Consider the following 60,948-nt stretch of genomic DNA (forward strand, 5'->3'; position numbering starts at 1 on the left):
ACGGTCCAAATGCCCTCCTCACAGAGAAGTCCTCTAAGTGGTATCCCTGTCCGCACGGCCCCTGCTGCTGCAGTCTCACCTATACAGGTAAGATATGCACCAGTTGCTTTTTTCTTTCTTTCTTTTTCTTAGAGAATCCTGATAAACTTCTGTCCTGATGTAATAACCCCGATTCTGGTCCATGTCCTTGTATGTAGAGACATTCGTACATTAAACCACTCTCAAAGACGTTGGAGAAAAGGATCAACCATGGGGAATTCGCTCATCCCGGTAGGTCAAACACAGAGAGTTCACGCTGCAGACATTACATGTATTTATACTGTTCACATCATTTTGCAATCACTCTCATAATGTAAATGGTACGCCTTGCAAGCTGCCATGTTGTGACTAATAAACTACACAAATACTGTGCTACCGTGTTCTACTGTGCTTTGACCAATGAGGCAAGCTCAAGTGTCTTGACTAATTACTTTTACAGACAACTAAACTGAATGATAACTTAATATCTGATGCACATTGTTGCATTACAAGAGGACTTTTCCATGGCTAGTATGATATTTCCTAAAGACAGGCCAGCAAAGAAAGTATCAACAAGTATCAGTATAATTTACACCCACAATGTGATTGTAACTGTGCTCCATAATACTCATGTGTCAAACTTGTGCTTCTGTCATGATGTTTGGACTTCTATGTAAACAACATCCCTGCTTTGGAAAGTCCTTGTTTCTGACTCACTGTTCGTTCCAGCTATCTCTTAACATTTCCCACTATGCTCTTCTTCACTCGCTCTTACGATTTCCCAGATAAGATGTCGGGCTGCGGAGAAGATTTGAAACCTAATAGCCTTATGAGAAAGAGCCCTTCTTTGGAGTCGGTGATCAAAATCCCTGCCTCCCTCAGCAGTCGCTACAACCGAGCCAATAGCAAGCTCAGGTGGGAATTCCATCCCTTTCATACTATCTAACAGAGCACTAACATGCTTGTCTGTGGTACTAATGTCTTTTATGATTAAGCACCTCTCTTAAGCCTACTTCACTTTTTCGCGTGTCTCGAAAATAACTGATTTCATCTGAAAATGTATTTTCAGCAAGTGACGCAGGCTTCACTTGGAACAAGCAGAGAATTCTCTGTAAGATAGGAAATAAGTAAGCGATTCCTCAGCCAGAACCTGAATATCCTCTGCTCGATTCCGGCTCAAAATAAAAACAGAAATTGTAGCAGATGTTAGACAATGAGATAGCTATTATTCACCAAGGGCAACAAGTTAGAGAGCCATAACAAAACTGTAACCACAGGCAAAATCGTTCTCTATCAACCAATTAAGTATTAAACCTCTTGAATAGTCCTCTTGCCTAGCGGTTTCTGTTACCTTGCTCAATAGTATTCTGCTGGTTTCAACTAGTACTTCATTTGCACTCCCTGTGTAGATTAACAACACCTGGGAGGGCTAAGTCAGCTTCACCTCTCCATCTTACATGTCAGATAGTAGGGCAGGACATGCATCTGTGTTAGAGACAAACTACTGTACTGTAGGTGCCATGTCATGGGGAGAGTCCGTGGGGCATTAAACAAACAAAGGGTCTGGAATTCTTTCAGTAACTGACCTCTGACATTATCAGCTGTAATTATTTTCACATCGTCCTCTCTTGCAGACCATCACTGTTTCCATTGCTGTCATTATTGTCTCAGACCTCTGACATGTTTGCGGTTAGATGCTATTTCATGGTTTGAAGTCTGATGTATAGAGTATCAAGTAGGCATAATACTGATGGCCAGAGTTGTGGGACATTTGATATACAGTAGGTGACCCAATATTTTATTTTGTAGCACAAAACACTCTGGTCACCGTTAATGTGAGCCAGTCCCTTGCACGCTCTCATGCAGGGATCAAGATGGTCAAACCATTACTTTGTTTGGTATTGTTTGTGTTGTGATATGCCGTCGCTATATCATTTTGGCAAACGCTCAAGACCTCCTGCTACTGCAACATTTGTTTTGACAATGTCCACACTCATGGTCGCACAGCGCCTTAAACAGAGAAATAAGTCAATGGCAGAGCTTGTCTTGTCTTGTTAAATATTTACCATGCGTAGAGCAATGACCGTCTCCCAGGCTTCCCATGGCCTCAGCTCCAACGCAAGCCCTGGGGAGGAAACCCTTCTCCAGATAGGAAATTAACAGGATATATACCACTCGAAGAACAGACATAAGCAATAGGAACATTAATATGGAACGCTTAAGTCTGGACATGTGGGTTTTAATGCTGTCTGTAGCTTGAGCATGCTGTTTCAAAGATGGATTGCTAAGTCTAGTTTAAATTAAATCACGGAACACACACACACACACACACACACACACACACACACACACACACACACACACACACACACACACACATGGCGGAACAGCGGAACCCCTACTGTATGCAATGCATTTTCGGAAAGACTTTTGACCAGTTAGAAAGAATCGTTTTACTCAATAGGATTTTACACTTTAGACAAAATGTAGGAATGTGTATTAAAGGTCAACGTCAGCAAGGGCATGCGGTCGCAGCGAGTCCCTAACGCCAAATCAAATGGGTTCAGATCTGAGTCAAGTCTCCTGCAGGAGGCGCATCTGCAGTCTCCAGATGTCAAAACAGATGATGATCAAGCATGGTTAAAAAATACTCTCAAATTAAATCAGTCAGTCTGCATTTTAACTCCATAGTGCTTCTTTCATTTCACATCTGAAGGCATACAGCCTAATTCATACTTTGTCGCAAGACAATTTCGCTCGCCGAAAACAACTCATCATCAAGATAACAACACCACAGCTCTTTTATCTACCAAAGCCCATCGTGTGAGAAAACTATAAATTAGGCATAACCATTTAAGCCCTATTTACAAAAAAAATGAAAATAACCGAGCTTGTAGATCTGCTATTTTAGCTATTTTTGAAACATTCTAACATGCCCCAAATAGGGACGTTGGATTGAAAGTGATTAAGAGGAAGTGCTTAAAACATCTACTTGAACCCTTGGACTGTAATGTATCTGCACATGTTCATGTGCGCTAAAGTTTGTGCATCACTGTGAAGGCAATAATGTTGCTGCACCACTATTAACCAACTGTTGTGTTTCTCTCTCTCTCTCTCTCTCTCTCTCTCTCTCTCTCTCTCTCTCTCTCTCTCTCTCTCTCTCTCTCTCTCTCCCCGTCCATCACTGTGGTATGTGTTTCCATGGTAACACAGTGTGGAAAGAAAGGACCCTTTGGCCGCACTGGCGAGGGAGTATGGAGGATCTAAGAGGAACGCTCTACTGAAGTGGTGCCAGAAGAAAACAGAGGGCTATCCGGTAGGGGTCACAGGTCAAAGAAAGACCTCTTGCTCTAGATTCAATACCAGATCCACTCTCCCTGGTGCCCCTCCCCTCTTATTTCCCTGTCTGCATCTGACAGCTCCATTTGTGATCTTCTTTCTCCCCGACAGCGAGCTGTCAGCACTTCCTTCTGTAATAATTCACTCTGACACAATTAATGTGGACTTTATATAGCATGTGTGTGTGTGTGTGTGTGTGTGTGTGTGTGTGTGTGTGTGTGTGTGTGTGTGTGTGTGTGTGTGTGTGTGTGTGTGTGTGTGTGTGTGTGTGTGTGTGTGTGTGTGTGTGTGTGTGTTAGTGTGTGTGTGTGTGTGTGTGTGTGTGTATATATATATATATATATATATATATATATATATATATATATATATATATATGTGTATATATATAAAACTCTCCACTAAAGCCTCAGCCTCAGCCACACACACACACACACACACACACACACACACACACAGACCTATATGTTCTGCCCCCTGTTGAGGTTGTAGACCGCAGTTGCATGCTGCTGTCTTTGCAGATGCACACCATTGTATTTGGGGAGATCAAACTCCATGAGTTTCACATGAGTAGTGGAAACAATGCTAGGTATTTTTAACGTTTGTACGTGTACTGTTATGTGTGCATGTGAGCATGTGTGAGGGGGCACATGTCCACCAGTTTATATGCGCATCCTCGTGTTAACGCACGCATGTCTGTTTAATTTGCACATTGTTACTGTGTTGTGTCCCCATTTAGGTCCCTGTGGCTCATGTGTTGACAATCACCTGGCTTTTCCACTCCAGTAATAGCCAGTTTAAGGAGCCTGGTGGGCTTAGAGCCTGGCCCCTGTAATGAGCATGTGTGGGTGCCAGCATGCCAGCTAACTGCTAAAACTCTTAAATGAGGCTTTAGTGGAGAGTTTGTTTCCAGCCTGTAGTGTAAAGAATAGACATGGAGGGAGGGGAGCCAGTCAGTACTCACCCTCCAGCTTGTCATCATTGTTCGAGCAACAAACAAGCTAAACAAGCTATAGCTCCTCTCTGCCCCAAAATGACCAATGCTTTGGTTAAGTTTGTTAACATACAGTATGGTGCTGGTTTTGGCTGAGCAAAGGAAACCTTGGAACCGCCAAGACAAAAAAACTGCAGCTAAAAATAGCATCTTAAGTGGTCTTCAAAATTGGATGAGTTGCTTGTCAGGCACATGGCTGCTCAGTGAACTAAGAGTTAACCCTCTCCCCATGCAGAGGTGTGTTAAAATTAACAAAATAATGGATTGGCAGATTTTTGTGAAACTTTGTGGAAATGATCAGTAGGCTGCCCTGAATAGAATACAAATTCAAGGTCATCATCATCAATGACAAACTCAAAATTACATAACCATTCATATCAGGACTGGAGAGACGTAGATCAAGGGATGTTGGTGCGGGCAGGGTTTGTACCCGCATGTGTACTGCCTGTATGCATACCGTACTGGTCCCACATTGTTTCTAGTCACACCAAGATTAATATTGTTTTACACATAATCCAATCCAATCCACTTTATTTATATAGCACATTTTACAATGCAAGTTTACCAAAGTGGTGCACAGAAAATATAAAAAGCTAAAAGACAACAACAAAAAGAGAATACAAGACGCAGCAGCGTCAGCAGACAGTGAATCAAAGCAGAGACCATAGAACTCTCAAACGGGATCAAAAGCCAAGGTATAAAAGTGGGACTTAAGGCGAGATTTAAAAGTTGGGGCCAGTTTAATATGGGAGGAGTCTTAAATATAAAAACAGACACCCAAGAAAGACTCAAATAAAATTACTACACAAATCATTGTAAATCAAGTAAATAAGAGAGCCTGTGTCCAAAGCTGCATTAAAAAGTATTGATGTATGTAAAAGTATGTGATTAAAATCACAGCCTAGATATTGCAGTGGGAATGTTATTGTTGTTATTGTGAGTTTTCCTTTTGGCCAGAGAAGCTTTGAAGCAGTGGTCTGATGGGAGAAGCTTAAATGGGTTCCTTAAAGCCAGTTGACAGGAGTTCCCCAGCGAGCTATACCAGCCGCCCGCCCCTCCTGTTTTTGCTCTGCATTAAATACGGGCATCTTTGACCAAAATAGCCGATCTACAAGCTCACAATGTGTCACATTGCAACACGTTGTGAGCATGTAGATCTGCTATTTTTAGTAGATGTTCACACGGTTTGACTGTGTGACTGTAAAGATATGAGAGTTGTGTCTAAGTGGTGCCAGGGATTCTGCTTGCTTGATTCTTTTGAGGTTGTCGTTGAATGTGCCTGACATTAAAACCCTTCAGCCTCCGCAGGCGAAACATGCACTGTTGGGCCATTTTGTCGAACCCGTCCACATGAAGGACAGGTGGTGGTCGAAGGTCTTGACTTGTTGCACAACCTGCCCCTCCAGCCTGAGTGGTCCAGATAGAGGGTGTGGGTGTCAGGTGCCTGGCACTCCCGACAACACGGTGTCTGACTGATGTTCAGTTCCAGGTAGACTTCCTTGAGCCAGAGAACATGGCTGCCGTGCTGTTTGATGACAAGAACCAAGTCAGAGTCACAAAGCCCACTTCAGTTCAGGCCATCTGGGGCCAGCAGAGCCACTCTCATCCCCCTGGACTTAACTGCTGGACCTCTGGTCCCCTTTTACAAAAGGGCATTAACAACACTGTAATTATTCTCAAGCATCAGGAATGCTATAAGAAGCTTTGGCTAATAGCTAGGAGCATTTCAGTCTATAAAGAATAATCAGTCCCTGCCTGACTGATTTGAGTTGTGATATGATTGTACATTTTTTCCACGTACATCTTTTGCCTGCTGTCTAGTTAGATGTAATACTGGATTATAAAGGAGGGGTCTGTCACCTGGAAATATATGATATTTAGTAAGTTTAGAATTTTCTCCCTTGTGAATGAAATAAGGACATGTTTTAGATGACCACAAGTAAAACACATATCGGAGTATCTTCTGTTTAGGCTGAAGGCGTGGCCGAGACCTTGTTTTGCACCCTGTCTCTCTGTCCGTCCGTCCGTCCATGTGTGTGTAATGTGTGTGTGTGTGTGTGTGTGTGTGTGTGTGTGTGTGTGTGTGTGTGTGTGTGTGTGTGTGTGTGTGTGTGTCCGTCTGCGGACAGCTAATCTCCGGCACCGTTGGCCCGATCGCAGCAAAACTTTGCACGCAACCTCTGCCCCGAATTTTTCAGATCGGCCTGTTATAGCGCCACCAGGACGCCGATATTTATTTATTTTTTATATTACTCCTACAGATTTTGTGCAAACATCACGCAAATCCGTACACAATATCTCTATTGTCATGTGATCAAGACCGATCTGTCCCATTTTCATATTCCATCCTGATTGGCTAACATTGGCTTCCAAAGTTTGCAGGATTGGTCCGTTTTGAACAAAATGCCTCAAATGAATAAATCATGAACGCAGCGTGCGATTTCCGTGAACTTTTGCACGCACATTCCCACTAGGTTCAGGAAGAAATGCCACCCTTCTCACATTGGCCTGTTATAGCGCCACCAGCAGGCCGATTTTTGCAAAACATTGAAAAAAATGCCTCAAATCATGAACGCAGCGTCCCATTGCCGTGAAAGACCTAGGAAGATAATGTACACCATGAATTCCTCGGCAGAGAATAAGGATCGTGTCAGCTCCATAAGGCTTAGTTTTCAAGGAACTGCCCCTTCACTGTGTCACATAATGGAATTAAGCTGAAAGAGATGCCAAGAGGAAGAACAACACAGACTTAATGAGAAACCCTTGTTTTTCCATTTTCTATGGAACTCTGTCTTCCTCTCCGTCTCCCACACACGCGCGCGAGCGTGTGTGTGTGTGTGTGTGTGTGTGTGTGTGTGTGTGTGTGTGTCTGTGTGTGTGTGTGTGTGTGTGTGTGTGTGTGTGTGTGTGTGTCTGTGTCTGTGTCTGTGTGTGTGTGTGTGTGTGTGTGTGTGTGTGTGTGTGTGTGTGTGCGTGTGCGCGTGTGTGTGTGTGTGTGAGCATGGTTGTGTGTACTGTATAGTACTATATAGTATTAGTGAGCAAGCAAGTTTGTGAACTATGTTTGGAGTACATTTGCTTGCATGTTTTACAGAAAGCAGAGCCACAGAGAGCGTGACATATACAGGAACAGTTGTGGCCACAGGCCCTCGTGAATCTCACTGCCAGCCGTGGGGAAAAGGTTACCATCAGGGGATGCATCAGGCACAATGAGCTTTAATACGGTCATCAGAAAGGTCAGGCTGATACAGTGCCATGAGGCCCTGTCCAGGAGGAAGCCACTAATTACAGGCATAATGTCTGGAGACTGACTGGCCCTGTCACACATGGTAGCTCTAGACTGAGGCAGAGAAGATAATGATCCTGCCCAAATAGGACAACCACCTTAGGGCTGCTTTCTCTCTTTCTCTTTCTCTCTTGCCTTTTCATTTTTCTCTCTCGTCGGTTCTGCTTTGATAAAGGTTAGGGAGGTTTTTGTATTAACACTGCATCCACATGCAGTTTGCTGTCACTTTCATTTTATTCTAGCCACACTAAGGTCAAGGAAGTAATCATTCTCCCACTAACTGGCTTGTTAGTATAAACGTTAATGTTATGGGTATATTTATGGGTATGGAGTATGGAGCAGGTGCCATGTGGGTAACTGTCTCTTTGACGACCCCATATTAAGCAGCATGGATATTGACTATTCCTTTTATGTGGTTCAAATGGGGTGTCTTATTTCATGTTTATCTGCCCATGTGGAGACAGTATGGTCATTCTGTGGAGATGGGTTCATGGTAGACACTAGACAGGGAGTGGTCAGCCCTTGATGCTAGTTATTATTACACCACTATACTGTTCGAAGGCCTTTTCAATCACTAGAGGTTCAGGCCGCTACGCAGCCCTCACACCTACTGTACGTTCCACTACCGATCCGACAAATATGTCTGAGTCATTGTGTCGGAGTACCCATTGTACCCGTCTATCTGTGTCCCTTTTGTGCCTATATGGTTACAGTCATAGTGAGTCATAGTGACGTGGCCGTGTTCCGCACGCCGGCAGGCCCTCCCATTTTAATATACTGTAGTATACACACGGTAGCGTAATTAAAGTTAAATGGAAAATGGGAGCTGTTTTATGCATGCAGTGGGCATTGTTTGCTGTCTAAATGCAAGCTATCCCCAAAGGCATCGTAAAGCCATCTCATTAAACTAGAATCTTCTGAATTTCTCTGAAGTTTAAAGTTTTGACTTTTTATGTTGAAAACGTGGGAACATGGATACATCTATGCATGTTTTGTATGCATATAAACAAACCACCTGTGGTGTCTGAGCTAGGCTTCTCATAAGCCTCTCACAGACAGCGTATTGATCTCCACTTCCCAGAATCAATTTCAGGTGTGACGGAGAGCAAGTCCTCTCTCTTTCTCCCACCACATCTCTCAGCCTATTCCTTCTCTCTGACATTCAACATGGGGAAAACTCCCTTCTTAGGACCGCAGCATTAACAGGGTACAGGGACGATAGCTGATGCGTAGATAACTCCCCAATACACACACACTCCCTCAAGGGTTATGGTCTCTTATCGTTGGCCCCACTCCTCACATCTTTCAGAACTGGAATGTGGGTTTTACCACATTACCTCCTTAGCCCTTAGCTGTTGACCTTTGAACCCCACCTGATGGGTAAATAACCCGCCAACACGCGCACATACTCCTTCTGGGCTTATCGTCTCTTATCTTTCGCCCCACCCCTCACATGTGTCTGAATGGATTTTACCACATCTACCTCTGAGCCCTAAGCTGGCCACTGGAGGGCATTCCCAGAACATACCGTATGTCAATAGAATTAGCCTTTCAGAGCCTATCTTAACTATAAATAGGTATTAGCACTGGTAACTGGATGTCAATGATTTTAAGCAAAATAAATTGCAATGTTGCTGGAGCATCCTGTTCAAGCAGCCATGTTCCTCTGGGTCCTCTCGGGTGGTCTCAGAGTGATGACCCCCAAGCAGGTTCATAAAGTCATAACCACACACACATACACACACAGCTGTGTACTTGCACACAGGCACGTACCCCATGGTAACCAATCTAATGAACTAACCCTAACCTTAACCCTATTACGCTGAGAGATCTGAAGTGGCTTGTAGAGAATCTATAATCTCACATGGTCATACATGCGTACCGCACCACTGAGCTTGACGCCGACAACCAAACCTTCACCTGGATGTCCAATCACAATGAACACCTCCATCAGTATGATATTCTCACTAGTAGACTTCTTTTCATTCACTAAGATATGAACAGATTCCCTGCTGTACATCTTTGATGTCTGTATTTAGCATTTGCTTCCGATTTGCACTTTTGTTTTCCCTCCAACTTCAATTAGCGATAAAAGCAAAACAAAAATAAATTTGCCGTTTGTTCTGGATGAGAACAATACGGAAAAGATTGAGCACAGCTCATCCGGCCATGTCTGGGAAACACACACACACACACACACACACACACTCACACTCACACTCACACTCACACTCACACTCACACTCACACTCACACACACACACACACACACACACACACACACACACACACACACACACACATTACACACACAGGATTGTACCCCCAGCTGTGAGAGGAATGGAGGGTCATATATCAAGGAGAGGAAGGGGGAGACTGTAGACATTACATTAACTTTTAATAATGTGAGGCTGAATGGAAGCCGTCGAGTGGGTGTGACGTGGTGCTGGCTACAGGATGTATGCACATCATAGTTCACTTCAGTAGGTCATTGGTCGGAGTGGGCAACACTGAGGTAAAGTACTGTAGAACAGATAATCTCTTACTGCAACAATGACAGTCAAAGGTCGGGAATGTTCCACCGCCAATATAACCTCACATCTCTTTAATCGCCACTTTCGTAATCTTTGCGTCTTTCTAACAGGCCCTCTCGTACCGTACCCACTGGAAAGATGAATGATTTTTAATCATCCCGAGGCCTAGATCTCACCTATTACAGCATCAGTGCGTATACAACCATACGCATTTACAGTAAGTGCTATTTGAACCCTGACTCTCCCCCTTTATCCACTTGGGTGTGGGGAGTGTGTTGACTGTACTGTACAGTACACAGCAAAATCCTTAGTGTTATCCATATATTTATCCATTTGTAACTCTCAGAGTGTAAAAATAATAATAATAAACGTTGCTGTATTCCCATTAAATATTTTTTTGCATTTGAAGACAGTGTGCAGGAGTTTTTTCTTTTTAACTCTCAGAGTGTACACATGTGTAACCAGAAGGACCCTTACAGGTTACATTTGTACACTCTCAGAGTGGACAAAAACTACATGCAGAGTTCCAAAAGGATTCATTCTAGGGACACTACTGTTCAATATCTACATGCTTCCACTGGCTCAGATTATGGAAATCAACAAAATATGCTACCATAGGTCGACGACACACAAATCTACAAAACCGCATCACCACAGAGGACTAAAGGTCCTTGCACACTGGTGCGTCTTTTCGTTGCGTTTTTTTTACAACAATGAAAAAAATTGAAAAAACAATGAAAAAAAAAAAAACGCAACGAAAAGACGCACCAGTGTGCAAGGACCTTAATGGTCCAATATAAACACTGGGAAAATGTTATGTGCCATAGATTTCTTCAATTAAACAAAGACAAAGTAATTGTTTTTGGAGCCAAGGAAGACTGAAAAAAAAGTCAGTGCACAGCTTCAATCTGTAATGTTAAAAATCACAAGCCATGCCAAAAACCTTGGTGTAGTCATGGACTCAGACTTGAACTTTAACAGCCACATATCAAAAGTCAGTCTATTATCACCTTAAATATATATCACAGATTAAAGGACATGTCCAAACAGGATTTAGAAAAACTTGTCCAATGCAATCTTCAGTAGACTTTTTTTTTAAATACTTTTATTGCAAGTTGTTCATATTACATTTCATATTTGCATTACTATATCTTCTTGCAATTGTTTTGTTTTTCATCTTTGTCATCTTCAGTAGACTTGACCACTGTAACGGTGTCTTTACAAGTTTCCCCCCAAAAAATCGTTAATGTTTTGCCACCTGTTATTGAATGATCGTACTGACAGAACATTGTTGGTGGAGCGCAGCAATGTAAAGCTACTGTATAACACTAGCACTGGTGATGTTGGGGGGGGCTGTTCAGTCCACTGTGTTTGAGTGAAGAGGGCTGTACAGCATGTACTGTAGTATACCGTAGCACTGAATGCTTCAAATAGCTTGCCACTCACTGTGCAGTGTTTTGTTAGCTGCTGAAGTTTTCCCGACTCATTCTCACTCTTAATTAAATCATCAGGGTTATCACAGATCTTATCTGCTTTCCGTGTGACGACGGATCAAAGCACATGTAGATGGATCAACTCAATATTTCCCCACTCTCCCTGTTGGAGTACATATCTCTCTCTCTCTCTCTCTCTTTCTCTCTCTCGAGTCTCTCTCGCTCTCACTGCCCCCCTTCTCTCCCTCTTTCTCCATGGGTCTCTAAAAAGCGAGTGGATAGGCCTTTTGTGCAGAGTGAGACACTTCCTGTCGCTTGATGCTGTGTTTGCTTTTCTGAGCCGGCTCCCAGAGAGCTGTTGTTGTCCAGTGCTGTTTTAGCATTCATGTCTCTCTCTCTCTCTCTCTTTCTCTCCGTCTCTCCCTTTCCCTCTCCCTTCGTCCCCCATAGACCTAAACCCTTCCTCTCTACTCTCCCTCACCTCACGCGAGCAGCTCTGGACGGGCCAGAATGTTATGTGCACTCCTCAAACCACCCCAACAGCCCCCCCAACGCGCACGCACACACACACACACACACACACACACACACACACACACACACACACACACACACACACACACACACACACACACACACACACACACACACACACACACACACACACATACACCCTTGTTACCCTTTAATCAGCTAATTTGTCATTGTCCATGTCAGTCTGTCATGTCTAGAGTCCAATTTATATGCGTGTGTGTGTGTGTGTGTGTGTGTGTGTGTGTGTGTGTGTGTGTGTGTGTGTGTGTGTGTGTGTGTGTGCGCGCGTGTCATTCTGCACATGCATCCAGCCCCATCCCAGGGCTGCTGCTGAGCCAGCTAAGTGAGCGGAGGGGGGGAGTTATGAAAAGAATGTGGTCTGACATGACTGCACAGGTCTGCCTTGCAGTCATAATAACAGATAGCGCAGCTTGCCAGCCTGCACTGCCTCTAATGCCTGCTTTATACTTGGTTGCGCTTGCGTTGTCGCGCACCAAAAATAGCAGATCTACAAGCTCACAACACACCAGGGCACATTGCGTTATGAGCTTGTAGATGTTCAATCCAGTCCCTATATTTTGCATCTATTTCAGCCATAGAATGAAACAAGATGAACATGATGTCTTCTACGCAGTTTTTGTTAGCAGTATGTACACCGTTCATGAAAACTCAAAATAATTAAGGGATCAAAGTGTTCCCTACATTTCTTTGAGCAGTATATTTTGTTCTCTTTCCCTTTATCACTTCACTTGTATTCCCAACACACTGTTCCCTTGTCTATCTCTGTCAGTCATGAATCATATCTTCCAGCCACATCTACAAATGTATATACAGTATGTACAGTATACAGTATATCTATCTGTACTGTATACAGTATATGCTCTCTCTGTGTGAGCTTGATAAACTTCAGTCCTGTGAGACTGCCTGGTGTCATCTTGTTCTCAGAGCCTGTTGCTTGCCTACAGAGAAGTAATTCAACTGAATCATCACTCACCACCCGTAATAGAGGAAAACTCTTAGGACCACAACAGAGGTCTATTTGATTCACAACAATGTCCGCTGTCGCATCGTTGAGATGAAGTAGCTTCTCCTTCAGCCTGTCATCACTACAGTGACCTGGAAGGCTTGGTGGCTGCTTGGCACTGGGTACAACCCCCCCCCCCCCCCCACCACCCCCCAGGGCTTGACCTAAATGACCCCCTGTCGGGTCAGACGGTCCTCAATGTTCAGTTTCCAGTCTCCAGTATAACAGAGTTATGGGGTGTCAGGGCTAACAAGGTATTAACAGACACATGCCCCAAGGAGAGTAAACCCGTCTCCCCCCTACCCCATCCAGACCACAGGCCTTGTTCCCGATGCCTCTTTACTTGTCACACATGTAAAGAATAAGGGGGGGAAACACCGGAAATAACTATCTATCCAACTGGGAGACTAGAAGGCAACACAGCGGTTACGGAGGAAGTCTTCGTCCAGAGATCTGTCCACGCTTATCAGAGACTCTAAACATAATGTATCATGTGACAGTGTTCTGTGGATCACACACTCAAACACACACACACACACACACACACACACACACACACACACGCGCACACGCGCACGCGCACACGCACACGCACACGCACACGCACACACACACACACACACATACACACACACACACACACAGGACGTGCAGCGATGCATGTTCTATCTACTCTTGGGGTAGAAAGAGGACAAGCAGAGGTTTCTGAGGGATTTGGCACTTTTGCAGTGATAAATCTTGAAAGCCTCCAATCATTCCAGCATGATTTCGGCTGTCATATTGATTTACTCGTTAAAGAGCCATGGAGACAATGAGGCATGTAACGCAATTACGTGTGTGTGTGTGTGTGTGTGTGTGTGTGTGTGTGTGTGTGTGTGTGTGTGTGTGTGTGTGTGTGTGTGTGTGTGTGTGTGTGTGTGTGTGTGTGTGTGTGTGTGTGTGTGTGTGTGTGTGTGTGTGTGTGTTGTCGTTGTTGTTGCCTGTGCTTCTATGGCTCCTTAGGGTCCTTCAGGGATCATCTGTAATCTTCTGAGCATAATAGATACAAGGTTTTGGACCGATAGCTACACGTATACAGATAGCATGTATAGTAGCAGGTATGTACATGATGCTCACAGTCAAGGTAAAAATGACAAATTGCATAGTCAGACGCATACGTACAGTATGCGTACGACTGCACATGGCATGCAATCTTTTCTGCTTGTAACTGTAACTCTATCACTCTTTCCTGCCTTGTCCTTTCTCTCTCTTTGCCTATCCCTTATGTGTGTAACTCTGTCCACAGAATATTGATGTGACGAACTTCAGCAGCAGCTGGAGTGATGGCCTGGCATTCTGCGCTCTGCTCCACACCTACTTACCTGCTCACATTCCCTACCAGGAACTCATCAGTCAAGACAAGGTAACAAATTACACTCACTCAGCAAGGTTATGTTTCTTGTTTTTATTAATTTGTCAGGCATGACAGGTAGTGCAGCTTCTCTCTCACTATTGTGTTGTTGTTAAAGTGTATAAGCTGACCTGATCTCTGTATCAAAGCAATATACTGTACTGTATGTATCACCTACCCTGCTTCTCATGTGGCTCAACTTCACACATGCATGGTTCTTAAAAAATCGTAAATTTTTTTTTTTAGAGTAGCCAAAAATTTTTTACCCCATTTTCTCCCCAATTTAGTCGTTATGCCAATTGATTCCTCCCCACACACATTTCTGTGTTGTCAGTGCTGTCGTATCCTACTGACTCACCTATCAGTGAGGAGACCCCACCGGGAGGACATAGAGCCTTCGTCGTGCTACTCCTCCCGCCCAACGCTCCCCGCTGACAGGTGCTGCCCCAGCCCGTAGGAGTACGTGCACTGACTATTATCACCCTCCGTGCACGGCTTCCCTCCCCCGGACACGAGCCAATTGTGTTTGTGTAGACGCTCGACAAAGCCGGATGCACCACGGTGGATTCGAACCCACAACCGCCGTGGTGGGCAGGGACTTTACCACAGTGCCACCCGAACGCCCTACACACGCGCGTAGGGCGTTCAACACAGTCACTGCACAGTGCACACCCACGCACATCCTCTTTCCATATGCATTTGCATGTATTTTCTTTTAATCACCGAAAGTACTCAGCCAGCCACATGCACACACACACAGACAGATTTGAGTTCAGCCATGTAAATGTTTCATAGACACTTTCTCATGCTTTCTGACACTGTCATAGCTACGTATCCCCTTGTGGTGAGATCTCCTTGTGGTCAGAGTTAGCGTGGGTGTCGTGGGTCGCTCTGAAACTATAGAGCACATACTGTAAGTCAGACACACACATTACACTGAGGTCAAGACAACACTTCTTTCATTACTGTTTATTTAACCATTTAACCCCCCCCCCCCCAAACTATGCATGAAATATGAGGTCATGTTAATAAAGATATGAAGATATGGTCCTAGCCACACATGTAGACTGACAGTATTGTGTTACACCCTGAAGTTTAATGGTTTTCATCTGTGAAGTTGTGTAATAATAATACCCTCTTCTGGTGCAGGGTATAAGGACAAGTTAGACTCATTGTGAAAGAATGTGATGACTGTTAAAATGTTAGAGGAACCTCACATTTAACTTCATGCATTAGAAAGGAAAGTTAACTTTATGGCTGGTATGTTATTGTCTTGTTAATCACTGTCGTCCAGAACAGTGTTCTCCCACAATTAGTGCGTGTTTTGGTTCGCAATAAAATGTGTCTACAAACATATGTGTAGCGTCTTGGGGTGTGTCATTGGATGAATAAGGACTTTCCAGCATGCCTCATGGCATACACCCTGACATTTATTGTTTATTGTTGTGTTATTGCATGTGTTATTGAGTTGGGCAATGGGTTTATTGTGATTAATCCTGTAATGTGTTTTATTTAGCCTTTGTTATGTGTAAAATGGTTAGGAAACTAGGGTACTTGTCATGGTGTTTAATTGTACTCGTCATTATAATAGAGTCTAATAACAGCAAGGCCTTTCTGTCATATATTTAGCTATTTCAGCAGCTACGTCAGTGGTAGAAGCAGCACCAAACAGGCTGCTTGTGTGCATGCTAGTGTGTTCCATGACTCCGTGGTTCATGAGGTGTGAAGGTTTGTGGTTCAAGACCACTGTTAAGAACACTCTCAGCATCTAAATTCTAAAAGGTTAAGTATTTCGTTCTGACTTGTATGTTCCATGTCTCTGTGGCTCAAGAGGTGTGTCATGGGTTTATAAATAGAAGGTTTATTACGATTCAAAACTCCTAAAGGACATTTTTCACTCTCCATCTAAATTAAATTCTTAAGGGTATAAAAGTATTACATTCTCAGTTACATTTTCCATGCTAACGTGGGTCAAGAGATAAGTCAGGGATTTATAAACCAAAGGTTCAGAGTTCGAAACTCTTAAAGAACATTTTTCACTCTCCATATAAATTCTAAAAGTTGGGTCAAGTATTACATTCTCAGGTGCATCTTCCATGCCGGTGTGGCTCAAGAGATGAATCATTGAGCAGAACTTGTCAGCGGCGATCACCTTCATCGACTTCCATAAAGCTTTTGACACCATACACCGGGGGAAACTCGTTAACATTCTCCGGGCCTATGGTGTTCCTGAGAAGATGGTTCAGATGATAGAGGAAAGCTATAGCCGGACTCAAGCTCAATACCAAGAAAACAAAAGCATTTGCATTTAACACGGAGGACAAAACCATTGCTACTACCGACGGGACAGTGCTCAAGGTAGTTGAGGACTTCAAATATCTCTGTGCCTGGACTGCTTCAACAGAACAGGATCTGAAGGTCTGGAGGGGGGTCATACAAATTACCCAAACGTACCCAAAAGTACCCAAAGTACCCAAAAGCGGAATGCCCTGCATGGGATGACAAGAGCATGGAAATCTGACATGGGAGATGACCTCAAGAGGCTGCTGTTCATAGCTACAGTGGAGTAATAGTACTGCTGTATGGGGCCAAGACATAGACGCTCACAGGACAGCAGGAAAAGGCCCTGGGTGGCGTCTAAACAAGAATGCTACGAATGGCACTTGGTGTCATGTCACATAGGCGGACCACATCAGAAACGTGGACCTCTACAGGGGCCTCCCACGGTTCACAGGCAAGGTCAGAGAGAGGAGGATGAGGCTAACTGGGCGTCAGGCACCCAGACCTGGTGGCAAGCAAACTGACACTGTGGGAGCCAACCCAAGGCACAGCTCGGCAGGGAAAGACGTGCACCACCTATACGTAGACACACTGCGGCGCGACAGTGGAGCTGACAACACTGCTGCGCTCAAGACCCTGATGCTAGACAGGAGGGTGTGGAGGGCAGCAATTCAGGAGTCGAGAGTTAGTGTTGGCTAGTCCGCACTCTTGCCTCGCAAATAAGACTGAATTTACAAAACCATGTTCAAGATAGTAAAACACATTATACTTTCCTTTTTCTTTGATATATTAAAGTGAACTAGGTGGATACATTTAGAAAAATCTGTATAAAGAGGCATTCTCCAGGCTTACATTTACACTATATATTTAGTTTCTTGACAAATACACAAACAATTTAGAGGTCTGTCAAATCCTCCAAACGTCATCAAAAGATTCACCATCTCTACAGGTCCCATGTTTCCCTACAGTACATGAGCCTGAGACCAGTGCAATCTACGGTATGTCTTACTGTTGACAGACCTGAAATAATGAATATGTAAATATGTAATATATGTAAACAGGATCAGGCAGAGAAATGGACAAACAACACAGTTCCTATCTCTCGTGTAACATTAAGCTGATGACAGAGACATTGTGGAGCCCATCTCTGTTAATAATTCAGCAGGATCATGTTGGCTTAAATAACTCTTGTTGAGTGACATTGCTAGGGGCACACTCTGATAGCCAAAAACATCTAGCCTCTTCCCAGTATATTCTCTTTAATCCTCTAATAACCATTGCTGTCTTTGTTTGGCCTTACCAATGCTTCTTGTGTAAAGCATGAAATGCTCATATTTCAGATAAAAGAGACAGTAATTGTAAGCATTAGCAATGTTCCCTAAACTCTCAAGTAAAGCCATAGAGCCATGTTTCAATTTATGAGCATTCATGCATGATTAATGTGTCACAATAGCAGTTTGTGGAAATTCAATAATGCATTTATAATGCATTTTTCCTTTCTTGTTAACTCTTTTGGAGTGCTTGGTGTATAACGTCTAATGTTCAGCAAGAATAGCAACAACATCAATTAATACAGAATCTGCTTTATCATTTAAAAATCACTCACTCACTCACTCACTCACTCACTCACTCACTCACTCACTCACGGCAGAACCCCCCCCCCCCACACACACACACACACACACACACACACACACACACACACACACACACACACACACACACACACACACACAGATGTTTTGGGTCACTTTTATATGATGTAATCTCTGTGCTTATCTCGCTAATTGAAACCATACTGTACATGTGTTAATGAAGGATAAACAGGGGACTTTTATGGTGTCTCACCACACTGTTTCTTTTCTCTACAGGGACGGAATCTGACCCTGGCTTTCCAGGCTGCTGAGAGCATTGGCATCAAACCCTCCCTGGTGAGACAATACATACACACACACACACACATACAGTATTTTGCAGAAACTTTGGTTTCAGTGTTAAGCCTAATTAAGCCTGTTAAGTTGCATTTACCTACTGTACACATTGTGAGCTTGTAGGTCTGCTATTTTCGGCTCGCGACATTGTTGTGCAGCAAAGTATGAATGCTTATGAAGCTTCAGCACAGGAACGACCTTACGGCAATTTTGTCAGATGACATGGAGCAACAGTATTGCAATCTTTTGTGTGATTCTTCATTGCCTCAGCCCTGTGTTTCAGTACAGAAATGTACTTAATTTAAACTAAAGCAAAAATTCAGATAGCACACTATTGTATGTCTATTATCTTGGCAAGTTTCATCAGTATCTGAAAACCTCTCAAAAACCTCTCTGAAAACTCTTCCAAAGGCAGAATCCTGTCGACTAACACTGATCAGTAGAGGGAACTGCTGCATGTGTCTTTATTTTCAGTGGTGCTTTATCAGCGAGTCAATGGGAGTCAGATCAGGCTGAAACCTTTCTAAAATATGGAGTCATACATCATAGATACGTCATACTGTAGATAATTAACGTCATAGACTGACCACATGCAGTCCAAGATCCACATGGGAGCCACACTGTTATTAGCTTCTCGGTGGTCATTGGGGAGGCCTCATCTTCTCAGGCCCCCTTGTCCTGTTGTCCTCAATTCTGGGTACATTACTGTTTTCAATTTACATGCTTCCTCTAAGTCGCATAATTCGCAAACCACAAATTGTCATTGTTATGCAGATGACACACTGTTATACATCCCATTCAAGCCCGGTGACGCAGGCAATATGTCCCGGATCCTCAGAAATGTCCAAACATACATACATACATACATACATACATACATACATACATACATACATACATACATACATACATACATACATACATACATACATACATACATACATACATACATACATACATACATACATACATACATACATACATACATACATACATACATACATACATATAGTTTATAAGTATCTGTGAATTTTAAGTTGTTGTTTATCCTATGGATGGTTTTTATCTTGACATAGTAACTTTGTAACATTGCTTTCTAAAAGCGCTTTATAAAAAAAGTGTATTATTATTATTATTAGACCCTTCATCTAAAATACAAAAAATATTTATGTGAGATGTTTACAAATGGGGGGGGGGGCAGAGGCGACTCATTTAATTGGGTTGAAATGTTTTAAAGAAACCACAGTTCACTTCTGCTTCTCTTATCAAGTCTCAGTTGGTTTCTTGAGGTTACATTGGAATGTCAGGGTTTAATATGGCAAAAATGTTTCCCATGTCCTTAAGATCTTCATAAAAACAAAATAGCTGCTAGTGGTAGTACATGCAATGTTTATTTATATTTTGTCTGTGGGTGCCAATCAGGGTAGCTTTTATCTGGCCGTCCTGGTGAAACAGGGTCAGGTTTACAGCACACAGACTGGTTTGTCGAGCAGTTGACAGCAGACATGATGGCGGTGACTGTCCTGCTCCATTACTGATGTATGGCAGCCCATTGGGACAGGTCTACACAGTAAAATCCTTAGTTTCCATTTACAAATTTACAAATGCAACCAAATGGACCCCTGTAAGGGTCCATTTGGTTCCATTTGTACATTTGTAAATGCGTTAACTCAGAGTTCAAAATGGATTTGACTATGTATACAGAAGGTAGCCATGTGGCTGGCTGCTCTGCTTGTTGAGTCGTCACTGTTTGTTATGATTGGCTCTGCGTGGTAACGTTAGGCTACATGAAAGCTTTGCATCAGCGCCTTTGAACAAGAGAAGACTAAATACACATTGGCAGAACATCGCGCCAGTGCAGTCTACGCCGAAAGATCTGACATGTTTATCTATCTCTGACAGTCAAATTAACACAATGGATTTTTTTAAATAGTTGACCAGTAGCTTATATTTCTTCTTCCACGTGTTGTGGATGACGTGTGCACATTTTTCACCCTAGTGCTGCTGAGTGAAAAATGTATCCTTTCTCTGACCACACAGGACATCGAGGAACTGATGCAGACGGACCGTCCTGATTGGCAGAACGTCATGCAGTACGTCGCGCAGATCTACAAGTACTTTGAGACCTGACCAAGGCTAGAGGAGGGGACTATAGGAGGACAATGAAGATTGGAGGCACTGCAGCACTTTCTGCCCGGTCCAGCCAAGCACGCCGTTCTCTTGACGCCTCATAGTAAAATCCTCAGTGTTCATTTAACTCTGTGTGTAACAACAGCTGACCTAAATAACTCCATTCAGGTCAAAAGTCAATTTGGTTCACTCTCTGAGTTAAATTGACACTGAGGATTTTACTGTGTACCTTTACCCTTTCAGACTTTCTGACCCCCCCCCCCCCCCCCCCCAGCCCTTCCTGCATACTACACAACACTCTACAAGTTACCAAGGATCCTTCTGTTCTTTAGAAATGAAATCTCGCTTGGCGTTGCCATTTTCTCAAGTTCCTTTACAGGACTTTACAGTTGACATTGAGGCCCTAAATTCGCTGAGGCTACAGCTGAGACTGGGGGAGCAAATTGTCCCGCTCCTTTCTAACCTACTATCTCAGTGACCCTCGGGAGTGTCTGACATATTAGATTGCAGCAGAACAAGCCTTGTGGACACACATTGCAGAGTTGAAAACATAATTGATGATAATTTAAAAAAAGAGTGTTTGACACAGAGACCAACTTTTGGCTGAGTTTTAACCCCAAACCCTCTTCACTTGTAAACCATTATTTTGGTTGGTATTTACTTCACATGGAGAAACAAAAAAACTCAATCTAATTTGTTACAAAGCCTAGACTTGGCCTGTTTGCTGGAGATACTGTAAACAGATGCTTCCCTGTGAATCTAATCTAGTTATGTTGTTGTCTACAGCTCATACAGGTTACTGATGTTCAACTAGTCACTCAGTTTTTGCCTCTATTGCTCAACAGCAATGGAATTAGTCTTTCTGCCAATCTTAGTTTTACTTGTAGATGGTCACAAAGCACCAGTGGCTGGTGACTCATTCTATAAACAAACTGCTGTGATATGTTGGTCCACTTAACTTTAATCTCTACTTTGATCACAGTTGCAGTTGTACAGAAACAAATATACTGGTAATCCATCTGACCAACTGTCATTTGCTTTTGGAAGCTAAATCTGCCCATTATTATTGCAGTGTCAGTCACTCTCTGTGACTAGTCTATTTTGCATATATACCGTATGTGCCAATTGTTCTGCCAAAACATAGTTGTCATAAGAATACCTATGCATGATGGCCAACTGACTGGGCATGCAATGTGCAGTCTCCATTCATTGCGCATGATTAGTGAATGGCATGCAATAATTTTCTCATTTTCAGGTGCACAGGTTGTTTGCACTCATTGAAACCTTGACTGAATTTGGGCCATAGTGTTAGAACGATAAAAAAAAGCTGGGATTTTCATTGAGCTGCAGCCCTGAGAGTATTTTCAGAATAACTGCTTTGCGTTTTAACTGAGGCCTTTATATGTTGAAGTTTGATTATCTGTACCATGGTTTGTCCAAAATTAGAGATCAGACAAACACTTGCTGCCATCTGTGATGTTACACTAAAAAGATCTAACACTATTGAACTTGGAGAATAGTTTTCTAGAAATATATTTTATGAAAAGGAATGCATATAGACAGCCTTGCTGTTTCAGTTTTAAACACTAATTACTGATTCAATCAAACCATTGTATCTTGTTTGTGTGTGTTTTCTTTCCCCCAAGAAATGTTGTGATTTTCCAACAGATGTCTCTCAGCTCTATCTATGGTACTCTAATTGGTTTGTAATTCAAGAACCTGCTGTATTAAATATTATAATGCTGAATGAAATGAATATAATTTACATGTAAGAGCTGAGACATTACGCTGTTGGTGGTCATGATTTATACAAGTCCACATTTGAAGATGCCCTCATGTTTTGTCACAGAGATTAAAGTGTTATTTATTTATTTACGTGTCCTACAAAGTGACAATTAGGACAGAAATGTATGCAGTTTTGTATTTACTGATGTCAAGTTTGGAGCCTCTTGGAAGAATATTGATTAATAAAGAATTGTTAAGTTTTTTATCATTTTAATTTCTCAGTAGCACTTAATTACAAATAATCCAAGGTTAATTTAATTTGATCATTGTTTACAGTGAAAAGGTCTCCTGAATGTCTCTGTTTTTTAAACTAGCACCTATGCAACTGTAACATCATGTTATGGAGTCAGCGGTGTTGAGAATGCTCTGGTACCAGGTTTAATTGGTTTTCCACCATGCCCATTAAAAATCTGTGCCAGGGCAGTAAAACAATACGAGAATAAATTATACTGGAAAAGTAGATTGCACATTTGCGTATTTCACAGAGAATCCGTTCCATTAGTTGTACAAAAATGACATTACATTTTAGTTAGTTGCCATGCTAACCATATTATACAATGTCATAAAAATGTTTAAAGTCATACTATGCTATGTTGTAAAAAAAATAAAAATAACCACTATACTATACCACAGGATCTCATCAAGAAATAATGTGTCATCAAAAAGTGACAGAAAACTCTTTCACTATGCTGTCAAAGACAAAAAGCCATACTGTTGTAAAAAGATTACGTGAATGCAAAATGTGATGTTTATTTCCTCATTAATGCACTAGAACCAAATTCAATTTGATTCAATTCAATTTTATTAAAGTGTCAAATCACAACAAGTTGTCTCAAGACACTTTACATGTAGAGCAGAGACCCGACATTGTCCCACCCTGAGCAAGCAATTTTGCGACAGTGGCAACGAAAAGCTTCCCCCTTAACTGGAAGAAACGTCAGGCAGACCCAGGCTCTAGGGTGGGCGGCCATCTTCCTCTATCGTGTCAGGGGTCATTAGATTACAATAATAATAAATATAATAGTTTAGGATAGTATATAATAATATAATATAGTATAACAATAATGTTAGATAGTATATGGTATAGTATAAGAATGTTAAGATAATATACAGTATAGTATATTATAGTAGCAATCCAGTCGTGCTCCATGGGGAGGCCCGGTCTGCAGTCACACTCTTGATCTGCAGCTGGGGGTCCGTAATAACAGACTCTTTTTGCCTTTTGCTTAGTTCTTACCCTTTTAACTTTGTAAGGTGACAAAAGCAATCCAGCTGTAGGCTTTATCATAAAGAAAGGTTTTTAATCTAGTCTTAAATATACAGAGTGTGTCTGCTTCACAGACCGAAACTGGGGGAAGGTTCCACAGCTGAGGCGCCTGTAACTTAAATGCTCTCTAGCTGTCTCCTGTTCTAACCTTAGATATTTCTGGAACATCAAGCATTTTTGCGTACTGTGAACGCACTGGTGTTCTAGCAGGTTTATAAGGCTCGATGAGTTACAGTGGTGCCTGACCATTAAGATCTTTGTAGGCGAGGAGGAAAATTTTAAATTCTATTCTGTATCGTGATTGTGAGTGATATGATCTCTTCTTCTGGTTCCTGTCAGTACACGCACGTGCAGCAGCATTCTGGACTAGCTGTTGACTGTTTAGAGACTTACTTGGGCAGCCTGATAACGAGTTGCAGTAGTCTAAACTAAAGGCTGCGAACACAACAATGACCTGGAATGCAGCTACTATACTGTCAATCAAAAACTATCAAAAACGATTCCCACATTAAACATATATTTTATGTGTGAATAGTTTTTTAATAGTTCTTTCTACATTTTACATGAGTACAAATTAGCCAATCCATACTGTACATCAAGGTATGCATAATACATGAATAGGCTAAATACAAATGAAATAAATAATGCCTCAGAAAAAATACAGTTAAATGAAGCATGATAAATCCTACTACCTAAATAAAGTTGGGGGTTTGGGGGTTATGGCAAGAACATTCTCAATCACCTAAACTTTTACAGGTATTAATGACAATAGTATTTAAAGATGATAGTTGGTAGTAGATAGATAGTAAGTATATTCTACTACAACGATATTAATATTTGACTCCACTAATTGTCTACTAATGATATAGTATTTAGCTACTATTACTAATAAATAATAATTTACTAATAATAATAATAATAATCATTGACTACTACTACTACTAATATTTATTGTATTACTAACTAGAAAAAGTGCTCATCGGAGCACAGGTCTCCGCCAGGTCAGGTAGGTTGTTGTGGGCCAGCAATGTTCGGAATTCGCCAATCAGGATGGAATAGGAAAAATCGGACGGAACCATCTTGATCACTTGACTACAGAGATAATATGTACCGATTTGCATGATGTTTGGACAAAATGTGTTGGAGTAATATAAAAAAGAAAAGTGTTGCAAAAATCTGCCTCCTGGTGGCGCTATAATAGGGCAATGTTAAAAGGGTGGCATTTGTTCCTCAACGAAGCGCAAATGTGTGTGCAAAGTTTCACCGCAATCGGACGCTGGGTTCATGATTTCCAGCATTTTGTTCAAAACGGGCCACTCCTGCAAAGTTTAGATGTCAATCTTAGCCAATCAGGATGGAATATGAGAAATCAAAGAGATTCGTCTTGATCACATGACTATAAAGATCATGTGTACCAATTTGCGTGAAATTTGGATAAAATCTGAAGGCTTAATATCAACAAATGTATTTTACTTTAGACGGCCTCCTGGTGGCGCTATAAAAGGCAAATGTGAAAAATGCAGGGCAATGGTTTTTCCTTGGCCTCTAGAGAGTGTGCAAACAAAGTTTTACACAAATCGGTGCAGTTATTGGTAAAAACACGAATCGGCCTGTTATAGCGCCACCATGAGGCAGATTTGAAACATTTTAAGTGGCATTTCTTCCTCGGCCTAATGGGAATGTACGTGTGATATTTCACGGAAATTGCAAGCTGCGTTCATGATTTGAGGCATTTTGTTCAAAACGGACCAATCCTGCAAACTTTGGAGGCCAACCTTAGCCAATGACGATGGAATCTGGGAAATCTGACAGATCCGGGTTGATCACATGACTATAGAGATACTGTGTACCGATTTGTATGACGTTTGGATACAATCTGTAGGAGTAATATAAAAACATGGGTTTTGCACAAATCGGCCTCCTGGTGGCGCTATAACAGGCCAATGTGAAAATTTTGGGGCAGAGGTTCTGAATTGGCATCCAGGGAGTGTGTGTGCACAGTTTTGCTGCGATCAAGCCAACGGTGCCAGAGATTAGCTGCGGACAGACGGACACACACACACACACGGACGGACGGACGGACGGACGGACGGACGGACGGACGGACAGGGGGTAAAACATACTCTCTTGCCATGCCTTCGGCCTGGCGGAGACAATAATAACAATGGCTTCTACAAACAGTTAAGCTAAATGGCTTAAGTGCAGGTGTCATTACTAGTTTCCAACTGACACAGTTGTCAATCATATCCTCATCCAACTGATATTTACAGATATGTATAGATAACTATTATTTAAAAAATAGTTGCCTACTAATATTTGACTAAGACCCAAGGCTATTATTTGACAAAGACTGAAGGCTTATTTAGATTTTTCAATCTTTCCTCCAGGAGTTTGCTCTTAAGACTTCAGTTAAGCAAGGACTAAAGGGCAAGAGTTTTGAACTCCCAATCTCTGCATGGAGAAGCACGCATCTTACAACTGTACCAAGATATTTCCTGTTTTGTCCATTGATGCTATTCAGTGAAATATTACAGCCAGGTACAAATTTTGAAAAAGCCTCATGCTTGGTTATGAACCAAGATGCTTTTCTTTATTAAGCTCTGGCATAATACCTGCACCACAGAGGCATGGGACGTATTGGTTACAAGTAAATCCTCATCTAATCCTCACACGCATCTAAATCCTCATAGGATAATTTAGGTACAGACTGAACATGTAACAAACAGTGGCATTGAACAAAGGACCTATGCGTTTCTAGTGCACTGGCATATCTCCTGCACCATAGAGGGACTGAAGGTATTGATGAAAAGTAAATACTTAACCTGGTAGAATTTGGGTTTGAGGTGAAATACGTAACCTTGTAGGATTTGGGTATGAAGTGAACGTTCTGAAATTAGTGGCTTATTGGCTTTTAACTTAGAAGGAGTTAAGGAAAGTTTTGAATAGATTGTCATTGTACTGTCTTTTACTGAGAATACCTGTGAAGAAACATTTTACTTTTACCCCTTAACATTTGGGCTTTTTGCATGAAATGCACAATCAATTTCAGTCTCTCAGAGAGACTTCAGCCAAAGAGATAGACTGGTAATAGTCAGTCACAGCCACACAGAATATCTCTGTGCTGGCAGGCGACGTGATGCACTGCCTCCTTTTTCTGAGTTAATTTATGTTAATTTGTATTAAGTATTATTATGTATTGTTTTACTTAAAGTGATATGGTACATATTTTAATTTGTACATGGCTATTTTATCATTTGTTTATTTCTATTGGACAGGCATTTATAATTTTACATTAAGACATTTCAATTACGCTATGATTATTTAAACAATAAAGCAGATCGTACGAAGTAACTCAGTAGTCTTTTCACTACATTCTTATTCTTACTCAAGTAATTATTTGGATGACTACTTTTACTTCTGCATGAGTCATTAAGAATACTTTTAATTGTGTACAGTTTTTGGCTGGTGCAAAGTGAAAATATGTGGTGGCCTTTAACTATGAACCTTAGACATATCTTCTGTGCCACAACGGAACTGTGATTGCAACGACTGAATGTCTAACCATATTTTTTTCTGAAAAAAGTCTTGTAGGAATTGAACCAATGTATTGCTATTGTCACAATGACACTCCCACTGAACTACATGAGTATAGAGAGTTACAAGATGCTTCACTTCACTTCTCTGTTGCTCTTAATGAAATGATACAGAGCAAACGAGTATCCGCAAGTGAATTTGAACCAACAATCTATGCAGGGGTTTTCAACTGGTGGTCCGTGGAGTATTGCATGTGGTCCCTGATTATTCATTCAGTAATGTAGGAAAGTGAAGCTTTTTTTATTGTCTCCGCCAGGCTGAAGGCGTGGCAGAGACTATGTTTTTCACCCTGTCTGTCCATCCGTCCGTCCGTCTGTTCTTGTGTGTGTGTGTGTGTCCATCTATCTGTGAAAAGCGAATCTCCGGCACCGTTGGCCCAGCGAGGCTGTGCACACACACTCCCTGGATGCCAGAGCAGAACCTCTGCCCCAATTTTTCAGATTGGCCTGTTATAGCGCCACCAGGAGGCTGATTTTTGCTAAACAATTTTTTTTATATTACTCTTACAGATTTGTCTAAACATCACACAAATCGGTACACAGTATCTCTATAGTCATTAAACCAAGCAGGTTTTTTAGATTGGCTAAGATTGGCTTCCAAAGTTTGCAGGAGTGGTCCGTTTTGAACAAAATGCCTCAAATCATGAACACAGTGTGCAATTGCTGTGAACCTTTGCACGCACATTGCCACTATAGGCCAGGGAAGAAATGCCACCCTACATTTTTCAAATCTGCCTTATGGTAGCGCTATAACAGGCCGATTCGTGTTTTTACCTATAGCTGGACCAATCGGAGTGACACTTTGCATGCACACTCCAGAGGCCAAGGAAAAACCTCTGCCCTGCATTTTCCCCAACCAGGAGGCCGGTTTTCGCAAAACACATTTCTTGATATTACTCCGGATTTTGTCCAAACATCACGCAAATCGGTACACATTATGTCTATAGTCATGTGATCAACACGGATCTGTCCGATTTTTCAAAATCCATCCTGTTTGGCTAAGATTGGCATCTAAAGTTTGCAGGAGTGGCTTGTTTTTAACAAAATGCCTCAAATCAGAAACACAGCGTCCGATTGCTGTGAAACTTTGCGCGCACATTCCCACTATAGGCAGAGGAACACATGCCACCCTTTTCACATTGTCCTGTTATAGCGCCTGTTATATACTCCACAGATTTTGTCCAAACATCACACAAATCGATATACATTAATCTCTATAGTCATGTGATCAAGATCATTTTGGGAGAAACTCATAGTGACTTGGTATTTGAGGAATCAAAGACATTATCATCATTATCGGTGGTCCTTTGAGGAGGCGTATGCTTCATTCCAAAAGTACTTCAAGCTTAACAACTACAGAAGAGCATCAGTTCATTGACCCTGTCAAGATCTGATGAAATACAGTACCATGTGGAGTTCTGGATGACTTGTCAGGCAGAATTCTCAGAGCTTACAGTAAAAGATAAATGAATTTTACCTTTTGTAACTACGTATGTCTGTGACAGTATATATGATCATGCTGGCATACCTGAAGAATATGTACAGGGCAAGATTTGAGCCAGAAAATGACATGAGACTGCCCTGTCCACCATATACAGTAAAGCCAAGAAGAGACAGACATGGACCAGTGTACGACCACCCGTAATCATGCCATGGACCACTAGTGGTCCGTGGACAACTAGAAACAATGCACTGGATGACCTGGTGACCTAAGATGACACATCAATGTAGTCAGTTAGTACTGGCCTGGGAAGTAGCAGCTCAAGAAAAATTAAGAACTTCCACAGAAAAGGGAGTTAGAATCTCAAGAACGGAAAGTGTGCTGGATTGCCAAGTTGAGTCATCATTATTAGGAAATGTGCCTATATTTGCCATTTTGCCATCCCATGTGTCTGCTCACTCATACATAAGTTATAAATCAGTTTACCGGCAGTTAACATGAGTTTAATATGGACGGTTGCATAAACAGAACAGAATAAGGGTAACCATGGGATAGGAATAATATTAAGCATAATATTTCAGTTAAATAATGACTATTAAAAATGTGTTGTGTCTAGTATCGTGCAACAAATTATATCAAGCCCTTGACAGTCATTATTTAAGAACATGTGTCACACAGGGAACATATTATTCGCAAGTAGTGTGAAATTTGTCTAAAATGTCCACAAATACGGTCAGAGTCAGATGGAGGTGGGCATGAAGCTACACATTGCTGGCTTGGTCTTGAATGAGAGTGACCTGCAGTGTACCTGTGGCCCGAAGGCAGGTGGTTGTTTTGGTTGTGCATTGTACAATATGTGTGGTATCCGAGACTATTGTGACTCTGCTGTAGATGCTCATCAGTGGTTGTTGGTCCGATCCAATTTCTTACATTCCATTACTTACTCTTTTATTATTCTTTTACCGCAATAAGTTAACAAGAAAGTCTATAACATGTATAAAATCATAACCTTTACTGGTGGAGTTAATGCTTATTTTCATCTTAATGTATTGAAATTCATTTAAAAAAGAATAGGCTATAGTGAAGAAACTTGTGAATGGATTATACAAAATCACCTTACATTGTAGAATTGTTTATCTATTTTAAATAATTCAAAGTTTTCTGTGCTTTCCAATGACGTGGATGTTGCCCTGTGCTTAACATTTTAACTTTAGAAATAAATGAATATTACTCTGTCCCACATTAATCACTGCCCTATCACTGACTATCCAAGAATCACTGGCAAGGCAATAAGGGCAATTTCTCATTAATTATTGCCACTGGAGGAAAGTATAGTACATTTACTCAAGTAATGTCTGTACTTGAGTATTTCCATTTATGCTACTTTATACAGAGTAGTGCTTTCTACTCCACTACATTTATTTGACAGCTTTAGTTACTAGTAGTTAATGATTGTTTTCCTAAATATTTGACACAATGGATAATAGCCTACTGTATAACAAGCTTTTAAAATACACACATTTAACGTATTGCTAAAGATGAATCCAGTGGTTTCCAAATCTTTTTTTTAGTTGTGGTCAGCTCCAACAAATGGTGATTTTTCCATCTAAAGTTCACACATGGTTTCATTTCAATAAATGTTCAAATGATGAGGGGAAAAAACAACAAGAAAAACAAACTGATGTGTTGAAATGATGTGTTCATCTGTCTATCCTGTGTTGTAAAATCCAAATAAACATAAAGTAAGAAAAACTGTATATAAAGTAATTTACCCTAATACATTATGCATATTTTCTGCTAGGTTTTTCATACAGGACGCTTACTTATAATGCATTTGTTACATTGATTGCTGCATTGTTACTTTTACTTGAGTAAGTTTCTTCTACCTCTGATTGTTGCTTTTGACTAATTGACAGAGCAGCTTCATATAGAGAGAGAGACTGGTGCTGAACAGAACACCCGTAGCCTAATTTAAGGCAAAACTCACACCCCAAATATTCAGGGGTGATGAAAAACAGATGCAGCTATGAGTGTGTTGTCTGGATCCTATGCTGTAAGAGTAGCCTACATCAACCTGAAAGAATTCTGGGGATGCTTTATTGGCGCGTAATCAGTGGTGTAAAGTAACTAAGTACTTTTACTCAAGTACTGTACTTAAGTACAATTTTGTGGTATATCTTTTTACTTTACTAGAGTATTTCCAGTTTTCAGTACTTTTACTTTTACTTCCCTACATCTCAGAGGCAAATATTGTACTTTTTACTCCACTACAATTATTTAAAAAAAAAAAAACTAGTCACTTTGTAGATTTTGATTATACAAAACATACAGTAACCACTTTAACCCTATAGGCCTATACATTTCCGCCATTTGAAAATGGCCAAGCTCACAAATTCACAATGCATCAATCTGCTATTTTCTAAAGATTCTTATACATTTGAAAACATTCGACATAATGAGTAGCCTACTTTTACTTTTGGTACTTTAAGTACATTTTGATACAAATACTTTTGTACCTTAACTCAAGCACATTTTGAATTCTGGACTTTTACTTGTAACAGAGTATTTCTAAATAGCAGTATTGATCATTTTACTTAAGTAAAACATTTGAGTACTTTTCCCACCACTGCGCGTAATTACGCATTAACAAACATGATGACGCTAGTCTGGAAATGTGTTTTTTTAACAGCATGTGTCGATGTGTGTGTGCGTGTGTAATCATCCGCAGACATCATCACAGGCACAGCGCTGATAACAAGGCGGGGCGACTCCGCTTTTTTTCTCTCTTTACTTCAAAAGTCGCGTGTTGGGGAAGTTCACTGTGACACACTAGTCTGCTGCCGTACAGCTGCTGCTGTGCAACCGGGACCTAGACACGCAAATAGACTCAAACCGATGCGAAAATAGCGACAGACAATGCACAGATTAAGTAGGGTAAGCCAACACAATATACATGTTTGTCTTGATTTAAGATCCTATATCATATTGTTTATTTTCGATCGTTTTAGCTTCGATGAAAAGGACCCCAATGGAAACAAGCCATATAGAGCTTTCTTGGTTTTAATCCTTTTAGCAGACCTGGTATAGAACTGTACTTTCTGTGCTTTTTTTGCAAACTGTTAATAGAGTATTCAATCAATCAATCAACCAATCAATCAATCAATCAATCAATCAATCAATCAATCAATCAATCAATCAATTTATGTGACAAAAAAAGTGCATTTCACTCATTTGTTTCTTTAATACACCTTTTTTTTACTTTGCATTGACATTTTCTTTTCTGTTTATTCCTTGCAGATGGCTGGACTGGTAAAGCACACACGTGGAATATCTTTGGATTACAGCAAAAATACTTTATCCTTTTGGAATATCTAGAACCGCCTCGCTCAGATGACAGTTATTATAGGCTATACTGATCAGCCCATACAGATCTAGTCCAGTTACTTGCTGAGGATGAGTAACTCACCCGAACCACTTACTCAGATTGTATATATTACAATTGAATTAATAATCGCCGTTTTGTCTATATCCGGCAATGTGCTGGTTTGCTGGGCTGTCGCCATAAACACCACTTTGAAAAACGCCACCAATTACTTTTTGGTGTCTTTGGCCGTGGCGGATATTCTGGTTGGTTGTCTTGCCATTCCCTTTGCCATCACCATAAGTGTTGGTATATGTTTGGACTTCTATGGATGTCTGTTCATGGCATGCTTTGTCCTAGTGCTGACACAAAGCTCCATTTTCAGCCTGCTGGCCATTGCAATTGACCGTTATATGGCTGTCAAAATCCCTCTAAGGTGAGTACTAGCCTAAGCCTGTCAGAACATTTCATCTAATGTAGCTATAACCAGTGGTAGAAAAAGTACTATTATTATTTTACTAAGTACAAGTATCAATACTGCTATGTTATGAATACTCTGTTACAAGTAAAAGTCCCATTTCACAAGGTTTCAAGTGTATAAAATGTACAACAATCCATTGAAAATAGCTGATCTACAGATGTGATGCATTGTGAGCTTGTAGATCAGCTATTTTCAAATAGCCAAAGTTTAAGGGCTGAAGTTGTGTGTATGTTTTTTAAGCTAAATCTTCTAGTAACTAAAGTGGTCAAATAATAGTGATGGAGTATGGAATATTTGCCTCTCAGATGTAGTGGAGTAGAAGTAAAAGTAGCCTATTAGAAATTGGAAATACTCAAGTAAAGTACAAATACCTCAAAATTGTACTTAAGTACAGTACTTGAGTACATGTATTTAGTTACTTTCCACCACTGGCTATAACAACGTTATTCTAATATGTGCACTCAGAGACAGATTTTTAATAACGCGTATTTGTTTGTATTGAATAACCTGTATATTTGGCCATCTCTGAAACTGAAAGGCTAGTTTATTGAATTTTATCCCCTTTTAATATCATATGAAGCATATAATTGCATTATAAATTATGTCATGGACCTAAGGATAGACTATATTAACTATTTCTTTGGACAGAATGAAAGGTTATACATATGCCCAACTTTTCCGAATTCTATTTGGTGGAAGCCTATATTGCTTTATTAACTTAATAGCATACTTATGTAGATAGTTTATACAAAGTCTGACATTTGGTCTCCTATATCGATTGTTATTTCGTGTTTATATTCTGTATGAAAAGTGTGTTTCAGTTGTTTTAAAACAATATAGCCTACCTAAAGGGAATTGGTGATCTGCCCAGTCAATGACCTGCCCAGTTAAATTAAAAAAATCAATTGTTTTTGATCAGATCAGTTTTCTTTGCTGCTCTGTTCCAACTCCTACTTCATGCTCAACACGCTCGCTGGTTTTAATTCACCACCATTGACACCCTTGATTCAAAGCTAATTTAAAATGAAAACCTATTAGTGTAGGATTTATATGTGTCCTTAGCTCACTGATCAATGCTGAAGGCACTGTGATCATTGAGCTTATTCAATGCATAGATGGTTAGGAAATAGAAACCACACAGTATAGGTTGATAGATAAGCTCTTTGTGGATTGTAATAGGGTGCTATGCATTAGACATTGTATGTCCACAGTGGTTTTCTTTTCACTGACTGCATAGGAAATTAGGAATTGTGTTTTTGCAAGTATGGAAGTGAAGGATTATAGCCACTAGAGCTTGGGGCTATTTGGCTACGATTTACTGTTATTTCAAACACTAGCTCATGATGTCTCTTTTCCACAAAGTTGGGTTGAGCATTGAAATTGTTGCGGGAATGTGTAATGATCACAAAATGTAGAGCAAACTTCTAGAGAAAATACACTTACTTTTCATTCTACCTTCTCAGAATATTGTTTGGTTGTAATTATCACAACACTCTGCTGAAGGTTTTGAACTTGGCATTTCTTTAGGTCGTTTCCCCCAAAAACCAACTCCAGCCCCACATCACAGGTGCAGTAATGAGAACATTGTGTGTGCTCAGCTCAAATTACGTCGCCTTTCTGTGTGTGTGTGTGTGTGTGTGTGTGTGTGTGTGTGTGTGTGTGTGTGTGTGTGTGTGTGTGTGTGTGTGTGTGTGTGTGTGTGTGTGTGTGCGCGTGTGCGTGCGCGTGTGTGTGTGCGTGTGTGTGTGTGTGTGTGTGTGTGTGTGTGTGTGTGTGTGTGTGTGTGTGCGTGCATGCATGTGTGTGTGTGTCTGTCTGGCTGTGTAATGTAAGTCCAACCAATGTAGTCCATTGGGTTTGTGGCTTTCTTGCAGATTAGAGTGTTTTCACAGATGGCTTTAGTGGAAGTCGAAGGCCAGATCCAGATGCTTTAAACCCCATGAGATGGTTGAACTGCACACCCACTTTACAAACTATTGAAGCCCCTTTGTTTCTTTTTGCACAGTTCCCAGAAATAGAGATTTGAGCAATGTTTTTTCTCTGTGCCCTGTTTGAACATCTATACGTAAACTTTGGCAAAGTTTATAGCAAAACCTTGCAGGATCACACAGATTTTCTGCTCACATTAATGTTACCTACTTAGGCCCTATGTTGTAGTCAGAAAGAGTTACGGTCACATCCTCGTTGCCGTTTCACTATGATGGATCTGTCACCCTGAGTAAGTAGCCTTGGAAACCAATGGTTCCTGAGCCATGAGGCCCATAGGTCAGGAGCCTCCTGTTTCTGTAGTGTGAGTTAGCTTGATGTACAAGGACACCTCCTGGACATGATGCTAGTATGTCACAGGGAGTTACCCATAATCCAACCCTTGATGCTGACTGCCAAGCAGAAGGCATTGGGTACCATTTTTATAGTCTTTGGTATGACTCGGCTGGGTCTCAGGGTGGACATTCTAAATCACAAAGCCACTGAGCTGGTTTGGTGATGTTTGGGCTGGATGATACAGTATGTTCTCCTCAGCAACAAATCTTGGGAGTCCTTGGGAGACTTGCAGGCATAGTTGAGCAGTGGTTCTCAAGTTTTTTCATGTCGAGGAGCAACCCTAAATTAAAGGAATAGTTCACCCAACGATATTTCTATCGTTTACTTACCCGATGATGTCTTTCAGTCACGGATAAATGAAAGTCGTTTGTAAATTAGTCCTTAATGGTGAATGAAGAATCCAAAAATGAAGAAAATACTTGATGAATGGAATTAATCAGAGACCCTAACAGCAACACTATATAAAGAAATCAGTTTATAAACTCCAAAACACCGCTCATAGTGTGTCCCAATTGTCTTCTATCATTTTGTGTAAAGCTCCGGTACAAACGTCTTCCTCTTCTTAATAAACAAACATTTTAAACACTTTGGTGTTTATCAGTACTCATAGAGGAATACAATAGTAAGGCAGGGTTTAGCTTCTTTTTTTTTTTTTTATCTCCTATTGATCTCTCTATTGAGTTAAACCCTTCATGCATAACAAGCCTGATTAGGAACTCATATGAGTACAACCTTTATACCACCATGAGTCATCACTTCAGAAGATCAGAACGTGAACATGCGAGACTAAGTAGTGTACAGAATTTTGCAGTGTTAATAGGCTACTATTATCATTATTTCTTATTATTACAGTTTTAGAATTATGTTTTAGAATTATTACAGTGTGACATACTTTGTCCAGGTACTTTAACTACTATCGGTAGCTAGTGAACCTTGTGATTCTTCCAATTCTTGCAAGGTCACATGTGTGGGGTAAGGGTTGCAAACATCATCCATGAATCCAAATAAAACTGTCATCCCTATTTTTATCAAAATTTTCAAAATGTTTTGTCAAATATTTTAACTAATGTTTGAAAATAGCAGACGTGTTGTGAGCTTGTGGACTGGCTATATTAAGTGGTTAAAGATTGCTTGGATAGATATGTCCTCAACTGACCCTTAGTACAACACACAACAACTGAACACACAATTTGCATTCATATTTTGCCGTGTATTAGTATCATACAAATACTTTACCTGGATGGGCTTATTTGCGTGCACACATAAAGGTTAAATGAATTCTGAAATCTCGTTGTGAATAGCCACCTGATTTGTTGTGTAAGGGGCTAAGCAGAGGATGCCTGTGGCCATTTGAATAGAAGCTTTGAGTATTACTGTGTGCAGCCTGGCAGAGGGCTGTGGCCCCCGGCGGAAGCTCAGTGACATTGGGGAGAGGAGGGACCTATGGAGTGCAGAGGAGAAAAGAAAGTGAACGGGGTAAAGAAAAACATGCCAGCGTGCTGTCGTCATGCCAGAACTAATCCATTCAGCCATCCATCCTTTCCTTGGCTCTCACAGAGAAACACTAGCTGCTCTATCAAAGAGAGAGAGATAGACGGGCCGAAGCAAAAAACTGTGATTACTGTTGCCCACACATCTGTTCATAGATAAGACGAGGAGAGTGTAAAAGAAGATACGGAGAAAGATACGGAACGGGGGCATGTGTGTTGGCCATACCTTGCCTGAGGGATATAGGCTAGTTTGTTTATTAATGTTACCTTGGGCAAAGCCTCCCTTCCTGCAGGGGATAGGCCAAGAGAAGTTGACTCACAGACCTAGATGGAAATTTGATTTTTACAACATCTCTGAAGTGAAGTCTAATTCATACTTTGTCATATGACCGTGTCGTTACCCGAAAGTTATAAATTGGACCTGTTCTAATTTAGCCATTACAGAGGGCATCAGCAGCCTCGATTACTAAAAAGCTGAAAAGCCCTTTCACTGGGAAATTCTCCTCCATGTGGGTGTGGTTGGTGGCATCAACTTGCAGTAAAAAAGAATTCATCCAACCCACAACTTCCTGTCAAATGTGTGCCTACTGCCCCTTTTCTCAGGTCACCTTTTCTCAGAAATGTTGCGTTTTTTTTGCACTTGTTTTATTATAGGAAATATGAGATAAAGACAGATTTGACCAAACGAGTTGAAACGAGTTGGTGGCTGCATTTTAGTGTGATTCATTATCATGCAGTAGCTCTGAATATATTGAGGAAGAAACTCATGCTTCTTAAGTGTTCGTGTGGTACAAGGAGATGGCGACGATGGTGCAAGTGTGAGTCAGCTTAGTTTCCGTTGGATCATGTGCAAGATCTTAACCACTTAAAAATGACTAAAATGAACAGTTGTACCGGATTCTAGTCAGAGTGGCCAAGCTTTCATTTAAGTTGTATTTGAAGTCACATTTTAACCATAAAATATGAAACATTAACCAACATTACTTCCTTTCCAGGTACAAGGAGTTGATGACAGGAAAGAGAGCCAGAAAGATCATTGCTATTTTATGGGTCCTGTCTTTTGTTATCGGCCTTATCCCCTTCTTGGGCTGGAATTTAAAGAACTCAGAAAAGGCCTGCGGCGCTAAGTCAACCAACAGCACCTCAGGGGAGGAAAACACTACAAAATGGCCTGTGGACGGGATGAGCGGCGAAGGAGACTTTCTGAAGACCTGCAAACTCATATGTCTCTTTGAAAGTGTGGTGGACATGAGTTACATGGTCTATTTTAATTTCTTTGTCTGTGTCCTGGTGCCGCTCATAATCATGCTGGGCATCTACCTGAAGATCTTCACCGTGGCCAGGAAGCAGCTGAGGCTGATCAAACTCAAGTCTGTGGGCAACGGGGACAGCCATCACCACGGGCTGCTGCAACGGGAGATTCGAGCAGCCAAGTCCCTCTCTATCATCGTGGGCCTGTTTATTCTGTGCTGGCTGCCTGTTCACATCCTCAACTGCCTTACATATATATATGGACTGCATATTCCGACCTCCGTGATGAACGTTGCCATCATCATGTCTCACGCCAACTCGGCTGTCAACCCTATTATTTACGCTTACCGCATTGAGGACTTCAGGAACACCTTCCGCAAGATTCTGTCTCAATATGTTCTGTGTAACAGGGAGGATTTGTACTTGAACTCCAATGGAACGAGGCGGAATAGAGACCAGATTCACATGAATATTGACCCCCAACTTTAGGGGAAAGGGAGATGGGGGTTTCCCAGCTCCTCAAAACACTATCTATGTTGATTCTGTTGTTTCATTCTTGAATTCCACTTTCAGTGAGCTTAACAAACGTTTACAAAACAAAGGTATATGTGAAGATAAAGCGGTGAATTTCAAACATGCCTTGAATGTGGAAATATTTATGAATTGCGCTGAGTATCAGGGGTCTGGCAGTGAAGTGCAGAGGACTCTAATCTAATTTTTGTATTGTGAAGGATATGTTATTTTAAAAAAAGGAGAAAAAAGTTCAAGCTAACTGGATTTGCAGGACTGTGAAAATGTTCCATGTGTGAATATGCTACTATACTATGTTCTGAAATGCCATTTATCATGAACTCAAACACTTTTTTTATGCGCTAATTCCAGAACATTTTATATTTTACTATCAACAGTGTTTCATAATTTATTTATTTCAGTATCATATTTAAGAATGTATGGGTGAGGAAAAATAAGTTTGTATATTTGGCTAAATCTGTTTTTGTACCCAGAAGAGGTACAGTATGTAGTCTATTGTATTGGACAGTAGATTGATAACTTGTGCTGCAATGAAAAAAGGATGATTTGTTATTCTTGCATTTCATGAAATAATCTTGGTTCAAAATTAGGAAGCAGTTTAACATATACAGTACAACTGTGAAATTTGGTGGGCCTCTATAAATTTAACGATACATTTTCTTAAATGACAAGGCTCAGGAAGTAGGAAACAGACTGACTTACAAATACGGAAAAATCGCTCTCCGCATTATGATATTTTGAGCTGTGACTTGTGGCAAGTCATGACAAATTATTAAGCTAGATGAACATCACAAAGTATACTATTTCAATCTGATCATAATTTACCGTATTCCTTGCTATCCAGAAATAAAAAACACATCTAACAATAAAGAAAATAGAATCAAAAACACAAAAACATACATGACTACAAAGCCGCTGATTAACTTTAGATGATTTCTGAGTGAATGTCACGCTGGGCAGCTGACATGCTGGAGGGAAGCAGCTCAGGCAGACTGAACTCAAACACTAATGCAGAACACTGTAGGCTACAGTTGTCTTTGATTGAACTGGGACACAGCAAATGCAGCCACGGGTGATTTATATTTAGTTGCTGATCTACAAGCTCGGCAAATGACACATTGTGAGCTTGTAGGTCTGCTGTTGTGCAGTATATCTACCTAGCCCCCAATGTGAGCCATCAAATGAAATACAATGCACTGATATTTTAGGCTATTGTTCATTTTGTTTGGTGTGCTTCATTGTATTTGGCATTGGACTATGGTGTGTTCGTGTTCCACAAGTGTTCTTGAGAGCAAGTTATGCACTTGCTCCCATTTCTTCAGTATTCTCTGTCTAAGGGCTCTAAGGGCTAAAATAATCTGTAGGAGTGTGCCAACCTTCTAGTACATTCCAATGGAGACATCTATACTGTAACTGTTCTGTCATGTTAGTATTGTCTTTGTTCACTGCTAAGTGTGTCAGTATTGTGTGGGGATCTGTCTGAGTTTCTTGTGTGGGTTTGTTAACTCTTTTATGTTTTTAACCCTTCATTCCTTTATTATTTGAGTCCTTGAGATCTGGTTTTTGTTCCATGTTAAAGTTTATTCTTACACAGTCTAGTGAGACTGCAGTAATGTAACCCTTACAGCAGATAATTAATTGTATGCTGTTCAGATACGGATGCCTCTTGTATTTCAGTTTAAGCAAGGTGTAGGTTATTATTGTAATGTTATTTAGTAAGGTCCGGTAGTAGAGATAATATCAAGAATATGATTCTTTATTATTATTTTTGGTTGGCTCCATTTAACACTTTGTTTCCCTTTGAGCACTTTTCTTTTGTAAAAATGTGGAATCCTCAACAATACAGGTTTGCCTCACCAATCTTATGTAACCCCCTCTTTCTCCAACATAATTGTGGGCTTGTCTTTACTTGATTGGTGAGTGGGACCTTTTTTCATTATGTCATACACTGGTGCTGTTGACTGGGCTGATGGAGGTGAGGGGTTTGGTCCTGCCAACCCACTTTCCATGTTGTCTGGAAGTGGTGTGTCTGCTGTAGCTATGGGGGTAACGTGTCTTTTAAACAGAGTGGTGAAAGCACTCCGGTTGGTCAGGACTGAGGCTAATACTGAGGCGCAGGTCAAGTTGAAGCCTCCTGTAGCCATACCGCAACAGTTGTTCCCGAGCTCAGTTGAGCCATGTCAAAGGCCAGTAAAGGTGGCACCCTTAGATTTAAGTTACATCCCAGCAGTTTCCACTGGTTCAGTCTCCCCAATATTTGATAATTCTGTGTAATTAAGTGGTGACACAGTTCTTTAACTTCTTTGATATGGAGTGATCTCTGCTACTTGTTTGTGTTGTGTAGTGATCTTCCCTACTTGCTTGTGTCATGTTACATGCAGTGATTTTCTCTACTAGTTTTTGTCATGACTCATATAGTGATTTCCTCGGTTGTGTTAATATGTAGTGATCTCTACTCGGTTATGTGATATTCACTATTTGCATGTGTTCTGTAGTGATCTTCAATACTCGGTTGTGTTATGTATTGATATGCACTTCTTGTTTATATGTTGATATACAGTACACTTCTTGTCTGCATTTTGGTAATGTCGGGCACTAGTTATGTCTCAGGAATTTGTATTGTAAGTGTACGCCCCAGTGTAATATCGTTTCATTTTCTGGAGTTTTCTTTTTTGTACAGAGTGAAATTTCACTTTCTTAGTTTGTGCTAATTTATTTGGATTCTGTGATGTGCCTTACAAATGAAATTTGAACACTCAGTCATTTGTTTGTGGGCTGGCTATTTCTTAAATGCAACGGGCTGTTTTAATTTGATGCCCAATAACATGTCATAGACTGGCTGGTAGTAATAACCCTTCCCCTCTTTCCCATTTCCCAAGTTGAGGAATATTTTCTCCCCATCCACCGTGTTTTTTAGCACCATACTCTAGAATGTTTTTTTTTAGTTCATCTGTGCATATACAATATATGAATCTTATCAACACTCTTGTGAGGCAGTTTGTTTATGCTTATTGATGAAGAGCATGACATTGTTATTCCCCATTAATATCACTTGTATGGCCGTTAACAAAGGACTGTGTGGGTGGTCTCACTCACGGCCATGTTCAAAGTTAAGGTCGTATCTGCTGCTATGCTAGACCAATACTGACTAAAAAAGAAAAACAAGCTTAATACACTATTTACACCTAATACTATCACTTGAACCGGTACCAACTTGAACATAGCGGGAAAACTCAGGAGTCACAAAAATCACTAAAGAAAGCTAAAGAGGGAGAAGACTGTGGACCTCACCAAAACATGCCTGTTCCCTTCTGAGAACCGTCTATGATTCCCTTTAAATAGAATATTATACAGTACATACTGCAAGATTCTGTGTGCTAGTAAATATGTTGTAGAGATTATGGACCGCATTAGTTCAGATGTTAATGTTTTGAGGAAGAAGTAAAAAAGTGGTGCGCATTCAAAGAGAGGTGGATCAGTGACACACAGCAAGTGTCACAGCCACTGGAAGAGGAAAGGAGATGGATACAAAAACAACGTGTAGCCTATTATAACAAGAATACTGTAAGCAGATTATGAGCTGTCTGGCATTAGTGCTGTAGAATCCATGCAGACAGCGATATTGAGAAATGCATCAATTTTAAAAACATGGGAGACCACAGATATAAAGTACAAATTTGGGGGTGCTTTTTATATTTATATTTTGTGTTCAGAAATATATATATAAAAAAATATAAATTGGTGCTAGGTGGGTGCCCCTTCAGGGTCATTGCACCCGATGTGACTGCCTATATTCCACCTATTCGCATATAAACATGAAAAAGCTTAATCTGGGTGGTATTCTAAGCTCAAATAAAAAAAAAAAAGTTTTAAGTCCTTAAAAATATAATGTATTTTTGAAAAACAGTATAAAATGCAACTAAAGGTGTGTCAGCATTGTGTCTGTCTGTGTGTATTTTCTTGTATGCATTTGTTAACTCCAGGTGCTGCCCATCATCTGCTCTGGTCATCTAAACCACACAGAACAGCATACAACGAATTATCTGCTGTATTCAAAAAGGGATTTAATACTGCAGTCACACTAGACTGTGTACGAATAAACTTTAACATGGAACACAAATCAGATATCAAGGACTCAAATATTCCAGTTTCTAGATTAGCGTAGTGTAGTTAGGCAATACTTAGGTTTTTGTTATCATTTTATTTTTGTGTTCGTTAGGTGATATCAAGAAAAGGATTTATTTGGTTTGTTTTATTTATTTCAGCTGGCTCTGTTTAATACTTTGTTTCCGTTTGAGCACTTTCTTTTGTAAAAATGTGGAATCCTCAATAAAACCGGATTTCCCCCACCAATCTTATGTTGCCTCCTTCCTTCCCCTATAAGGATGTAACATTCACTGACATGTACAATTAGATACTGAAGTGTAGATGTTAAGCTTTCTACAGATCGTAATTGATGTCAGAAGATTACATTTCAGAGACACGCAGAAATGTATAGGAAACAAATTGGAAGTAGTTTAACATTTCTGCCTATCATTTAAAAATATACTTGTCAATGTGTTATTACAGGTATCATTACTAATCAGGAAGGAAAAAGAAAATGCACTGTTAATGGAGAAGCAGAAAACCAACTGCTATAACTATTATTTAACATCATACATGTTATGTAGGTATGTATGGCAAATTGCAACAATGTAATTAAGTGCAATGTAGCATAGACAGAGATTAGGTCAATTAGGTCATATTTCCATGTTTATGAGCAAAGGAAGAAGAGTCATAGATTTCTCAGAAATAAGCAAGGAGTCTCACAGAGATCTTTGGTACTGGTTTTATCTTCAGATAGAAAATAACCTAAAAATAAAGTACATTATTCATTGCAGTAGATTGTCTGACAACAGATTAAGAATGAACCCACAAGGGAAAAACAAAACAAAACAAATCCAATCTGGCATCTGTTTGAGAGTCTCTTGTAAATGAAGGAGGACTTCCCACGTGCGACAACTCTGCATGACCGACAAGTCTGAATCTCTCCATGTCCATGAGGCCATACTGCTGCTATGAGGCAGGAGTACTCACCAATCCACCACTCTACATGCTCCTTAAGTGTCGAGGACTGCTGTCCCACAGAGGAGCGTGGACATCTGCTGGTCGGACACAGTCTCCTGCTGAATCACACCCATGGCCTGGCACAGGTAAGCAGCCAGGATGTGCTTACACTGGCAGACAGGATGGGGGATACTGATTAATTGCGTTTACATGGAAACTACTAATTTGTTTATAAGGCTAATTCACTTTTATTCCAACTGAATAATGTCATGTAAACACCAGACTAGGCCTAATGAATAGGAAATCCTTTGGGTAAGCTGTTGAATAGGAGAACATTACATTACATAATATTTGCTTCAATAATTATGATCCTGTGTACAGGGGCCTAAATGATTTGAATTAGAGTGATAAAATACATATCGGCAGATGGTGTGTACAGTACATGTCCCTAAATGTCTGGACAGTAGTCAGCGGACATGTGTGTGTAAGTCAATGTGAGAGAATCATTGTGTTTTGTTTGTGCCGCAGTGCTAAATGAATAGTAGGTTCTGTTGTGCACGCATCTGTGTGAGTCTACTGTATAATTGCACACACATCTTATGTTTATGTGACATGTGCACGTTGAACAAGATTACCTATGTCCATCAACGCTATCATGAGTAATAGCACATTAATAATTCACTTGTTGCCATTCCCAACCTCTTTCTTGCATTAAACAAGAATGAGCCTCCATAATAACATGAATTACTCTTTGTCATGTGTGCAAAGTCTGCAGAAACAAAGTGAAGGAGAGGCGATGAGGACACGATGTTGCAGAATAGTTTCTCCCATCTGCTATGCACATTGTAGGCTACCGGCAGGCTTCAACCACATGAACCCTAGCGTCCCTATTTTGAGCATGTAATAATAGGCAAAAATAGCAGATCTACAAGCTCATAAGATCTTGTTGCGACATGTGAGATTTTAGATCTGCTATTTTCGCCATTTGATGTACAACAAAGTATATAGTGTTTAAGTGGATATGCCTAATTTGTCACATGGTCTTGTCTAATTTGTCACATTTACTCGCTGTAAATAACAGATTTTCAAGCGATAAATGTGACACATTTATTGATTATCCGTTTATTTATGGTGAGCGACAGTCTTGTGATTAAGTATAAATTAGAATTTAGGCTCCATGAAAGAGAGAGCTCTCCTTCAATCACTTAAACCCTGTATACTCTGTTGACCCCAGAGCCAGGGGTCTACACTAGGCCCCCTCCTTTTTTCCCTCTGCACCAAATCTCTTCACTGAAAATACTTTAAAAAAAAGGATTCGCCCCAGAATAAGGACGCTAGGGTTCATGTGGTTAACCTAACTAGGACGTGACCTACATTACATCTAAAGTGAAGTCTGTCTACATCACGATGTGCCCACCCACAGCACCCATACATCAACAAAGCCAGTCCCCTAAGCGATAGTGGTGGACCACTACAGCACCACGTGGTCAAACTCACTGTGTGGCATAAACAAATCACTCAGTCAGGAGCCCAGAGAATGTCATTTTTTTCAACAGTGAAACAATAATAATAAAATCTACACACTGCAGCGGATTTTATTATTATTTTATCACTGTGTTCAAAGCTGACCCATTGTAAACTCAGGCAACAAACTAATACTTGATCTACAATATAAGACAATCCAATAATCATGTGTGTGTCTTGAGACCTGGCAGCGGTTGACATTGTGCTAGCCATAAAAGTGAGTTGAGTGTCTGATGGACTAGTGGGTCTAGTGGTTCTCCTTTCATTTCATGGGGAATGGCATTGGTACTGTTGAAATGTTCATGGGCAGTCTTCATGGTCTGCTACAAGCAGAGTTTCTCAGACTGAATTTAGCAGCACCCTCAAGGGAGCCAATCAGGCTGACAGTCAGGGTAGGGAGCCATCCGAGGTTGTTCGGTGGCAGATATTTAGAGCCGCAGTTCAAACGGTCGATCAAAATGGAGACGCCCTCATGGACCAGACAAAAACATGACCTGGACTCAATACATCTGTTATGTGCTTGTTCTGAACTTTGACTCTGTCGTATTTCAGAGCCTGACCAGGGAGAAAGGGTGTGAAACTGTCCAGCTGTGTAGCTGTGTGTGTGTGTGTGAAGTTGGTGCTCTAATGTGGTTAAGTAGATACATGTGTGTATGTTTGCGTATGACAGTGTGAAAGAGTTGACAAGCCTCACCAGTAGGCCTTCATTTCTGCGGAGCACGCTGTAGGTGAATGCCGGACAAGGACAGTAGTGGCACGACATGAAGCAGGTGTACAGACGCCCTGACCCTCCCATCACCTGCAACGAGTAAAAACAAACCATCACCAACTGAGGCACGTGAATGAGTTTGTGCAGTGCATTCAGGCATAGATGCATGCAAAGTATATGTAAATACAGACGATCCTGACAAACATGGACAGTAGGGTTTCATGGCAGTTTTTTCGGACAAAGGAGTGGCTACAGGTGTGGTACCTTTGCAGGCAGGTACCTCAATCAAATAAGCCCCGTCCGAATTCTGTTTATATGTCCTGCCACTGTAAACGTTTCAAAGCACCACCTACATGATATACCCGAGGAGTCCTGGAGGCAGTCAAAAGCACAGCGTGAACAGGAATTTAGGAACACTAGCTGACAATGTACTCATTGCATCCCTAATGTCCCTCAGCATGTCTCAGCACATCCCAGGAACCATCAAATATGCAGGAAGGAACACCCCACCTACCCTCCCTCTTAAATATTTCACAGAGCTGAGAGAATTAGGCTGTGTTGAAGGTGAGGCTGATGTCACCTTTCTCATCATTTCAGATTATTTATCACCCAGAAAGCGAAGACAGGGGAGGGTGCATTTGTAAACAACTCTAACATGTTGTCTAATGGACTTGTTTGACAGAATACGTGGTCCGTGGATATGCTGGTTCATTCTGTACTCAGGACAGTCTTTCAAGGGAAGTCCTTGAACATGGCACAAGAAGACATTAAGACACTAGATTAGCTTGATGTCCCACTATAATGAATGTCTCCCAAGATGGCAGAACAGGCTCCATTATTCTCTAGGGTCTTGCTAAATTACCTTTCCCTGTGATCTACTAAAGTAAAGTTAAAATGTGACTCTTCCTTATAAATAAGCCTCAGCAGGAACAATGATACAGGCTTGAAAAGCAAAGCATTGTGCAATGAGGCACCATACACGGCAGGGTAAGGGTTAGAGGAGGTGAGATGCACCTCTAACCAACAACTAAGGCTATGTACTGCTGAAGTTTCAAAAGACTAGAAATCCAGCTCACATTTGGGCAATTTTTTTGTTCTTCCCTTGAACAGAATATGTACTGTTGTTGCAAGTTACCCTGCAATGATGGCTAGATGTGGCAACAGGAACGTAGAAGGCACATTTGCTTACACTGTTAATCTGCTTCCTCCACCTGGCAGGAATTCAAAGGCAAGGAGAGAATTCCTCAACAAGTCTGTAAATCAAGCTCTCCTGTTCAGTGAATGTAAATGGCATAAACAGAAGCGTGGGGTCCAGCAAAGTGCTGGCTTCATCTCTGCTAGAAAAGCTGGCTCCCATCATATGTCAGGCACCAAGACATTAGATGGCCCTTCATTTCACAAGCATCACATCGGACCACAAGAAGGGCATCAGGGAGCAGGAGATTCCAGGGTAGCTGGGAACTCACATGGACACAGCATTATTTATGCTTTTTGGCATTCTTCAAATAGGAGTGTAGAGAGACAGGAAACCAAGATAAGACAGGAGTTGGATTCAAATGCAGATATGGTCTGTGCACTATTACTAATAAATCAGAATGCCTTTATTGTCCTTGTAAAACATACATCGTGCATGCATACAACAACATTTGTAGTACCACTCTATTGGTGCAAATTCAACAGGAGGAACAGTCATAGGTGTATATGGAGTAAAAATGTGGACTTAGCACACAGCCTTGAGGTGTGCTTAGTGTGATGGGGAGAAGATCCAGGAGCCGGTTTTTACTCTATAAGGGCAGATATATAAATTATAGTATTACATGTTGAGCTATAATCAATGAAGAGCATCCTCACTCTGTGTTCCAAGTGGCTCAGTGTGGTATTAGTTGCAATGGCAATAGCATCCTCAGTGAATCTATTAACCATATAAGCAAACTAATGTAGGTCGAAGGAGGTGGGTAGACTTGTTTTGATGTAATGCAGGACTAGTTTCTTAAAGCACTGGTGTTCTGTCTGTAGTCATTCAGGTCCTCGTAGATAGGCTTTTGGGGAACAGGAATGATAACGGCTGACTTTAAGCAGGGTGGCATGATGGCTTGGAACAGGTATACTAGCTGAATCACACTCCAACCACACACCTTTGATATACAGTAGCAGCCTCATTACCGTTATAATTATTATGAATAATAAAAATTGTATTGTATTAATGGTTATTTAAGCTAACATTAGTTACAAGCAACAGCTTTATAAATCATTTAAAACAACATGGATTTCACTTGAAAAGGAGTTGGAGAGTAGCAAGCAGACTTTACTTGAATGCAAAGTTGGTGCAGTGCAATAGGTAGAACATAAACTGACTGTACTTCGAACTTGACTTGGGGACTACTCTAAAATATGGGATTGGAATGAAAATAACTAAACGCAGTAAACAAGCACCGACAGAGACAGACAAGACACACAGAGACAGGAAGGCACAGATGTCACAGCCAATGTGACAGTTTATTCGTGTGTGCGTGGGTGTGCGTGCATGGGTGTTTATTTAGTTTTGACAATGATGATTACATCTAGGAACCCAAACATGAAACGACACCAGCGCTAACCTTTAAAAGGATGCAGTGGTATAGTGATGTCTAGAGAGTGGGTAAAACATTCTGGGAAATCTGAATGCTGCCAAGAATGACCACATTGGAAGGCCAACTTAAAGTGATAGTTTGCTAAAAATTTACAAATACAAATTGTCAACTGGTTTCTAATGGTCCCACACTGAAGGGATTCTGAATGACTAACCAAGCAGAGAGTGAAAGATAAACAACATAACTACAGTATATAGGTATGTCTGATATAGTATTAGTCTTTATTACACAGCTTGGTTGAATTCTTGATTCTGATTGGTCAATCACTGAATTCAGTGGTCTGTTATTTTTGAATAATGGCCGCTGAACTCAATAACAGACCGCTGTCTAATCAAAGGCTCAGAGCACCTGCTCATATCAATCTGATTCTGCGCTGCTTGATTTTGTGCCGTATCCAACATGGCAGCTATGTAAACATTAAACAACAAACACACAATGTCATTTACAGCTTTTGCCCTGAAGAATGTTTTAGAAAACACTTGCAGTAACCGAATATTGATTCTATTTTATGAACACTTCCCGTTGTTTTCCGAGGGACGCGTTGCACTGGCTGCATCTGGCATAAATGAATGGGCTTCTTTCATTACGTAAGCAATTCAAATATGAAATCCTTCATTTTGATTTTACTTTTGGGTCAATTTATTAATTTCTCTATTAAGTAGCTGTGTAATAAGCAGGATAATCAATGTGTCGGGGTCTAATCACCCTGGGTTTATTTCTCAATAATGACCTGCTCTCCATTAATTATCCCTTGCATAATGACCTGCTCCCTATTGATTATCCATTGCATTCTCTACAGGATGACTGAAAGGGGTATTGTATAGTTGTCTTGACTTGAGGTATGATGATGATATACCTTATAATTTCCAACATGGAAAATGTACATCGTCAACAGCACATAAACATCCAAAACATGACAGACAAAACGTAGTCGGGCTGCTCTGTGGTTTCAAAAGTATATCATCTTCATATAAACTCCTTTGGTTGATTAATAATTATGAATCCTTTGTCTTTCCTTGTTAATTTTCCTCAAATGCAAAGTATTTCCAAAGCAGCACTTGTACCGTTTTCTGTCCGTTCTAAAAAACGTCAAGCAAAATCACACTACAAATGGAAAGAGGAACACAATTATCAGACTTTTGTCCAATGCCTCATATTTGTCACTCAAATCTATTCGTGGAAGCAGTGCACTTGTCATCTCGGACAAGCAGCTCTCTGTACAGTGTAAGGTCGTGATTGGACAGCTGATAACAAGCGGTCCACGTCACAAGCACATTTCTGAAAATATGAAACTATTTTCAACCTTTAAAGACTGTGTGGCCAGAAAAGGCACTCTAAAGGCCTTCTAAAAGTGACCTCGCTCTATGCGGTGGCCTTTTGGTAATTTCTCAAAGGGTTTAATATAAAAAAGCGGTGCCTATATTTCAACCATAAGGATCGTAGTGTGAACGCTACCTTAGGCTACATTTTGGGACAAATGTTAGACATGAAACCAGTTGATTGGGTCATCATGTCAAATTAAACACAAAAGTGTTCCAAATTACATTTTACTGGGTTACGGTTAGGTTTAGGGCAGGCGTGTCAAACTACCAAGCTTGCTTGATTATTTGGAGGAAAATTTCAAGGATTATCAGGAGATTTTTACGGTCAGCTAAAAGAAAAAATTAAGTCATATATTGCCTTCTCTATAAGCACTAACATGACTAATTAAGCTCAATTGAGAATATTCATTTGTGACCGTTACCGAGGAGCTTGTGGAGTTGGTACAGAGTTTTTGTAGCAAAAGCAAAAGCCTGAAGATGGACAATGCCAGTGTAATAACCAAACAGTGAATCTTATTACAGCCAATGGACTCAACCATCAGCAATCTGACACTCTTTTGTCTGAAGATAATATTTTACATGGCCTACCCTTCCATGCTGAAGTCTGCTAGGCAGAGAGGCTGTGCTAAAACGTATCTTTCAATTACGCAATGTCTGGAAAATGGACTATTAATGAATTGCAATATAGCTATTCACCAGTACAGGTTAACAGTTCTGCAGATTTTTGCCTACCTGAGCACCCTTATTAGCCTACTTATAACTGCGTATGCATGTTTGGAAGTTGTGCCCACTTGGACACCTGATTTCTCCAGTGCTTTCAAGGCTGTCCGTGGCCACCTAGACTAGTGGCCATGACCCCCCCCCCCCAAAAAAAAAAATATATATATATTTTACCTGGGGACCCCCCACCCTGACAAGCACTTGGAATTGTAGGAATTGAGGCATTATTTTATTTGACTCGGTTCCACAGATAAACAGGGGTTGTGAGCTTGTGGATCGGCTATTTTCACAGTGACTTCACTGCTATCTGGGGACCCCCCCCCTAAAACACCCCTGGGGTTTCCGAGTTCCGACCCACAGGTTGAGAACCACTGACCTAGACTATTCATTGTACAAAATCATTAACGGTACCGAGGGCCAACCCTAAAAAAAAGAGAAAGAAATTCAGTATGTTTATTAGACCATCAGGCTTCTGATTATAACCGTATTAACAGTGTCATGTAGACACTTGTTCCATTATAGAACTCTATAGGCACACTGAAAGGCACTGCAGGCAGAAATTTACACATCTGACAAAGTATAAAATGTTAATAAAATAGTATACCCGTTCCTGCTCAGTCCTAGACCTTAAATCAAGAGGCTAAGAATGCTACCCATCATGTTTGGTGCATTGTAAACAAATACTATGACAACATTTGTGCCTTGGAAGTTCAGCATTGGAAGCACATACAAAGAATTATCTGTCCCACACAAATTCATATTTTGTCCAATCTGGCTCATGGCCTAAAATGAGTTTGACACCACTGGTTTAAGGTAAGAATGAATATAAGCCAATACACTGTCCCCTAAACTTAGCCAAACTGTGTGCGTGTGTGTGTGTGTGTGTGTGTGTGTGTGTGTGTGTGTGTGTGTGTGTGTGTGTGTGTGTGTGTGTGTGTGTGTGTGTGTGTGTGTGTGTGTGTGTGTGTGTGTTTCTTGCCTTTTCTCTTTAGTCAGTTAATCATTTAAAAACTAAAGCATCATTCATTTGTCTGGGCTTATTTCTGCTTCCCCCTTGTTTTCAACTAATAGTTAACACTTCCTGATAAGTCTGTTACTCTGTGACCAGAATGCAGAATTTCAGACATGGGTAAACAGGTGATGTAATGAAACTGTTGAGTTTACTTCTAAACTTCCTGAAATCAAAGCGTGAAACTAGCAGCTGCTTTGTGAAAAATTATTCTAGAGAAAACCACTCTCTCATACTATTTCAAGAATCTTTTAAACTATACAAATGCATTCAAATGGAGAACTGCTATGCCTAACAAGTGTGTCTCCGTTTATTTTTTTGTTGCAACAAGGACTTTGCTTAAACAGTCATGCACACGGCACACTTAATGCTGGGTGTCAAAGACAATATAATAATATCTCCTTATCCTATTTGTGCCTTATCCATGATAATCTCATGACAACTGTATGTAAAAGCTGAAGATGATTAGATTATCATTAAGCTTCAATTGAATAAACTTTTCTATAATATATCATTTATATTTTCACTTTTCACTTCTCCAATGATACCTTTCTTCACAAACCCAGGAATATAAGCTGTATTAAATAACACTGTGAATGACACATACTGAAGACAAGTCATGTGAAACCCGTCCAAATAAGACGTGGTAACCGACCTCACCACATATGTAATTGCAATGTTTCAGGTTCAATTCTGTCTGGGAAATCATGCAGCATGCATGTCCTCCCCCCCCTCCACTCTCAGATTCCCGTCTCTCAATTATCCTGTTTAAGTACACTAAGCAAGAACAAAATATGACTGTATGTATGTATATATATATATATATATATATATATATATATATATATATATATATATATATATATATATATATATATATATATATATATATATATATACACACACACACACACACACACACACACACACACACACACACACACACACACACACACACACACACACACACACACACACACACACACACACACACACACACACACACACACACACACACACACACACACATATATATATATATATTGTAAATATACAGAATATAGTGTATTATGTTTTTTAAATACTGCATTTGGAATATTGGTTAGGTGAGCTGAGGATTACTTTACTGCTTTTTACAGATGATGTGGTCCTGATGGCACCATCCGTCTGTGACCTGCAGCTCTCTGCAGCTGAAGTGTGAAGTGGCTAGGAGGAGGATCAACACACGCTCTACATACTCCCCCTTGGTCGTGTCATTAGCCGGCATGGGATATCCTACCACTGCTACGCTGATGACACCCAACTTTACATCAGGACCAACCCCACCCACTCTGCCTCCCTGCCTTCACCTCCTTCAACACCATCATCCACACTGACCACCTGCCTTGAGGAGATAAAAGGCGTGGATGACTCAAAATGTCCTACAGCTAAACAGTACAAAAACAGAGGCCATTCTAATCGGCACCCCACACCAGGTCAAATCATCCCCAATAACTAGCATCACTTTCTCCAGCCAGATCCTCTCCCTCTCACCCGCAGTCACCAACCTCTGTGTTAAAATGGAACCCCACCTGACTTTCGATTGCCATATTAAACACCTCTGCAAAACCTAATTTTTCCACCTCAGAAACATAGCCAGACTCCGCCCCACACTCACCCTGCCAGATGCCGAAAAACTAGTTCACGCCTTTGTCTCCTCAAGGCTTGACTACTGCAACGCACTTCTCATCGGGATCCCTAGCAAGAGCATCCAGAAGCTCCAGTACATCCAGAACAGTGCTGCTAGGATCCTGATGAGAGTGCGGAAATACGAACACATCACACCCATCCTCCATTCACTACACTGGCTTCCCGTCTCCTTTAGGATCGAGTACAAGGTCTCCCTCCTCAGCCATCAGTGCATCCACAGTAATGCCCCCTCCTATCTAAAGGAACTCCTCAAACCCCCGAACTCCACCCGCTCCACCCGCTCCCTCCGCTCTAGAAACTCAAACACACTCGAACCCCACACAACGAAGCTCCGCACCATGGGGGATCGGGCCTTCTGCTCAGCTGCTCCTCGACTGTGGAATGCCCTTCCTGACCATCTGAGAGCACCACAGTCCATTGACATTTTTAAAAGGGCACTAAAAACCTTTCTTTTTAACAAGGCATTTGCCTAGATAGAGATGTAGTTGTTTTATCTTTTATCTCTAAGATTTGCGAAAATTGCAGATCTACAAGCTCACAGCGCATCACAATGCAATGCTTTGTGAGCTTGTAGATCTGCTGTTTTCACTATTTGTCCTACGGCTTAAGTATATAGGGCTTAAGTGGTTAACATGTTACAGTACATGCATCAAATCTGTCTTGTTTTTCAACGTAGTGTACTGTGGAATATGGTAGACTGACTTTAAGTTGTTTTTAATTTAGCTTTTCTACTAGGCTTCAAGGCTTGTTCTCAGGGTTACTGTGTATAGGTCACAATGAAAAACAAAAAATGATACAACTCTAAATATAGTGTATTAATAATTTCCAATAGATCCTTCCGGACCACAAAGGCCAGAGAGCCTGGAGGGTTAAGAAGTGAAAAAATTCAGATGACAATGGAGTTATGTGTTCAAACAGAGGGAGGAATCATGTCCGTATTTAGCCTCATTGTATTCTACTGTTCCTTTTGGAGAACTTTTTTCACAGAGGCATTTAAGAGTTTACAGGAAACTTGGGTCACAGTGACCACAACCTCAGCCACCACCAGCCTAGGTTCAGAACTTTTTATTATTGAGGTTACATTGTGATGTCAAGACTAGGAAACGTAAAGTCAGCTCTCTTGGTGTGTGTCAAATGGGGCTAAAGCCTTTTTTTAAACATGATATTATTGTAAAATGACCATATAAATATTCATGTATCTCTGATATCTATCTATAAGCTTGTGCGCATGTTCGTCCATTGGTCCCCTGCATATTTCGAGAACCGTCCGACCGATCTACTTCAAGCTCGCCGTGTGTATCACAGCATCAGGACCTGAGTGAGGGATGTGCCGAGTGGGAAGTCTATCGAATCTGCGATTGTCTTGAACCAGGGATCTCCAAACATGGGCATACATGGAACACACAGACGGACAGATACAGAGATCTCCATATTTATAGGCATAAAAGGGACACCGACAGACAGACTAGGGCAGGGTTCCCCAATAGGCGGCCCGCGGGCCATTTGCGGCCCGCGACGACTCCTGTCGTTATTAGATTTTTTTGAAAAATAATATCTGTATTACTGTTCAAGCAGACTAACAAACACATCTGTAAGTTGATTCTGGACTTATTTTGATTTTCAGTATGTACAACTGGCTGCTGTTAATCTGTATTACTTTTCAAGCAGACTGTAACAACCAAATATTTTAAGTAAATGGTTGATTCTCAACTTATTTTGTTTCCAGAGTGCATTTTTTCCTTGTGTGACCTAAAATAACACAGTGTCAAATTAGCTAGATTAGAGGGGGAAAAAAACTCAATTTTGCGCACAACTTTGCCCCTGGCCCTCAGCTGGGTACCAAAGACATAATTTGGCCCTTGGGGAAAAGTAATTGGGGAACCCTGGACTAGGGGTTCTCTGACAAAGGGTATTGCATAACCGGAGGGTTATGCACAGATTCTATAGCCTGGGATCCAGCCTGCTTCGCTACGTTCGGCGTTTCGCTTCTCAGTCTGGAAAGGGAGGCGGGACATGCCAAACGGCTTGAGTCCTGCCGTGGCTTCTGATTGGTCTGTGGTGCGGGGCGGGACAAAGCACCAGTGAGACGTCATTCCAATGCGCAGAAAAACAACAGTGTGAAAAGCATGGAGGGTGGCGCTGGCTGATGACGTAGGTTGCCTAACGCTACTCTCATTCGTTGGAACGACATCCAATCAGCAACGACGTTGACTACGTAACATATGTAGTTCTAGTGTAGTTCTGCAAAACCTCCCAATGGGAGGCTTTCCAGACTGAGAAGCGAAGAGAGAAACAAAGATCCACCGAACGTAGCGAAGCAGGCTGGATCCCAGGCTACAGATTCTACGGACCGCACCGAATCTCCATGTGTTTGGGGGGAGTGTATGAGTCGGCTTCTCTGATTGGACAACCCGACCCGCCGGCTTCACAGATTGGCGGAGCTTCGTGTCACATTTGTGCAACTTAGCCAAAATATAAGTCCCTGATTGGTCAACCGGAACAAAAGCGACAACGCAAAGCAAAATGCGATGTGTGACGATCTGACAATGGGTACGAGTACATCAGATAACATGAGTATTACACAATGGTGGGGCGCGTATTCCCGACTTGCATCGTTCACGACTTGCATGGCCCCAGCACAGGTAGGCGGACGCTGGTCTAGAAATAATAATAATAATAATATATAATAATAATAATAATAATTTAGTTAGTGTTTTGAAAACTTAATGATAAAAGTGGGAGACCAACATGCACTCGGCCGGTTAATGTGAAGCACTGATGCTGTTGTTGTGCATTTTAGCTTATTGTTGATGATTATAATCTATATTGAAACAATATTATGATATATCTGCAATACAATCAGAGCAAATTCACCTTTATGTTTACTTTGGCCTTTCTTGGAGTTTGTACATGATGCATGTTGTCAGCCAGCACTAGCCTGGCACGCCCATAGTCTATGCTACCAACATGATTAATATTTTCTGAAATCAAGATCGGCGTTTTGCTGTAAACACATTGTCATGGCCCCGATGATAACAGCTAAAAACCAGGAAGTAAGGATTGTTCGTTTCACATTCACATATTGTGCCCCAGTAACATCACTGAGGTATATTTTTCAGCACAATTTCAGCAGCATTCAGAGACGCATACAGTAGACTGCTCAGTGTTATGGCCGTGAATGGAACATTATTTCTTGGAATGGAACATTACAACAAATATAGAACTAATGCTGAAAATTGTGATGTTTTCCTTTAATGGTACTGGCAACAAGTAGCCAACATTTCCTTTGGAAGAACACTGACAATTGAAGCATAGCAAACCTGAAAGGCTTTCCGACCGCTGGGAGATGACACACAAGTCACAGCGTGTTGGTCCACCAGGTCCAATGCCTGCAGAGCACATGACCCAAAGACAAACCTCAACCTGGAAGAGAGGGACATTAGAAAGACATACAAACATAATAAACTGGGGTGTGCATGAATACATTAATGTCATAATAATAATAAGAATGGAATTACCATCACATCAAACGTTCAAACATTTATTGCAGTCAAAGGGGTAATCCACTGATTTATACTTGGTAGCGCACACCAAAAATAGCAGATCTACAAGCTCACAACACCTTATATCGCAACATGGTGTGAGCTTGTAGATTGGCTACTTACAGTATGTGACACCAGCATGCAACCACATATAAATCAGGCATACGTTCTGCTGTTCTCTTTACAATGCACAAAGGCATGGAAAATAATCTGTTATGCAGGAAAAATAGGTTACAATATCCACATACAGTAAATAAATACTAAGTAAGCAACACCAAGCAAGTAGAGGCTGGAGCTGTGGTTGTGAACAGAGTCGGAATCGGTTAGCTGCAGCAGCAGAAGTATCACTACCAGAAATTAGCTATTACAACCAATCACGTTGCATACAAGAGAAGAAGCAAATCAATTTGAGGTGATGTGAGGATTCACAATGCAGAGGCCTGGGCTCACACCAAGAGTTGGAAGCTGTCATGGGATCATGTGTTTGTTACTGCACTAGCACCTCCTACTGGTTGGTCAGGTAGCCTGTTCAGCGGGGAGGGGAACTGGGGGACATAGCATGAACCATATAGGGCATAGCAGTGGCGGCCATTTTCTGGTTCCACTGCAAAATAGTCAATGCATTTTTCCCATTGACATTTCCAAAAATATTTATATCAATTAATTTAAGCCTAGAATCAAGCCATCCAGGGTCCTGGTGAATCATGACCATTAAAAAAAAATCTGTGATTTTCTTTTCTTTTATATTTAATTATATGATATACTATATTTAATAAATACCCTTTGTTTTGCCGTTTTCAAAAAAGTTTTTTCACAGAATCAAACGTTTTATGGTCATGATTCACCAGGACCCTGGATGGCTTGGTTCTAGGCTTAAAATAATTGATTTAAATATTTTTGGAAATGTCAATGGGAAAAATGCATTGACTATTTTGAAGTGGAACCAGAAAATGGCCGCCACTGCTATGCCCTATACCGTAGATATATACACAGATACCACATTGGCCGCTTCTATTTATTGGAGCAATGCGTCAACGCAGCTGCCATTTTGGCAGGGGCAAGCTGTGCCTCCTAATGCATGTATGCCCCATGTAGCCTATGTCTATTGAAGCAGGAAGTATCTCCGCAATTAAAATCATCATAACTCGCTAAATTCTCAACTGATGTTCAATTGGTTTGATTTGCTACAAATGTCAGACATGTAGTTGTTATGATATAGGATACTCGGTTAAAATAAAAATGTGGATTTTCATACCAAAACACTTTATCTATACATAGTAATGGTTATAAAACAGAAAAAGGTTGTAGCCTCAGTTACTTGTACAACTCAGGCATATTTCTTGCAGTGGAATTAGTGCAGGGTTGCCTCTGCCAATATGGCGGAAACAATGACGTACGGTACGAGCCAGCGGCCAAAGCGGTGTCTATGGCATGAAGTTCTGTGTGTTACAGTACAGCCTCCTAGTGAAACTCCTTACTGTCAGATGAAAAGAAGCAGCTGTTGTGTATCACAGTGGTTCTCAACCTGTGGGTCGGGACCTCCATAGCCAATCTACAAGCTCACAATGAGGCGTTGTGAATTTTGCAATTTTCCCAATATTTATCTGTGGAACCAAGTCAAACTAAATTGAATGCCTCAACTCCTACATTCAGAGTTCACAGATGATTATTTTGGGGGTCACGGCCTGAAAAGGTTGAGAACCACTGGTGTATCAGACGAGGCATGTGGTTGTCTACTCTACACCCTCCCCAGGACAATGTCCAGTGTGGGGTGTGCACTACTCTCGCTTAGACAATAGCCAGACAACTATTCCACAATCTCTGAATGCCATGTATGACGGAAGCATTTGAAAATTGTGGGAGGCAACAGTCTGGCTCACGAGACTAGGTGTGCAGCACAGACAGGGACCACATTAAACAGGGAATTGGCAATAAATATATCGGGAAGAAATGGGGTAAAAGGAAAACACGTATGCTGTTGATGTGCATTTAACTTCACTGATGATAATCAGTCTAGAAACATCAATATTTACAATACATACTGTAAACAAAATTGGTGGGCTATGTACCTACTGGTGGGTTATGTGCCCCCCCCCCACCCATGTTGGAGGCGGGAGGATTAAGTATTTCAGCTACCAGATGACCCAGTACAATGTCTCCCCAGAACTACCTAACCTTCCAGACAGTGGTGTTCCTGACCTGAACATGATGCAAAAATAGGACAAAAATAAAACAACAGCAACGTTATTAATAACACTCCAAAAGGCAACTGTAGGTCTAAGTGAGGATGACCAAAGAAAGAAACAGGAGGCTTCTTGACCACGGGCAGGATGTGGCCATGATGACCCATGTGAGGTGCAACCCTCTAATGCAAGTCACATACACTACCAGGAAATATAAAGGCTAGGGAAATTCAGATTGTTAAAGTGCATGCAATTGCCCACTCATTTTCTCAGAGACATGCAAAGCGGGATGACTCAGAAACTGGTGTCAGCACAATAGTCTATATAAATGCAAATTAAATATGTGATGGGTGGGTTTCCCAGAGTAACCACTGATGAATGATAGTGTAACAAGATCAACAGGACACTTACGCTATGAGTAGATCATCAGGGACTGCAAAAAAAAAAAGAAAAGACAAAGCAAACATTACAATAACATTATTCAGCTAAGGACTACTACTGGTTAGAGAGAGGCTACAAATATGGCTGGTCAGAATATTATAAGTATGTGGCTAGAGGCTACAATCTTGTGACCAGAGGATCAAAGCTTCATATTTCCTTACTCATTAGAAGATTAACTTAATCTAATTGTCTAATGAGTTGGGAAACTTGCTCAGGGGTAGTTATTGTCTTCATCTGATGACTACCCCTGAGCAAGGCAATAGCTCCCATCTACTACAAAGACAAGTGACACTGTGAAATGAATTCCCATGATTCTGTTTGAATGCAACCCCACTGCTTATACAGAGATTACAGACCATTGCTGTAAACGAGATTGTGTAAAATATAAAAACAAAACCTCGGCTATTTTACCAAACACAAGGGGTGGTGGGAGAGCAAATAAATGCTGCCAATTCGAAATACAGTCTTGTTTTGTGTCCGCTAAAGTTATCAACCTTGGTAATGTTAAGGCAACAGTGCCATCTACACACGAAAAATGAAACTACATGTTATTTCAACTTCTCGCCTTCGAAAGAATATTACGTTGAATGGCTGCCTCCTGATATATAATCTGCTAAACCCTTTGTAACGAATGGCACAGTCTAACTCTATGGGCACAGCAGGTGGGACTTTTGTCATGCCGTTGTGTTGTTGACCCAATCTAGTATGGAGTACGGTGATCATGTTATAGGCAATGCTGTGCACATCGCTTCCCCTTATATATTCCTTAGATTGATTACCATGTATTAATACATGCAATACTGTATATGGTCTTACTTTGTGAATTTTCTTCATATGTTTTCTTGATGTCTGCGAAAAGCTGTTCTGCCACTGCAGGCAAAAAAGAGCGCATCGCAGACGCTGTCACGCAGACTATCTTTTTGTATAAATAACGTTATGCACAGACGACGTCAGGCAGGAGCTTGTGTTGGTGGTCCAATTAATGTTGTTATGTCGTTCGAAAGAACGTTCTTTGATATGCATGAAGCATGATTTCAATGAAATGAACACTTCCTGAAATACTAAGCAGGCTCCCCGGGCTCCAGCCTTTCATAGTCCGGGCAATTCAGGCTGGCAGATTCGTCAGTGTTCGTCCTCCACTGGAATGCATTGCAATCAATGACAGGATAGCCTCAAATGACAGCCTGGTGGACAAGCTTACGAATCTTTTAATGACTGCGACCTTTGTTAAATAACCGACCCAGGGAGAGAAAAGAAGACTTATCACACTTTGTTTGCTGGTCTCTTGTTTTCCGATGTGCACTCTATTTTATTGATGTATCTAAAGAGCACGTTTCTGCATGGACTGTCTAGCCTGGAAACCTGACGAAAGTGCCAAAGCGAATACCGCCCAGTCAGAAACTTTGTGAGCGGTTAACTTACTAGTTGTACACCAACTCTCTCACTCTCAAGCTCTCTCAAAATTAGCCTATCTATACAATTTGTATATTAATTATGAATTTGAATGAGATGTGCTGTGTTCAATGAGGTCAGTTTCCCCAATTCTGAGCATGGAGGGATATGGTGTTCTTTACTAGCCAACAAGTCTTGACATACTGACAAAAGCTTTATCACCCATTTAGAATGACTCTGGTCATAAGCTAATTGTCTGTGAAGTAGATAAATGAAGATTACAGAGACATTCTGGACATGCATGGGAACAGAAGACTTGTCATGCA

The 60,948-nt window shown here is 40.9% G+C and overlaps 3 protein-coding genes across 9 annotated transcripts in view; 2 read left to right on the forward strand and 1 right to left on the reverse strand.

Annotated features, from left to right (window-relative positions):
- specc1 (sperm antigen with calponin homology and coiled-coil domains 1) overlaps positions 1–22,912 on the forward strand; it is an 87,851-nt gene extending 64,939 nt beyond the window's left edge. For 5 of the 6 annotated variants that reach the window (XM_080434695.1, XM_080434696.1, XM_080434697.1 and 2 more), the window contains 7 exons: positions 1–87; positions 198–270; positions 804–933; positions 3,232–3,334; positions 14,448–14,564; positions 18,704–18,763; positions 20,804–22,912. The exon at positions 1–87 is cut by the window's left edge and continues 14 nt beyond it. In XM_080434695.1, the coding sequence (XP_080290821.1) occupies positions 1–87; positions 198–270; positions 804–933; positions 3,232–3,334; positions 14,448–14,564; positions 18,704–18,763; positions 20,804–20,893 (660 nt within the window). In that variant the 3' untranslated portion in view covers positions 20,894–22,912. Of the gene's footprint in view, positions 88–197; positions 271–803; positions 934–3,231; positions 3,348–14,447; positions 14,565–18,703; positions 18,764–20,803 lie in introns of those variants that run through there. The other variant, XM_080434700.1, reaches the window with a different exon arrangement.
- An 8,890-nt stretch (positions 22,913–31,802) lies between these two features.
- Positions 31,803–42,756, forward strand: adora2b (adenosine A2b receptor). Of its 2 annotated transcripts, none has more exons than XM_080434878.1 (3): positions 31,803–31,913; positions 32,277–32,776; positions 37,629–42,756. In XM_080434878.1, exons 2-3 carry the CDS (start codon positions 32,433–32,435, stop codon positions 38,371–38,373), a joined length of 1,089 nt encoding a protein of 362 aa, XP_080291004.1. In that variant the 5' UTR covers positions 31,803–31,913; positions 32,277–32,432; the 3' UTR covers positions 38,374–42,756. The 2 variants fall into 2 exon arrangements, with proteins under 2 accessions (XP_080291004.1, XP_080291005.1); XM_080434879.1 differs by having other exon boundaries at positions 31,811–31,908.
- A 541-nt stretch (positions 42,757–43,297) lies between these two features.
- Positions 43,298–60,315, reverse strand: zswim7 (zinc finger, SWIM-type containing 7). The gene is made up of 5 exons (XM_080435266.1): positions 60,047–60,315; positions 59,201–59,222; positions 56,385–56,487; positions 45,680–45,784; positions 43,298–43,631 (listed from the first exon to the last, which is right to left on the reverse strand). Exons 1-5 carry the CDS (start codon positions 60,120–60,122, stop codon positions 43,515–43,517), a joined length of 423 nt encoding a protein of 140 aa, XP_080291392.1. The 5' UTR covers positions 60,123–60,315; the 3' UTR covers positions 43,298–43,514.
- Between the last annotated feature and the right edge of the window lie 633 nt (positions 60,316–60,948).

Source organism: Gymnoscopelus braueri (assembly GCF_963280865.1).
Source record: "Gymnoscopelus braueri genome assembly, chromosome: 8".
Lineage (NCBI taxonomy): Eukaryota > Metazoa > Chordata > Actinopteri > Myctophiformes > Myctophidae > Gymnoscopelus > Gymnoscopelus braueri.

Coding starts and splice junctions, on each gene's coding strand:
- zswim7 (XM_080435266.1), bottom strand. CDS start 60,122: ATGCGCTCTTTTTTGCCTGCAGTGGCAGAACAGCTTTTCGCAGACATC. Junction 56,488..59,200: donor CCTGATGATCTACTCATAGC/GTAAGTGTCCTG, acceptor CCTCTCTTCCAG/GTTGAGGTTTGTCTTTGGGT. Junction 45,785..56,384: donor GCGGTCGGAAAGCCTTTCAG/GTTTGCTATGCT, acceptor TACTCGTTGCAG/GTGATGGGAGGGTCAGGGCG.
- adora2b (XM_080434878.1), top strand. CDS start 32,433: ATGAGTAACTCACCCGAACCACTTACTCAGATTGTATATATTACAATT. Junction 32,777..37,628: donor GCTGTCAAAATCCCTCTAAG/GTGAGTACTAGC, acceptor CTTCCTTTCCAG/GTACAAGGAGTTGATGACAG.